The 72,089-nt window shown below is 42.9% G+C and overlaps 2 protein-coding genes across 2 annotated transcripts in view; both read right to left on the reverse strand.

The window, feature by feature from the left end:
* Window positions 1–19,867: 19,867 nt before the first annotated feature.
* On the reverse strand, window positions 19,868–54,736 carry FAXC (failed axon connections homolog, metaxin like GST domain containing). Its single transcript, XM_065402191.1, has 6 exons — window positions 54,251–54,736; window positions 50,270–50,405; window positions 42,900–43,096; window positions 35,272–35,489; window positions 21,869–21,985; window positions 19,868–20,157 (listed from the first exon to the last, which is right to left on the reverse strand). Exons 1-6 carry the CDS (start codon window positions 54,511–54,513, stop codon window positions 19,868–19,870), a joined length of 1,221 nt encoding a protein of 406 aa, XP_065258263.1. The 5' UTR covers window positions 54,514–54,736.
* Window positions 54,737–65,136: 10,400 nt separating this feature from the next.
* COQ3 (coenzyme Q3, methyltransferase) overlaps window positions 65,137–72,089 on the reverse strand; it is a 12,395-nt gene continuing 5,442 nt past the window's right edge. The window contains exons 6-9 of the mRNA XM_065401407.1: window positions 70,822–70,921; window positions 68,462–68,704; window positions 67,090–67,249; window positions 65,137–65,772 (exon numbers count right to left, since the gene is read on the reverse strand). Of these exons, the coding sequence (XP_065257479.1) occupies window positions 65,570–65,772; window positions 67,090–67,249; window positions 68,462–68,704; window positions 70,822–70,921 (706 nt within the window). The 3' untranslated portion in view covers window positions 65,137–65,569. The remainder of the gene's footprint in view (window positions 65,773–67,089; window positions 67,250–68,461; window positions 68,705–70,821; window positions 70,922–72,089) is intronic.

Here is a 72,089-nt window from a genome sequence, read left to right on the forward strand (position 1 = left end):
TCTTGTAGCCTGCAACATCATCGATGGTGTGATGGCAGCCCTCAACATCGTTCACGATCCAGATGAGTGGAGACTGTTCATTGATTCATCGAAGACGAGTCTTAAAGCTGTTTTACTGCATAATGGCAATGTTTTACCATCAATTCCAGTTGGTCATGCAGTCCATATGAAGGAAACCTATGACAACATGAACAACTTTTGAGGTGCATAAACTATGACCAACATCAGTGGCAGCTTTGTGGCGATTTGAAGGTTGTTGCTCTCTTGCTTGGTCTGCAGACTGGATACACAAAGTACTGCTGTTTTCTCTGTGAATGGGATAGTCGTGCAAGAGATTCCCACTACATCAAAAAAGATTGGCCACTCCAACAGTCATTGGAGTCTGGGAGGAAAAGTATTCAGCATCCACCACTTAGAATCATAGAATCATAGAATATCAGGGTTGGAAGGGACCTCAAGAGGTCATCTAGTCCAACCCCCTGCTCAAAGCAGGACCAATTCCCAACTAAATCATCCCAGCCAGGGCTTTGTCAAGCCGGGCCTTAAAAACCTCCAAGGAAGGAGACTCCACCACCTCCCTAGGTAACGCATTCCAGTGCTTCACCACCCTCCTAGTGAAATAGTGTTTCCTAATATCCAACCTGGACCTCCCCCACTGCAACTTGAGACCATTGCTCCTTGTTCTGTCATCTGCCACCACTGAGAACAGCCGAGCTCCATCCTCTTTGGAACCCCCCTTCAGGTAGTTGAAGGCTGCTATCAAATCCCCCCTCATTCTTCTCTTCTGGAGACTAAACAATCCCAGTTCCCTCAGCCTCTCCTCATAAGTCATGTGCTCCAGACCCCTAATCATTTTTGTTGCCCTCCGCTGGACTCTTTCCAATTTTTCCACATCCTTCTTGTAGTGTGGGGCCCAAAATTGGACACAGTATTCCAGATGAGGCCTCACCAATGTCGAATAAAGGGGAACGATCACGTTCCTCGATCTGCTGGCAATGCCCCTACTTATACAGACCAAAATGCCGTTAGCCTTCTTGGCAACAAGAGCACACTGTTGACTCATATCCAGCTTCTCGTCCACTGTGACCCCTAGGTCCTTTTCTGCAGAACTGCTACCTAGCCATTCGGTCCCTAGTCTGTAGCAGTGCATGGGATTCTTCCGTCCTAAGTGCAGGACTCTGCACTTATCCTTGTTGAACCTCATCAGGTTTTTTTTGGCCCAATCCTCTAATTTGTCTAGGTCCCTCTGTATCCGATCCCTACCCTCTAGTGTATCTACCATGCCTCCTAGTTTAGTGTCATCTGCAAACTTGCTGAGAGTGCAGTCCACACCATCCTCCAGATCATTAATAAAGATATTAAACAAAACCGGCCCCAGGACCGACCCTTGGGGCACTCCGCTTGAAACCGGCTGCCAACTAGACATGGAGCCATTGATCACTACCCGTTGAGCCCGACGATCTAGCCAGCTTTCTATCCACCTTACAGTCCATTCATCCAGCCCATATTTCTTTAACTTGGCGGCAAGAATACTGTGGGAGACTGTATCAAAAGCTTTGCTAAAGTCAAGGAATAACACATCCACTGCTTTCCCCTCATCCACAGAGCCAGTTATCTCATCATAGAAGGCAATTAGGTTAGTCAGGCACGACTTCCCTTTGGTGAATCCATGCTGACTGTTCCTGATCACTTTCCTCTCCTCTAAGTGTTTCATAATTGATTCCTTGAGGACCTGTTCCATGATTTTTCCAGGGACTGAGGTGAGGCTGACTGGCCTGTAGTTCCCCGGATCCTCCTTCTTCCCTTTTTTAAAGATGGGCACTACATTAGCCTTTTTCCAGTCATCCGGGACCTCCCCCGATCGCCATGAGTTTTCAAAAATAATGGCTAATGGCTCTGCAATCTCATCCGCCAACTCCTTTAGCACCCTCGGATGCAGCGCATCCGGCCCCATGGACTTGTGCACGTCCAGTTTTTCTAAATAGTCCCGAACCACTTCTTTCTCCACATAGGGCTGGTCACCTTCTCCCCATATTGTGCTGCCCAGTGCAGCAGTCTGGGAGCTGACCTTGTTTGTGAAGACAGAGGCAAAAAAAGCACTGAGTACATTAGCTTTTTCCACATCCTCGGTCACTAGGTTGCCTCCCTCATTCAGTAAGGGGCCCACACTTTCCTTGACTTTCTTCTTGTTGCTAACATACCTGAAGAAACCTTTCTTGTTACTCTTAACATCTCTTGCTAGCTGCAACTCCAAGTGTGATTTGGCCTTCCTGATTTCATTCCTGCATGCCTGAGCAATAGTTTTATACTCCTCCCTGGTCATTTGTCCAATCTTCCACTTCTTGTAAGCTTCTTTTTTGCGTTTAAGATCAGCAAGGATTTCACTGTTTAGCCAAGCTGGTCGCCTGCCATATTTACTATTCTTTCTACACATTGGGATGGTTTGTTCCTGCAACCGCAATAAGGATTCTTTAAAATACAGCCAGCTCTCCTGGACCCCTTTGCCCTTCATGTTATTCTCCCAGGGGATCCTGCCCATCTGTTCCCTGAGGGAGTCAAAGTCTGCTTTTCTGAAGTCCAGGGTCCGTATTCTGCTGCTCTCCTTTCTTCCTTGTGTCAGGATCCTGAACTCGACCATCTCATGGTCACTGCCTCCCAGGTTCCCATCCACTTTTGCTTCCCCTACTAATTCTTCCCTGTTTGTGAGCAGCAGGTCAAGAAAAGCTCTGCCCCTAGTTGGTTCCTCCAGCACTTGCACCAGGAAATTGTCCCCTACACTTTCCAAAAACTTCCTGGATTGTCTGTGCACCGCTGTATTGCTCTCCCAGCAGATATCAGGGTGATTAAAGTCTCCCATGAGAACCAGGGCCTGCGATCTAGCAACTTCTGCTAGTTGCCAGAAGAAAGCCTCATCCACCTCATCCCCCTGGTCTGGTGGTCTATAGCAGACTCCAACCACGACATCACCCTTGTTGCTCACACTTCTCAACTTTATCCAGAGACTCTCAGGTTTTTCTGCAGTTTCATACCGGAGCTCTGAGCAGTCATACTCCTCTCTTACATACAACGCAACTCCCCCACCTTTTCTGCCCTGCCTGTCCTTCCTGAACAGTTTATATCCATCCATGACAGTACTCCAGTCATGTGAGTTATCCCACCAAGTCTCTGTTATTCCAATCGCATCATAGTTCCCTGATTGTGCCAGGACTTCCAGTTCTCCCTGCTTGTTTCCCAGGCTTCTTGCATTTGTGTATAGGCACTTAAGATAACTCATCGATCGTCCCTCTTTCTCAGCATGAGACAGGAGTCCTCCCCTCTTGCGCTCTCCTGCTTGTGCTTCCTCCCAGGATCCCATTTCCCCACTTACCTCAGGGCTTTGGTCTCCTTCCCCCGGTGAACCTAGTTTAAAGCCCTCCTCACTAGGTTAGCCAGCCTGCTGGCGAAGATGCTCTTCCCTCTCTTCGTTAGGTGGAGCCCGTCTCTGCCTAGCACTCCTCCTTCTTGGAACACCATCCCATGGTCAAAGAATCCAAAGCCTTCTCTCCGACACCACCTGCGTAGCCATTCATTGACTTCCACGATTCGACGGTCTCTACCCAGGCCTTTTCCTTGCACAGGGAGGATGGACGAGAACACCACTTGCGCCTCAAACTCCTTTATCCTTCTTCCCAGAGCCACGTAGTCTGCAGTGATCCGCTCAAGGTCATTCTTGGCAGTATCATTGGTGCCCACATGGAGAAGCAGGAAGGGGTAGCGATCCGAGGGCTTGATGAGTCTCGGCAGTCTCTCTGTCACATCGTGTATCCTAGCTCCTGGCAAGCAGCAGACCTCTCGGTTTTCCCGGTCGGGGCGGCAGATAGATGACTCAGTCCCCCTGAGGAGGGAGTCCCCGACCACCACCACCCTCCTCCTCCTCTTGGGAGTGGTGGTCGTGGAACCCCCATCCCTAGGACAGTGCATCTTTTGCCTTCCAATCGGTGGAGTCTCCTTCTGCTCCCTTCCCTCAGATGGGTCATCTAGTCCACTCTCCGCATTAGTACCTGTGGAGAGAACATGGAAACGATTGCTCACCTGTATCTCCATTGCTGGTGCATGGACGCTCCTCTTTCTCCTTCTGGAAGTCACATGCTGCCAAACCTCTTCACAATCCTTCTGTCCCTGCTGTGCCTGCTCTGAATCTTCAGAACATTGTGGCCGTAGAAGCATCTCCTGACGTCTGTCCAGGAAATCTTCATTTTCCCTTATGCAACGCAGTGTTGATACTCGTTTCTCCAGCCCTCGAACCTTCTCTTCCAATATGGAGACCAGCTTGCACTTTGTACAGACAAAGTCGCTTCTGTCCTGTGGAAGAAAGACAAACATGGCACAACCTGTGCAGGTTACAACAGCTGATCGCTCACCTTCCATATCCCTGCCCTCTTAAGAGCTTCCTCAGCTGTTGCAGGAACTACTCAGAGAAACCTGCAGATGAAAGCCTCAGTGAGCTCTCTCCAGGCGAGCTCCCAGGCAAACTCCCTCTGTTAGCCTCTGCTGTTCGCCGCTCAGCTGGTTCGCTGCTGACTGCCCTTATATACCAGTCAGGCCCACTCAAGGCCCACCTGGAACAAAGCACTCCCAATTCACAGTTTTCAAACAAACAAGCAAGCAATCAAGCACACGGTCAAACTGACCAACTGTCCCAGCAGCAGACACTCAGATACTCACCAACACAGCCCCCCTAATGCAGCACTTAGCGTACCTCCTCTCGGACAGCTCCCAGGCAAACTCCCTCTGTTAGCCTCTGCTGTTCGCCGCTTGTTGAATCAAGGAAGATTTTGTTACCACCCTTACACACAGGGCCGGCTCCTGGCACCAGCCCACCAAGCTTGTGCTTGGGGCGGCACCTGGAGGGGGGCGGCGTGGCGCTCCGGCCGCCGGGGAGAGCGGGGCCACGGCCGGGCTCGCCGCCCCCCCCCCCCCGGCGCTCTGGCCGACTTCCCCCCCGGCGCCCTCCCCCCGGCCGCCGGGGGGAGAGCGGAGCCCCGGCCGGGGCTCGCCGCCCTGCCCCCGGTGCTCTGGCCGCCGGGGGGAGAGCGGAGCCCCGGCCGGGGCTCGCCGCCCTCCTCCCAGGGGTCCGGCCGCCCTCCCCCACGGCCGCCGGGGGGAGAGCAGAGCCCCGGCCGGGGCTCGCCGCCCTCCTCCCAGGGGTCCGGCCGCCCTCGCCCCCGGCCGCCGGGGGGAGAGCAGAGCCCCCGCCGGGGCTCGCCGCCCTCCTCCCAGGGGTCCGGCCGCCCTCCCCCCCCGGCCGCCGGGGGGAGAGCGGAGCCCCTGCCGGGGCTCGCCGCCCTCCTCCCAGGGCTCCGGCCGCCCTCCCCCCCGGCCGCCGGGGGGAGAGCGGAGCCCCCGCCGGGGCTTGCCGCCCTCCCCCCGGGGCTCCGGCCGCCCTCCGCCCCCCCTGGGGCGGCAAAAAAGCCAGAGCCGGCCCTGCTTACACATCAAGCTGGGTCTGATGAAGAACTTTGTCAAGGCCATTGACAAAACACAAGCAGCTTTCAAGTACCTCCGTGGAAAATTTCCAAGGTTAAGTGAAGCTAAGATAAAGGAAGGTGTCTTTGTTGGTCCTCAGATTCGTGAACTTCTTCGAGATGATGCATTTGACCATGCACTGCGTGGCAAGGAAAAGACGGCATGGAAAGCCTTCCAGTTAGTGGCAATAAATTTTCTCCGAAACAACAAGGCAGACAACTACAGGTTGTTGGTGGAAAACCTCCTCAAGGCATACAAAAGCCTTGCTTGCAACATGTCACTAAAGATACATTTTTTGCACTCTCATCTAGATTTTTTTCCACTGAACTGCAGAGCAGTGAGCGACGAGCACGGCGAGTGATTTCACCAGGACATTGCAACAATGGAGAAACGCTATCAGGGCAAATGGAACCCATCAATGCTTGCAGACTATTGCTGGACAGTGACAAGAGATGCTTCATTTAATGAATACAGGAGACAAGCCAAGAAGCGCCGAGTAGACACTGAATAGGACTAAACTATGTACATAATAGTTTTTTGCCTTTTGTTTCATAATAAATTTTATTTATATAACCTTTTTGCTGATTTTTAAAGTGTTACATAAACAGGACAGGTGAAATATTATCATGTAAAGCAACCATAAACACATGAAAAGACCTAGGTTTACAATTTATGATTAAAATTCTACTATCTACACAATATACATAGACATAAAATGTAAAAACTTAAATATCTTAGAAACAGTAGCCAATCAGTTGTTTTAATTGTCATATTTGAATTCAGCACATCAAAATACATAATAAATAGCACATTTTATCTCTGAAGCAGACAACTTCTCAAAAATTGTAGACCAGTGAAATAGATGCTTGTTTTCAGCAGGAATAACACAACAGACATTGACTTTCAGGGCTTTTCTGAGATAATAACTATTAGTCAGACAGCACTAGAGCAAGCCTGAGCATATAAATATTTTGGTATCTGGCTAAACACAGTGCTCTAACCTTCCAAACATGTATCAGACTTGTGCAAATGAAAAATTACATCTGAACTGCTAAGGAGAGTTGTAACAGAAAGTTTCTGCTGTAAGTTTACTTGTATTGATAGTATGATATAGTGACTGGAGTTCTGAGCTTGGAACCAGGAAGCACTGTATTTTAATCCTGGCTCTGCTACTGACTTGCTGTGTGACCTTGGGAAACTCTCTCAACCTCTCTGCCTCAGTTTCCCCATGTGAAAAATAGAGATACTACTACACCTTACTTTGGGGTGCTATCAGAATTACAGATAGCTTATAGAGATATTTGAACAAGTAAAATGCTATGTGGTTATACTTTAGAGCCAGGCGGGGCTCCAGGCACCAGCACAGCAAGCGCGTGCCTGGGGCGGCAAGCCGCGGGGGGAGGCCTGCCGGTCGCCATGAGGGCGGCAGTCAGGCAGCCTTCAGCGGCATGCCTGCGGGATGTCCGCCGGTCCCGCGGTTTTGGCGGCAATTCGGTGGCGGGTACACTGAAGGCGCGGGACCGGCGGACCTCCCGCAGGCATGCCGCCGAAGTCTGCCTGACTGCCGTGCTTGGGGCGGCAAAATACATAGAGCCACCCCTGTTTAGAGCCTTCCTAGCTCTAGCAGATGAAAATTTGTCATGGATATAAGACAACACATGAGCTTCTCACACACCAACTGTAAGCTCCAAACAACAGAATAAAATAATACTTCATTTCTCTCTCTGCTGCTCATTAACTCATGAACTGGCACAGAAAAGAGAAATGAACTGTTAGATGAGACTGGTAAAGAGTCAAAAAAACAAAGAACAGGAAAGAATGACGTTTAGGCACTGAGGCTGAAATACTCCTACCCCAGAAGAATATTAAAAGCAATTTTCTTCCTTTGTTTTCTTTTTATACCCCTACTCATTTTTCCACAGAAATTGGGAGAAAACAAGTTGGGCAGAGGGTGCACACAGTTCCTGCCTTCACCAGCTCTCTCCCTGACATCTTGCAATGTTGCTCACTCTTATGACATTGGGTCTTGTGGTTTTGATGATTTTGTTAAAGCCCTAGCTACCAGTCATGCTATTATAGGAGCATCTCAGCTTTCAGTTACAACAAAACTTACGTTTCTAGCCCTCATGGTGGCAGCCAAAAGCTTGTAAACGTGAACACTAAAGGCACACAACCCATAAGGCAAATAAAAAGAACCCTAACGTTTTATTTAAAATCTCATGATTTTTAAGTCAGTCTCACAATACTCTGGGGCCTGTTCTGTGATTTTTGCAGTTGGTGAGAATGCCCTTGTCTGCCCCTTCTCCTACTTCAAGGAACACCAAAAAAAAGTAAAATTTCTCTTTTACCTTTGCTCCCTTGGAGATGTTCAGTGTGTGACTCCAACCCCCCACTAAAAAAGGAATCTTACCTGCTGCTGGCTGCTTCTCTGCCAGAGTTATGCTTGTCTGGGAGAAAGATTTCAAAATGGAGGATAGGGTTTTTATAAGGTAAGTCCCTCCCACAGGGAAAGCTATGATAATTAGAAGTAGGAAATGTGAATGGGCAGGTCTTTGGACATGGCTGATTTTCTGATATTCTTTTGTCAACTGACTCATGTTGATGGAGTCAGTCTATTGACCATTGGGTGGGGGAGAGGCTCCTCAAAGAAAGTTGATTGGGTCAGATTGACAAGCCTGTGCAGTCTACCCGCCTGCTTGTACATTAATGAACCCTTCTTAAAGGGAGCTAGAGGGTGGAGAAAATGTAAACTCTTAAATGGAGACCTGTGTGATAGGACAGCCAAACTGAGGTGCTATAAGCCACTTTTTATGTGCATGTTCACACATACGTGGCATCCATGTGATCAATTACAGAGCCAACCAATAAACTGCACTTATCATACACACTTGACTACCTCAGCTGTCTTCTCCTCACTAATCCATCTCAACCAGGGCTTCTTCTAACAGTCAGGACTTCTGAGCAGTTCCAACTACTACTAAAAACATTTATAAAAACCCCAACGACCTACCTCCACGGCTTATAGAATCCTTCCTCCTTTCCTCTGCAAACTAGGCTGGCAGGAGATGCAGAAAGGGCACAGATTAGTTCTGCAGAAGTAGAAGGAGTACCAGGAACTTTATACCATTAAAAAGGGCCTGTAGTGGATGGGAGATTTCTTTCCCAGTTAAGTAAAAAAAGCACCTGGGTTTCCAGTGGAGGGCAGGGGCAATCACACTAAAATCATTTTAAATGATCTAAAACCCTAGTCCTGCAAACACTTATGCATATGATTAATATGGCACAGAAGTCAAGTTAAGCAAATGTGTAAGCGTTTGCAGGATTGGGGCCAGAAGCATTTCCATGTATTTTGGTAAGGTATCTGGCACATACAGAATGTTCCTGTATATACTCCAGGTCTTTGTCAGCTGTGAATAATGCAAACATCACATAATCATGCCAATAAATCCTTATTCCACACCATATCATCGGACAGTTCCTACACAATATTCTAGCTGCTGGAGTGCTATGGTTGCCTAAGAATTTCTAGTATCAGAGGGGTAGTCGTGTTAGTCTGCATCTGTAAAAAGCAACAAAGAGTCCTGTGGCACCTTATAGACTAACACATGTACTGGAGCATAAGCTTTCGTGGGTGAGTACCCACTTTGTCAGACGCATGTAATAGAAATTTCCAGAGGCAGATATAAATATGCAGGCAAGAATCAGTCTAGAGATAACGAGGTTAGTTCAATCAGGGAGGATGAGGCCCTCTTCTAGCAGTTGAGGTGTGAACACCAAGGGAGAAGAAACTGCTTTTGTAGTTGGCTAGCCATTCACAGTCTTTGTTTAATCCTGAGCTGATGGTGTCAAATTTGCAAATGAACTGAAGCTCAGCGGTTTCTCTTTGAAGTCTGATCCTGAAGTTTTTTTGCTGTAGGATGGCTACCTTTAAATCTGCGATTGTGTGTCCAGGGATATTGAAGTGTTCTCCTACAGGTTTTTGTATATTGCCATTCCTGATATCTGATTTGTGTCCATTTATCCTTTTACGTAGGGATTTCTAGTTGCTTATAACATTCCAAAGCATTCAGATTAGACGCAACTTGCCAGGCCTGACCATTTTAACCCAAGGTGCGGGGTTTTTTTTTTTAATCCAAAACAGTTCAGCCTTTTTTGAATGAGGAAGTTGGGGGCTGAGGGGGGCAATTTCCCCAGTTAAACAACTGATTCTTGTGGCTTTTTTCTCAAAAGGATCTATTGCTGTAGAGGAAGTTGTAAGAAATGATCCAGGTACTGTAAGGTTTGAGGCCTTTTTCTGCAGCCATATTAGGACAACAACAGCCATGAGCCAAGAGGCAGAAAGTCACATCCTCACATTCCTTCTAAATTACATTAAAACAATGAAATATCAGGCTGTTAAGAAGGCAATTCTGTCCTAATAGTACCCACCACCACCAGATAAAGAAACAGATCTTAAGATGTTTAAAGAAAACTTTGTTTGATAGCATTCTGTCTGGCAAGGAATCATTTATCACCAGTTGTGGTTGTGAAACATCTACTTCTTTATTGTTTTGCCTTTATGGTCCCCACTTCCCACAGCTCCGATTGGCCGGGAATGGCGAACCGCGGCCACTGGGAGCTGCGGGGCGACCGTGCCTGCGGACGGTCAATGTAAATGAACTGTCTCATGGCTCATCAGGGTAATGTTGCCCACCACTGCCCTAGAGTGTGCAGGTAGCAGTACTCTTTAGCTACTTCATTTAGGAATATAAGTCTTTAAAGAGACAGATGCAACCTTGCATCCCCAAGACCTCAGCTCCAAATATTCCCAAATACTGGGGAAGTTCAGCTCCATACCCCTGAATCCTGATACAGCACTAAATATCATGGCTTGGACTACTTTGTAATGATAATCCAATTACAATAGTGTTGCTGGGATAGGCTATGTCAGTGATCTCCACTAGTTAGTCACAGATCATTGTTTGTAGGGACTGCCTAGGGCAGAGGTTCCCAACCTCTATTGTTGAAGAACAACTTTGTGACAGATTCAAGGATGGACACCCACGCTGCCCCAGTACCCCATTTCACTATGCCTGGAACAGTTGCCATGTCCCTACTGCTTTCTGTCCATCCTGTCTCCGCATCTCCTCTCCTGTTCTGTCTCCACTGCTCTTTTCCAGGTTTGTCTTGTTTTTTGCTCTCACTTTTGCTGTCTAATTTGCATTCACATTTTTCCTCTTTTTTTTTTTTCTTGGTTTTTGCTCCTTGTTGCTCCCTGTTCCACCCAAAGTCTGTGTGCTGCTCAGAGTGAGGAGCATCCATTGGAGGCTCGGTAGGGTCAGGCTACACATCCTCACGGCTAAGCTGCGTTGAAAGAGCCAAGATACAAAGCATGGGTTGGTCCATCTATGGCTATTAGTCAGGATGGGCAGGGATGGTGTCCCTAGCCTTTGTTTGCCAGAAGCTGGGAATGGGCAACAGGGGATGGATCACTTGATGATTACCTGTTCTGTTCATTCCTTCTGGGGCACCTGGCACTGGCCACTGTCAGAAGACAGGATACTGGGCTAGATGGACCATTGGTTTGACCCAGGATGGCCATTCTGATTATGTTAAACTCCAGTCTGTAGCCCTGTATGTATTCTGCTCCTATAGCCAGCTGGATTAGAAACTGCCACAGAAACAGGGAGGAAGGTAGGTTTCAAGGAGCTCCCAACCACTTTACCCACAGCAGTACATTTGCAGTGGGGAATTGGAAGATTTCTCTAGCCCTGGACTATAAAACACTGTCTGAGGGGGATCTCTCCAGGTTCTATTTCCCATTTAAATGCATTAGGTTGAAATTCCACTGGGTAACCAGAATACTTGAAAAATTAATTCTCTATGATTGAAGGCCTAATCCTGCATACACTTAAGCATGTGCTTGACTTTAGGCAGATGAGTAGTGCCACTGGGTGAAATCCTGGCCCTACTGAAGTCTATGGCAAAATTCCCATTGACTTCAACAGGGCCAGGATTTCACTCATTAACTTTAATGGAACTATTCTTGTGCTTCAAGGTATATACGCGCTTAAGCGTTTATAGGATCCGGGCTTAGATTATTACCTTAAACTCAGACACACAAGTATCTATATATGGGTCTATAAGTGGATCGTTTAAATGCATACCAACTGTCAGCACTTCAGAGATTCCTCTAGTGTAAATAGTTAGACAATGAAGATTTGCAAACTGCAGAGCTATTCTGAATAAAGACATGCACAGCAAAGTATTTTATATCCTTTTGTTATCATTTAAACATCAATTACATACAGCATTAAGACCAAATATACAGATTTTTATATGTATATACATTGATCAACATAGTGCACAATTTAAATTTATGTTACAATCAAGTGTACAAGTTTAAATATGGCTTTATAAACTAGTAGTAATAACTATGCTAAAATAATTTATGTCTCATGTAGGTTCACACACAAACAATGGAATGCAGCTGTACCACTAGATTCCCCAATTAGCAATGTGTTACTTCATGATGTTGGTAAACTTTTGTACACCGTATAATCAGTTGTAACCCCCCCCCCTCCACCCCCTCCACATACTCTATTGTCAGAGGTTCTCAACCTTTTTCTTTCTGAGCCTCCCCCCCGCCCCCACAACATGCTATAAAAAACTCCACGCCCCATCTGTGCCACAATAACTGGTTTTCTGCATATAAAAGCCAGGGCAGGTGTTAAGGGGTAGCAAGCAGGGCAATTGCCTGGGGCCCCATGCCACAGGGGCCCCAACGAAGCTACATTGCTCAGGCTTCAGCTTCAGCCCCGGATGATGGGGCTCAGGGACCTGGCTTCAGCCCCATGCGGTGGGGCTTCGGCTTTCTGCCTTGGGCCCCAGAGAGTCTAATGCTGGCCCAGCTTGGGCCCTGGGCCCCTGAAACCTTCTCGAGGCCCCCTAGGGGGCCCTGGACTCCTGGTTGAGAACCACTGCTCTATTCTGTCCATAACACGGTTGGATTATATATTATAATTATAAAAACTTTGGGTCCCGCAATTCTCAAATATCCTGAAAATATCAACCTGTATATTCTAGGAAAGATTAGTCAGAATAACAAATTATAATGAGAGGTGGAGGAACACACACAAACACACTGTTCTGTAAAAATACCATTACAAACAGTGAAGTTGAAAAAGTAAGGGCTAAACCCTGCTTGTCGTACTCTAGTGAGTAGCCCGATGGAGGCAAATTGTTAACCGTAAGAGTTATTACCCTTTGGAATACTGTAACAAGGGATATGACAGATTCTCCATCTCTTGGAACCTTTGGGTGAAATCCTGACCTCAGTGAAGCTAATGGGAGTTTTGCTATTTACTTCCATGGGGCTAGGATTTCACTCTAAGTCAAAATTAAATGTCTTTCTAAAACATATGTTCTAGTTCAACCCCACATTGTTGGGCTTGATGTGGGAATTATTGGGTGAAATTATATGGCCTGTGTTATGCAGAATAGACTAAATTATAAGCAGGCCAAACAGGATTTGGCCCTAGAGGTTCAGCAATAAGATTCCTGTGCTGTACACACATGCTTCATTTCTTTTCCCAGTACCGAATCATGGAACTTCAAAATCTATGCAAATAAGAAGCACTTTATGTTACTGACTACAGAAAAGGAATGAAAGAGAGGCCCTCCATGATGACCATCAAAGTAAGGAGTCCTCAAAACTGTTGAGTCAGAGCTGATTACTTTTGCACATGTCTCTCCGCTAAGGCAAAGAAATGAAGACCAGAATGAGCAGTTCTCCCATCCCACCCACACATGGGCCTGATTCTGTGAGGTACAGAGGGTGCCTTCAGCTCCTACTGATTTAATCTGGAACATAAGAGGATAGGAACTCAGGACATATAGAACTGGAAGGGACCCCCTGGGTCAGTGAGTCCAGCCCCTGCTCTCCCAGACAACCCCATCTATACCTGGAATTGAAGGCACACAGTATCTCACAGCATCAGGCTCACTGATAAGTCTAAAACTAAACTCCATGTGAGGCTGTCTGTACAAAAACCATTTCCAAAAGTCTCCTACCAGGTCTAACATCCTTTAATAAACACACCGACAGTTCTCCAGAACAAACACAGATCTTTGTGAAAGGACAGCCCAATAACTTCCTCACAGAATAGTTAACACCTATCAAAAGAAATATCTTGTCTAGCTCTAAAGAATACCTGCAGTTTATGGCACTACAAAGCTACTGGACACTGTACATACTGTAACTGGGTGCTTCAAAGGTCTACATAGTCAACTTTGTCTATGAGACGTTATGGATGATTAGACAGAGCTACCTTGACATTCCTCTAAACTGCAGTCACCAACGTACATATATGTGACTCATTGCTGTATTATGTACATCTGTTTCCACCTCCCAAACACTGGGGTATGCAACGTAATTTTGCATTTAATGAGCATAATTTGATTAATACAAAACATATCCATGGAGTACTCATGCCAAATCCATAGTGTTGCACGGATGTACAACTATTTTTCTTCTTACATTGAGAGTAGCTCTAGTGTCAAAAATCAAAGGACTCAGATTATTATTATTTCAAAATCGAAGGTCAAAATCCACTTTAGTCCATCCCTTTCCACAGAATTTCACTTGCTGAGCACCCCTGCATAGATCTTTCCACATAACACGTTTTTCCCCCAGGCAACATTTTGTAAGGTTTATTACTTGACAGATAAAATCCTTCCGATGGAAATAGCAGGAAACTGTCATGATTACTTGAGCAGACATCACTGACAAAAGGAAATTTGTGTCTGGACTGTTGCTAAAAAAAATTTCAGGCAATATTTTTCAAAGAGAAAATGGATTCAAAGGGACACTGTCAAGGTTTTAAAGATCAAAATGCATGACCTACCGGGTTATAATTGGATGGGGACAGTCCTCCAGTTTTTAAACATCGTTTGATTTGTTTTTTAAATCTAGCACAACATTCATGAGCTTTTTGTAGGACTTCTAAAAACAACAGTGTATGATTCCTCTCCTGACTGTAGTCAGAAGCAGTGGGCTCTGCTGATGTTGCTGTTGGTGCTAATGGTTATAAACAAATCCACTTCAGCATGACAAGGTGCTATACAATATGAAGTTGCAATTGCTGTTAAACAAGAAACAAGCAAAACGTAAGAAGCAAATCACCATTTGCCATATGGAAAAAGGGGCTAAAAATATTTATTCATCATCCTCAGAGGGTTTTATAAAAACAAACTTAAAATAATAATTAACAGTTGGACAGTGATATTATTAAAAACAAAACTGAGGGGGGGAATGCTCTGACTTTTAACAAAATAAAAATAAAGAGCCAGATTCTGATTTTACTTAGACGGTATAAATCAGGAGTGACTCCAGAGAAGTCAATGGAGTTACACTCATATAAAACAGTGTGAGATCAGAGGCTCAGATTGTCTCTTTCCATTGTAAGAGCTGGGGAAGGAAACACCACATAATTCCACCCCCTCTTCCTGTGCAGAGCCCATGCAGCATAAAGATCCTTCTACAGCAGCCAGGGAAGGGATGGGTGGAGCAAAAGAGGCACCTACCTGAGCCCTCTTTCGGTAAAGAAGTGGGGAGATCGATGTATGGAGGATTCTTCCATATATGGACCGGGAGGGAGGGGGCACAATCTGGGCCACAATCAAATTCAGAGGGACGGATACTGATAGATTAATGAGTAATCCAAAATTCTAATCCATTATACTCCTCTAGTAAAGAATACTCTGGCTGCCACAGTTTCAGTATCCTACATTACAGACCTAGAGATCCATGTTTGATTCCCAGGGCCAATCTCTTGCACTGTGAGCCAGCACGGACTGTGACCGCTATGCAGGCAATGCATGTAGTGCCTGATCCTGGAAGATAGTAACTGTTTTCAGAGTGAGTTGAAGGCCCTTAGACCCATTCCTTGTGTCTCTTTGCTGAGAAGCTCCATAGAGAATCTTAGCCATGCTTCCTCAGCCAAAGAACAAGAGTCATTTGTAATAGTGAGGGCAAGGATAATAAATCAGGGGACAAAATGGAGATTAACTATACAGAACACAGAAGGGGGGAGGGGAATGGAATACCCCTTTGATGGTTTTCAACTCGATATATTTCATCAGAGAGCTGGTCAAAAGAGGTAGGTATTTTCCATGAAAAATTTTGAAGGAAATGAAAATTTTGCATTTCTGACAAAAAAATTTCCTAAAAATTTTTAGTGGGGGGACTTGTCCTCTCACTTTTTTGCCATTTTAAAAAGAAGCAGGAAAGTAAAAATGCAATGTTTAATTTCTCATTTTTTGTCAAAAAACTAAAGATTTGAACCAAAACTATTTTTATGAAATTATTGTGAAGAGGCATTTGTTTTAGCCAAAACGCATTTTCCACTGAAAAAAAGTGTGAACAAAATATTTTTTGACCAGCTCTCGAAGGAAAAACAGCTGATATTTGTTTCTGGACAGGCTAAATTTAGGATAAAAATTTCCTGTCATGCCTTGAAAATATGACGTACATGTATATTTAACATACATACATAGTTTCTGCAATTTCTTCTAAATTTTAAATCAAAACAATACTGTAAGCAACACAAAAATGCACACTTTTCCAGGGTATCCATGATGAGGAAAATGTTACTAACCTCCTCCTTTAAAAAACCTGAGTTGCTCCTAAGAAACAAAAGGCATGGCATGTGTTGTAAATACATTCACACAACTGAGCAATACATAGACAAATCAGTGCAGCTAGAAAATCGCAGCTGATACTGACAAGGGCTGCTGCATTTGTAGTCTCTTTGGATCCTTACACATTTTTTTAAAATGTTACTTTTCTAAAACAAAATGTGTTACTGTGCTTGTCAGTTTCAAGTTAAGCCTTCACTGGAAAATTTCTGGATATTCAGAATAAAAATAAAAATCTTAGCTCATAAAGTGACTGTTGCACAACTTATTTTTCCAACCTAAATTTCAATGGAGATACTTCTACCTCCCCTTCTTTAGGGACTAAATCTGCAATTCTAAGAGTAACAATTTTCATTCAAGTGACCCTATTGATTTCACATGAACCTGTTGATACAGCAGACCAATTGGTCCAAATATTGCCCTATATTATTAGACCAGTTTCAATCCAGGGAGGTGTTCCAGGTTTACACAGTTCTAACTGAGGGCACTGTGTCTGTGACTTCCATGGGAAAACTAGCATAAGTAAGCTTTACTCACATGAATATGAGATGTAGGATCAGGCCTTTTCTCCCCACGCTGTTTGCCTGCCTCTGTAATACAGAATTCTAAGTACTGGAGATACCCAGAATCGGCCATCTAAATTTAATCCCCTTCCCTCTCCCATTTCTGCTGTTGTGTGGGGTTTCTAATATCTAAAGGCCACCACCAGTAAGTGTTTGTCACAAGACATGACACAGATTTTTAATGATTTTGCTCTAGCCACCTCTCTCCAAGGTGTATGCATCAAAATGCATGAGAATGCACAACAGTGGGGGCAGGGAACCTTGTTAGCATTCTAGTCATTTGTAGCGAAAGGCTCCAGAGTGCTTTTATTTTTCACTCTCCCCAGAGATGGGAAGACACCAATAATCATATCCTCTAACTAGGTTTTTATTTGCCATTCTGAGTGAAAATGAGTCTAATTCTCTATCAAGGTATAGAATATATCATACAGTTATAAGGGAGATTCTGCTCAGATAGTCTTGAGGTCAGGAATTAGGAAGAATTCAGATACCTAAGAACACGATGGACAGAATGCTGCTCTCTCACTGGTTTACACTAGTCTAACTTCACTCATTTCAGTGGTTACTGCTGTTTATAGCAATGTGGGATCAGAATCAGACCCCATAAATTTAGAGGGGGAAAGTTAACCCTTAGGCTTCTGGTTAGATTGGGTCCTTTCCCTTTATGATGGACCACAGTCACAGGCAGATTTGTCAGCCTCCGCAACTGGGGAAGATGCAAGTGCCTTATAACTCAGGTTAATCTTTTAGCTACAGTAGCTTATTGCTGTGACATCCGTTTTCAGCAGTGTACTTGATACCTGAAACTCAAGCTCCTGACATCAAAAAGTTGAAAAAACACTGCCTTCAAATATAGAGCTTTGAAAGTTAAATCAATATATACACAAAACAAACAAAACAGATACAAACCAGGGTCACATCTGACATTTTTAAAGAACAAAATTCCCCTGTCAAATGTGATTCTTTTGGTCAGAGTTCAACGTCTGAATTTCTTCAGGTAACACCTGGGTTAAATGATTTGTGGGGTTTCAAAGGCGTTTCTGACCAAGCATGTCTGTCCTTTTGGTCCCAAGGCTTTACCCTTTGTGTCCTGTGCTTAGTTTGCTGACAAGGTTCCTAAATGCTTGGATTGCACCTTCCTCTCCATCATCTGCAAGTCAGCTATAGCTCAGATTCATTCCCTGAATCGTACTCATCCGTGAGATTGGAAAGGTTTGATAGAAGCATGACTGCAAAGGAATGCCTGGGCTATTTTAAGAAACAAACACAAAACTATGCATCCCACGCTACGCAAGCCATCAGCTGTCTTCATAATAGCTGTTCCCACCTAAACACAAGGAGCAGTTGCCAGGCTGGCTGTGGATCTCCACATGTAAACTGTGACTCTCCCATTCCGGATCCACAGCCGGCTCTGTGATTCCCCGGAACAAGCATCTTCCGAGCTAGAGGGAGTCTTCACAATTAGTGAAAAGATCCACAAAAAATGAATTTCTTTTAAAGCTTTGGGAAACTCCTCCATTTATTTTGAATTCTCAGTATTAGGAGAAGCAATAACAACCATGAGAAGAGTCCTCAACTGCCCCTTTTACTCTTAGCTGCCCAGAATACAAGATACAGGAACAAGTTATTTATCAGCTGCATGACTAATAATGTTGCAAAGTGCTCCTGTTCATGTAACAACTTTTCCTAAACCATGAAAGCCATGCATAAAACATTTTAAGGGACACCGTCAAGGTTCGTGGACCCAAAATCTGATTTTTCTTAAATATATTTACAAACACCTTGACATACTTTAATTCCTCATATGCTTTTTCTCTGCCTGAAATCAGTGTCAGCATCCAGTCTGGCATGGGGAAATCCGCACAGGCTACAGAACTGGCATAGCCAGCTAGTTCTCTACTACCCACTCCCACCCACCTGGTTATAAGGAGTGTGTCAGGTGCCCTAGACCCAATGTAAACGACCTACCTAGCCTTCCCATGTTGAGTTCTCCTCTGGCACTTCTGAGGATCTGGTATCTTGAATTTACATAGCATCTTATACCCTGCAGCACTCCAAAGTGCTTCGCAAACTTTGCCAACTCATACACAAAAACTACAGAGCAGGGATCGGCAACCTTTGGCATGCGGCCCGCCAGGGTAAGCACCCTGGCGGGCCGGGCCTGTTTGCTTACCCTGGAGGGCTGCGTGCCAAAGGTTGCCGATCCCTGCTATAGAGACTGAAGTGTCCAGCACTGCAATGCAGTTGACTCTGGGGAGGTGCACTCTAGGTGTTTAACTTAACAGTATCTAGCAAGACCAAACAACAGTTCACACCAGGAAGTGGAAAGAATACTTGACATAATCAAAACTGCAAGGGGAATTTGAATGGGCAGAGTATATATACCTGAGATGGGGTTTAGCCAAGACTCCTAAACAATCTTCTAGGGGATTGTTAGGTAATAATTTAAAATACTTTGAAGTCTCCCTTTCAACTAAAAAAGTTATAAAACTGAAAGATTTCAAGCTATTGTACAGAAAAGGAATTATAAAATGTTGCTTTTTGCATGAGCACATTTTCTTCTTGCCTTAATTGATGGACAGTCTGTGAAAGCACTGGAGACCAAACCCCTACTCCTCTCCTATACACACTCACAGGTAACGTACACACCCAGAGAGCAAGAAGCTGTTGAGTAAAGTTGCCCTGGCATCCTGTTGCATTAATACAGTGCAATCACTGCTTACCAAGGAGGGAGAGGGGAATTCCAATAAACCCTTTTCCCTTTCTGTCAACCCCCTGCTGTGAACATGAGAAACTCAACACAAAGCAGCTCTCGTGACCTCTCTGCTCCACCTGTGGCAGGTTTACTCGCATGATTTTGGAATCTGTTTTCAGTGGGAGCAATATGTAGGCCTAAGATCCTGCTACTCTCTGGATCTCTTGTTTGCCTATTTTTGTTCTAATTGTTTAACCTAGGCTCCATCTGAATGGATTTACAAAATGAAATAAGAGTGAAATAGTCCAGGTAGCATGTGAAATGTGTCAAGCACAATGATCTCTTCCACACTGGCATGAACGTGGGAAAGTTGGACTGGTCCCAAGAAGTGGCATTTCTGACACAAACGGAGAAGTGCTTGGATACATCACTTGCATTGTGCATGATCTGTATAGTCATCCATGTCCACATCAGAATCAAAGAGAGAGTGTCCAGTATAATCCGTGTCAGGGGTTTGAGAAATACTGTTCTCTGTCCCCTCCTCATCAAATGTTTCTGTCCTTGAATAAAAGCTGAAGTCCTGCAATGGGGTGTGAGGCTTGCTAGCTTCACTACTTTCCTCAGATTCGTACAAGGTGTTATCATCGTCCTGGTGCCACTCTGGCCAGAATTTCCTCCTTATTCTTTCACAGTACATAGCAAGGTTAATCAGTTCACCTGTACATAGTAAAATAAGCCAGTGTAAATACTCCTAATCATTAATCCTGTGACCATGTTCACTACAAAGAAAAGTCACAGGAGCGGTCTTAAAAGAAATCTTCCTGGCTTGTTTCCAGGGAGGCATTAGAGATCTCTTTCTAAAAGGCTAAGATACGATCAAACATAGTAACGGTACCGTTTACAAATTCAGTCAAATGAAAAATGCAAATGGTTGTGACTTGATTAACGTACCTGTGGTAAGCAGGGTCAAAATGAAAGGATTATGTATGAGTGTAGCTATAAAGTTAAGCAATTAGAATTAATCTTCATGAATGTGGCTCAAAGGGAAAAGATTACTGATTTTATAAATCTGTCACAATAAAATTGTTATGCATTTTGTACAAACCTGGCATCCAAAGACAGAATTTGGCCATACATATTCTATGTATTTATTAAAAGAATGTCGTGCAATTGGAGGCAAATTTTGGTTTTGGACCACAAGATGGCAGTACTGTTTGCAAGATAAATTTGGCATTTGACACACCAAATTTTTACATGGTCACTGTAGCACACCCTTAGGTATTGTACACATTAGGGATGGAAGGATGGAATGAAAGTATTTTTCTTATATATTTATGAAGATATTATAAAAACCTCACTGAAGGACAAAACACAACAGTACATCCAGGAAAAACACTTGTTGTATGCAGTATTTCATGAGCAGCTGTCTGGTTAGGGGGAGTCAGACTGGAGAGTATTGTAGGGGATTGGAGTGTCCATCTGATTATTTTGGTAGGGCAGCTGGGTTTCAATCAATATAAGGCTAATTCTTGAAATTCATGGGTCCTCTAAGATTTTGCCTGAGATCCTTCAGAGATCAAGGTCATAGAAGAGAAGCATATAATAATAACAATAATAATACCTAGCACTTATATACAGTTTTTCATCAATAGATCTCAAAACTCTTTACAAATGTGTTTAAAATTCCAAATTTGATTCTGTTCCTCCAAATTTGTTATTACAATATTTAGCCCTTATATAGAACCAGATTCTATCCTTCTTCTACTAAAACTATTTCATGCCACGTCCCACCTTATATTCTATCACTTTTTTTTTTTTTAATATGCAGTTTTGCTCTGAACATTTATGTTAAATGGCTCAGGGGTGGGGGGAGCCTTCAAATTTATCACGCGTCTATGACTCCAGATCAAATGTGCTCAGCTTACCAATGAAAGGTGGGATCCAAAAGTCAAGATGGGCTCCTTCCACTTCCTGTATCTGCAGTAGTCATTAAGGTTATGATTTCACTGGGACTACTTGCAGAATATGATACTACTCGGTGTAAGCAAGAGCGGCAGCATCTAGCCCATAGTGATTTCATTATCAAACACTTTGCAAACATTAATTAATTAACAGAGCAAAGACCAAATTTATTTAAACAGAGTGCTGTAGTGTGTAAGCTACCAAGTACAGCAATAGGAGCAACTAATGTGAAGAATTTCATGGGGGGGAAATGAAGGCACCTTTGGATAGAAAAACAATATTACAGAGTACATCAAAAGACAGGACACTCTAGCTGAACTTCTAGGTTCATTCTGTCTTCAAATGTCATATGATCCTGACAGTGTTCTCCTGCATATTATAATGAGATCTCCTTGACATCCTGCCCTAGGCCTACAAGCAGAGAATGCTACCAAAAAAAATGTCCAAATCTCTAAGATTGTCTTACCTTTGATTAGTCTCTCAGGTCTAGTCCCTGGTAATGTCCACATTGCTTGAGCCAGGTGCCCAAAGACAGTGGCATCGAGAGTGGAAAGCTTTGGTCCCATGATGTACTTCTTGTCACCTGTAAATGGTAAAATGGTGAACAGTTATGGACCTTCAGGTACCTCCCCCAACTATAAATATGGATTACATCTTTTAACGTGTGTCTTACTGAAATGATTTGACTGGCAACCTGTATGCTCCCCAAAAATATCTGGTTCTGGGATCTATGCTTTAGCAACTACATGTGGGCCAAATTTTGGCTTGGGCACAGAGAAGGTTCCCAGGGATGGACTCCATTATTGCTATGTAATCCTGTGCAAATCAGCTGGCTAATTGATCTATAGTGTTACAGAACCACCAGGCCGTCTGCTCCCCTTCTTTCTGCCATCTCCTATGCACTGAGTAGCAGAATCCACCATGGCATGCAGAGAATACACACTGAGTCGGTTTTGCTGCATTCAGGGCCTTCTGTGCTATCAGTAGTGGTTGAATGTATGATTTCCTCCTGTCAGGAAAAAATCAAAGCTGATCCATGATTAACATCTTTGCTGAAAGGATGCCCATGGCAGCCCATGGGTATCCTGCACTAGTCTTTCACCAGTGGAGATCTGGTTTCAGGTCCTTCCTCAGATTACAAGTGAAAAGGAGAGTGGGTGACTTCAACTGAGTACTTACTTAATATTTGTCCAAATCCAAACCATCACCCCATTTGGTATGATTGGCAACTTCTGCTCAAAAGAGGCCTAGTGCTGGAATAGTTAAGTGTGTTGCAGTTCCAGGCTACTGCATGCCCCTGGATTGGTGAGGAAGTTTGCAAAATGCCTACTCACACAATGCCTGGCTCTAGCCAGTACTGTTGGATCTCACAAACATCTCCCCATTTCAGCCACAAGTTTTACAGCAATTTAAACGGCTTGTCAAGGGTACCAGAATGACAGCTCTGGAGTCTGAATTCTTCTGCTTATCCACAGATCAGGCCCAACATGGGAAGGAGCAGCAGAAGCTTCCCTACACTGCCCCAGAAATGCCCTACAATCTGGACTTCAAATCCAGAGGGAGTAATAGGTTATTTTATTCTCAGTCCCTCTCAGTCACTTGGCCCTTCTGCTGAAATTGCCAACTATGGTGCAACAGTGTGATGGGGACACTAGTTCATTAGAAATGAAACTCAGATCACTAAGTCATTTCATCCAAGCCACTAAAGAGCAGTTCTATGTGGACTGCTGGGGAGGTGCTGTAGTGCTCTGCTCCCTTCCCCAGGCTGTACCTAACTAGCAGGAGCTAGCCCTAAGTAATGGCATTTTGACATACATTTCTTTATGGAACTGAAATGGCAGTCACATGTAAACGTCACATTCCTTGGACTGTAAGGTCTGCAGGGCAGAACTGTCTTTTTCATTCTGTTTGTACAGCGCCTAGGACAAAAGATCCTGGTCTATGACTGGGGCTCTTAGGTGCTACTACAATACAAATAAATAATTATAATCATAACACAGTAAGGTATGAAAGAAGATTCTTTTGAAAAGCAATTCAGAATCATCATCAGGAAAGGTACATCCAATACTGTATGGATCTGAATCATCCAAATCTATTCATCCCACTTCTCAGTGATAGTCTTCCTCGGTTTGGTTTACATTGCTCTGGTTTGTTGGGGTTACTAGCTTTAGGTTTATTAAACCACTTTAAGCAAAGCTGTACAGCAATGCAATGCAGTGTATTCCAAAGTACTATACACTCTACTACTCAAGTGTCCTACATAGTAGCAATGCAGCTTTGTGAATAACAGAGAATGACAACTTCCTCTAAGAACTCAAACAGAATATTAAAATTGAACACTTTTTCCCTGTAAAAAGGCCAGTTACTACATAAGTCCATTGTCTAAATAGAACATTCAGGTAAACAATCCCTCTGTCAGCAGGAAATGCGGCAAATGTCTTTGTGGTAGTTACGTTGTGTCTAGTCTTGAACCATCTTGTACAAATCTCAAAAGTTGTACCCAACACCACAGTTACATACTTTGAGCTAAAATCCCATTTTACCTGCCAATGCCAGGAATTTAACACAATTTAACTGTCCTTCATGCTCAAGTCCAGAATAGTGTAATGCTGGGAAGTAACACTGCATTTCAGGGTGGATTTTAAAAAAATCAATTATTTTTTAAAATAATAAAATTTTAAAAATCAGAATTTATTAATTTAAATTGAGTATTTTCATTTAAAAACATATTTTTATTTTAAAAAATAAATCTATTTAAAATTAAATTTGAAATTATGACAGCCTCACTTAAGGCCTAAGCTTACCATAATGTATTAAAATCATTTAAATTAAATAAAAAATAATATTAAGCCAATGATGTTTGCTGCTGAGGTTTTAAAGAAAGTCATACCAGTGAATTAGTGAAAGTCACTAGCTAAGCACCCCAGCAGCCAGTGTTGCTGAAGTGCTAAGCCAGCTTTTTACAACAGTAGCCTCTTCTGCAGGTGCAGAGTGAATATTTTCTTCATTTCAATTTATTCAGCTAGTTCAGTTCAATGACAAATTCATTCAAATGTAAGAAAACAAAAGGGAGTTGAAAAATCAGGAAAGCTTGTTTTCTTCTTCCAATCTGTGAATAAAAACTAGATGTGAGAGGATGAGATCTACTAATTCTAAGGCTATGTCTATACTACAGACCTTACAGTGGCACAGTTGTACCGCTTCAGCTGCGCTGCTGTAAGATCTCCCATGTAGCTGCTCTATTCTGTCGGGAGAGAGCTCTCCCGCCGGCATAATTAAACCACCCCTAAAAAGCGGCGGTAGCTATGTCGGCGGGAGAGCATCTCCTGCAAACACAGCGCTGTCCACACCGGCGCTTTTGTTGGTGAAACTTTTGTCGGTCAGGGTATGTTTTTTCACATCCCAGACTGACAAAAGTTTTACTGACAAAAGTGCTAGTGTACACGAAGCCTGAAACCTTGAAGGACATTGTGACAAGAAACAATCAGTTCAATTCACTAACTATATATAATACTTGCTTTGCTTTGTTTACTAAATCAGTTAGTTTTAAATGCAAAACATATTGTAATAAACTTATTTGTTTTTTCTTAGGTAGTTATTTAACTAATAAAAACTATTAAATGTTGGTTTTGCACATTATTAATTTAATTCCAATTTCTGTCCAAATGCAGCTTGACACAAGTCACGAGTAAAATTTTCATCATCATCCAGTAAATAAGAAATGCACCATTCACTATTTTCTAACACGATAAGATGCAAAAATTAAGAATCTGAATAAATGTGTGTTAAGCTATATAATTTATTAAGTAAATATGTACAGATATAGTGCATCCTCATATTTAACAAAAGAGAGTACCAAATTTAGTCTAAAGGCTATATTTAGTTGCAAATCAACATGTTTTAATGGTTAAGGATCAATGAGAAACAACCTTTCTTTAGGAAAATAACAAAAGTACAAATGCAAAACAAGGTGAGTTAAATCAAGGTTCCTGGCTGCTGGTTTAAATTATCCTTAAATCACTTTGATTTAAATCAGTCCACCTTGCTGCATGTAGATGTTGGTACAGCCAGGGAAGGTAGTGACTGTTATATTCGCCTACTCTCCTGCCAATGGCCTCATCTCACACCTGCAGCATTCCTAGCTGGGGGCGGGCAGACAGAAAATCTCAGCAGATCTCTTCAGACCGTTAAAGCATAATACCAGACATGTGAGAAGAGAAATGGGGTTCCCAACCTCATTCTTCTGAAATTTTGTTCTCAGATCCCTAAAAACAAATGCAAACAAGACTGTGACTAGGACTACATGCCTTAGGAAGGGATTAAAGGGGAGTAAAAACACCCCCTGACACTTCTGCATGGGCTACTTGGACTCTGGATTCAGGTGTAAGCAGGCACTCCCAATATGCCATCGTTACAGCAGAGCCATGAGGCAAGTCATCACTGAGACTACATCTACACTACAAGCTCGGGGGCAATTCACAGTTCACATACACATACTCAGGCTAGGTCACTGAGACCTAGCCTGGGTATAAAATAATGTAGCCACAGTAGCACAAGCAGCTGCAGCACAGCATAGCCGTGCCAAGTACAAACCCACCTGAACCCCATGAGTACATATTGGCACAGCTGAGCCATGCCAGCATTGCGCATGCTATCACAGCTACACTACAATTTATACTCACGCCAGCTTTCATCAAGCTAGCACAGGGATCGGCAACCTTTGGCACACGGCCTGCCAGGGAAAGCACCCTGGCGGGCCGGGCCGGTTTGTTTACCTGCTGCATCCGCAGGTTCGGCCGATCGCGGCTCCCACATCCCTCGGCCCGCGCCGCTTCCCGCAGCCCCCATTGGCCTGGAGTGGCGAACCGCGGCCAGTGGGAGCCGCGATCGGCCAAACCTGCGGACGCGGCAGGTAAACAAACTGACCCGGCCCACCAGGGTGCTTGCCCTGGCGGGCCGCGGGCCAAAGGTTGCCGATCCCTGATCTAGCCCCAAGAGATGTTAAGAAACCTGATTCTTGACCATCAGAATTTCCATGAGAACTTCTCCTTTAAGATTTTAGATAATTAAAAAGAAGAGAAACAGAATTCTCCACAGGGATTAGGACAAGTGCAATAAAAGGAGAGACCACCCTGCCCCACAAAGGTAATTTAAACTGCATCTCTCAGAGTGCTCACCTCCCATAATCACCAGTGCACTTACTTCACTGTTGCCCCATAAGCATGAAATGTGCTCCCTGTGCTGACTCAAAGCCAGTGCCCTCAAGTCCCTACTAAGAATCCACCTCGGCCATGATGCCTGTGGTAAACTGCTAGCTGAGAACAGCTGGGTGGCCAGTTAACAGATTCATTAAAATCTCTTGCTCATTTGCAACTGTAAAAGAAATCACAGAAATCTACTGAAGTCCCTGTGTGGATACCACCACTGATCTCTCTATGCTTCAGTTCCCCATCTGTAAAATGGGACTAATATTATTTCCTTATTTTTCCCAGCGTTTTGTGAGGATACATTCATTAAAGATCAGTGCTAAGCTAGTTTGATAATGTGGGCCATTTAAATACCTAAGATATATAGACAATACAGCAAAGTACAAACTACACCACTTTTCTGATAAAGGTAGCATCTCTGGCAGTAATCTGTGTGGAAGGACTTTCTGAAAACTGCAGAAGAAAATTCTGATAAGAAAAATTGACTAAAAAGCTCTTAGCCCACATCTTAATGTGGTGTAAATTGATCTCTCTCTGTTGATTTACACCCATTGACGATCTGGTCTTTGGTGTCCAAAGTTAAGCATGAACTGTTATGTTTACTAATCTGCTGTTTTGCCAGGCCTTCTGGGATATCTTGAGTATGAAAGGGGCTATACAAAATTCAACTTCTACCCTATTCTATGCATGCACTTACTGACACCATACACATGCTTCAGAACATTGCAATATTACTCTACCACCAGGTGAGGAGTAAAGCTCAGCTTCAAACCAAGCAAGGTAAATATTTCCACCCCTTCCACACAGAGAGACTGGGCAGCTGCCAAGTTATTCCTTTATGGAAACTATTTTTGGAGCTAAAAATAAATATTGTTGCTCCAGTGCATATTTGTCATGGTGCAAAAGGGGCTCCAAAGTAATCTGATCTGTAACAGTCTCAAAATCAACTCAAGATAAGCAGCCACTTTGCATTAGGATTTAGGCAGCACTTTAATCCTCCTACTGTTGCCCTGGGTTTTTCTAATTAAGAACCAAGAACCAATTGCCCCAGGCCCTTTAAATCGCCGCCGGAGCCCTGGGGCTCCTGCCCACTGCATCTACCCCAGGGCTCCGGCAGCAGGGCTCTGGAGGCGATTTAAAGGGCCAGGGGCTCCAGCCACTGCCCAGAGCTCAGGGCCCTTTTAAATTGCAGCCCAGGGAAGCTGCCCCCTGCCGGTATGGTCTGCTTTGTACCGGCTCTTGCCGGTACGCCGGACCAGACCGGACCAGCTTACTTTCACCTCTGGTTAGACTGCAAACCTCATGGACACCCCTCACCCCAGGAATCAGCAGGAGGCCAGGACCCTTTGTGCTGGGGCCCTATGATTTCACAGGAGCTCTGGATCCTCAGAACTGTCTCCCCACCCTGCTCCCCACACACAGTCCCTAGCAACAACTGCCCCTTAAAGGAGGATCTCCATTACAAAGTGGACCAACAGAATGTAAATGTCTCTTCCATGTGGGACAGTACACCAAGAACCTTTTTCAGAGCCTGGGGGCAGATGCTGCTGGGGAAGACAGCTGAGCCTCCCTTCACATAGGAGGGTTATAAGCCACAATGTAGGGGGTCTCCTCTGTGTATAGATGCAGACACAATCAGCCTCCAAGACTGGATTTTCCAAAGGAACCTAAGGGAGTTAGGTACCCAGCAGCTGTCATTGAATTTCCTGGGAGCTGGACATCTAACTCCAATATGCACCTTTAAAAATCCCAGCCTAGGTGATTATGTTAAGATATCCACACACTAAGGAGAACTCTTGCAGCAGTGCTATTTATCTGTCTAGGTGCCTATATGGCTCCCAGTGCTGTAGTGCCTGAATGACACTTGTATCAGCTGAAAAAAATTAAGCCTAGATAGGGTTTGTCAATCACAGGGAGAATCGTTTTGTAAAGACAAAGGACCAGATTCTGACACCCTATCGTTGACCAGGGCCACAAATAACTGCATTAAAATTAGTGGGACTAACACCTGGGAGCAAGGTACTATTCAACAAGACAAATGGGGGCCAAAATTTGACCCAGTGATATTAGACCATTCCAATTAAGTATTTTATGTTGCTCTTTAACTACTATGTAAATTTCTGTGTTTCTCTGTGTGACACTGTATGGAATATGGGAGACACTTTATGATATTGTTGATACCAATATTATAAAAGTGCAATAAATCTTACCAGATATACCACGTAAGGTATCCATGGAAAAGTTACAATTCACTAAATATGATAATCTTGTTTATATGTTTGTATCACCTTTGTATTGTGAGTTATAGATATGTAGGGTATATCTGTGTTTCCAAACCTGTGCTGTGTTTCTGGATGACACCCCTAGACAGATTGGCATCAGCACTACCTAGCTTGTTCGATGGCCCATCAGCTGTACAATGAACCCATTAAAAGGCCAGGGACTACACCTTATGAGTCAGCAAGGCATGTGGTATGCGTGTGAGCAGAGAACTCTAAAGCTTTTCCATGCCATGTGCTGTGAAACTTGTGTTTGGGACACAGGAAGTACAAGCCACATGGCAAAAGGAATATAAAGGGCAGCTGCATCATCTCCATTTTGTCTTCATTCCTGCTTCTTACCTCTCGAGTAACTTTGCAACAAACTGAAGCTCTGAACAAAGGACAGACAGACCCTTCCAAGCTGTGGATGTATTCCAGAGGGACTTTCAAGCCAGCAAACTCACCAATACTGCTAAGAACCTGATACTGTATATAGACTGCGAAGTCTCTGAATATATCTGAGTGCTTTATCATTTAACAACTCTCTTCTTGTTCTTTCTTTTTTCATTAAACCTTTTGTTTGAGACATTACACGATTGGTTGGCAGTGTGGTATTTTGGATAAGATCCAAACTAATATTGACCTGGTAACGTGGCTGACTCTTTGGGGGTCAGAAGAACATTGTGTATAGTGAGCAGAGTTTTTATATAACTTCTCACTGTACTGGACCTATGTGCTGATTGGGAGCCAGAGAACTGGAATGCAATAAAGGGGGCTGTGTAATTTCTTTTTTTATTTATTTTTTTGCTTCTTGATAATGTGTGGGGGATCAGAGGTACAGTTTGTGACTCGTTGGTGAGTTTAACTTCAGTGTTAACCACCAGTTTTGGGAATATCTGCTCTCCCTTTTGCAGCCTGCCCTGACTTTGGCATTTTCAGTGAGGGCTGCCATAGGCACTCTGGGTCACACTATGTTCATTATTAAGTATACAAATTTCATGCAGACCGCCAGTGTCCTAAAAACGTTCAGCATGTTCTGCTATCATGCTGTTAAACTGACACTTTAACAAAACAAAAAGGTGATCAACCAGTTATAGGAGAGAAGATTAGATCACAAATAGAGTTTTCTGATTGGCTACCCAGATGTCATCATAATGTCAAGCTTTGACTGTTTTTTATTTATAAATTCATTTTGCCTCATTTTTATTTATAAATAAACTTTTACAACAAGATATTTAACACTGCACTTTCAAGGATTATTGTGCTTCTCAAGCAGCTATTCACATGCGCTTCTGACTGATGCCTTACTTATTACATTACCCAAGATCTGCAATAATAAGCTAGGAGAAGTGTCTGTAAAGTCTTATTGCTTGATTTTGGGTCTGATTTCAAACTATACACACTAGGAAATAAGGACTAGCACTTAATTCAGCACACTGTGCCTAGGCATATTATAAAATGTATCATTCTCAGATATATGACAAGACAATGTGGAAAGTAAAGCCATTCCATTGCAGAGAATGACCCAACAGCATTTTGAAACTGGGGGAAATGGAGGGAGACACTGCTTTATTTTATAAAACCACAAAACTGCTAAACAAATTAAAGCCATTTTAGGAAAAATAAATGAATCCTAGAAACTAGTTCACAAAGAGCCCAATGATACTCACCCAAGTCCTCGGCTAGCCACCGAACCATCTTTCCTCTACTTACAAATAATGAATTAATTCCCAGAAAGTTGGGATGAGTTTACAACTGATTAGCTACCCAACAAGGGCTAAATTCAAAATGGATAGTTCAACCAATTCTAATTTACTTATTAATTTAATTTACATGTGGCCTGATTTTCAGAAGTGCAGCTGTCTTCAATATCAGCTGCTAGAGATGTGAATCTCTGCAAATAAGGCCAGATGTATCTTTACATAGTGGTCCAGCTGTTGGAAGGAATGCAGAATATTGTAGGAGATCCCTGATGATCACTTGACTTTCCAATTAGTGCCAGTCCCACAGAAGTACTGAACACACATCTGCTAAGATCTCCTCTAAACACACTCTTTGGAAAGAAGTAATATTGCCACTACTACACCCTGAGAAGCACAGTTTAGAATACATATGGTGGAGGTCTCACATAGCCAGTAGGAAAAATTGTAGATGATAATTTTTCTAACACCAAAAGTATTGCATCTGATATAAGGTAACTATTTTGGACTTCTTTATGATAAATTAATCACTGGACTGGAAGTTTGCGGTTGCCTAGGAACCAATGATGATGGCCTGATTGCATTCAGTATGGGCAAACAGAGGACAGTTCCAACCAGAAATACACACACTCATGATGCTTCAAAAGGAAAATTTGGGCAAAAATGACTGAGAGAACAAATTTAGACAGAAATGTGAATGAAAATTGGGAACTCTTTTTGGCCATCTGATAAACTTGCCTTAAAGCCATAATTCCAAAATCAAGAAAGAGGAAAACTTTGTCTACAAGCCCAACCTGGTTCAGTGGCAAAGTGAAGGCTGCAATTAGAAATAAAAAAAGCAAAATATAACAAATGGGGAAAGAGAAGAAAGATAGCATCAATATGAATCAGAAGTTATAGGGTGCAGAACAATGATAAGGGAAGCTAAAGACAACAGGGAAAATCCAGGGCTGGCAGGGCAAAAGCCAATAAAAGGGAGTTTAAGTATATTAGGAACAAAAGAAATCCTAATAATGGTATAGACCCATTGCTATATGGAAAGGGTAAGATTGTTAATAATGACACAGAAAAGGCAGAAGTGCTCAATAAATATTTTTGTTCTATATTTGGAAAGAAGGAGGATGATATACTAATGACAATGATGAAGAACCTTCCAGGCCATTATCAGCTAAGGAGTAGAGCTGGTCAGCACAATTCTAGCAAAACAATCCCTCCTCAGAATTTGCCTATGCAACAAAATTGGAACTTTTCCAGAGACAGTCTAATTTTGCTAAAGTTCTGATGGAACTCAGCCAAGGAATGAAACCAAATTTCCCAATCAGAATTAAACGAAATTTCAAAATATTGAAATCCTCTTCAAAACAGAATTCCCTTTTTCCACACATCTCTAGTGAAGAGGATGTTAGACAACCTCTACTAGGGATAAAAGTTTTAAAATTAGCAGGCCCTAGATAACCATGCACCCAAGTGTCCTAAAAGAGCTAGCTGAGAAGATCTCTAGACCGCTGATGTTAATTTTTAATAAATATTGGAATACCAGGAAAATTCCTTAAGATTGGAAGAGTGCTAATAATGTGCCAATATTCAAAAAAGGCAAACAGGATGATCCAGTTAACCAGATGCTGGATAGCCTAACATACATCCCAGGCAAAACAATAGAAAAGCTGATATGGGATTCAATTGAAAAAGAATTAAAATATATGAATATAATTAATGCTAATCAACAGGGTTTATGAAAAATAGCCCTGATTTCATTCTTTGATGAGACTGCAAGTTTGGTTGCTAAAGATAACTGCAATAAAGTTATCTAATATAGTTGCATGCTTATATCAATATAGATATAGTAATAGTTATATAAAATTAGTTTAAACTACTGTAAAACATTGGGTTTAGTACTACCTGACATTCTGATTAAAAATTAGCATTATGTAATATAAAGAAAACAAACGTTAAGCAGATTAAGAACTAGCTAACTGGCAGATCTCAAAGAGTAGTCATCAAAGGGAAATAATTATTGAAGAGGGGTATTTCTAGTGGGGTTCTTCAGGGATTGGGATTAAGTCCAATGCTATTCAACATTTTAATCAATGACCTGGAAGTAAATATCAAATCACTGTTGATAAAATCTGTAGATGACAAAGATTGGAGGAGTGGTAATAATGATGAGGACAGGGCAGTCATACAGAGCGACGAGGATCACTTGGGCCCATTCAAACAAAATACACTTTAATACAGACAAATGAAAAGTTGTACATCTAGGTACTATGGTGATCACCTGTACTACATTAGGCAGGACAGTCCTGAAATGCAGAGTTCAAGTCCCAGTCCCGGGCTGAATGACTCCAGGACAATGTTTGTCCCGGATTACCTGTGGCACTGTTCCACGGCTGCCCAAAGCTCAGGGGCAGTGCCAGCCTCTTCCTGGAGTGGGAGCTGAGGTGGGCCTTAGCCCCCCATCGCCACGAGGCCCTACTAAGTACAAGGAATGATCATAGCCCAGGGCAGGTGAAGGGTCCAGGGCTCCCCACAGTGGTCTGGGCTCCCTGGGCTGCTCTTACCACAGCCCAGCTCAGAGTTTTGGCCTAGCCAGGGGGCAAGGCCTCAGGGGAAAGAGAAGAAGCAGAGGGTGAGGCCTTGGGGAAGAGGAGGAGCAGAGGGCAGGGCATCAGGGATGAGGAGGAGCAGGGGTGTGGCCACAACGGGGGCGAGGCGCCTGCATGTGTCCCACTTCTGCCTTTTGAAAAGGTGGTCACCCTCCTAGGTACAAGGCATGCAGGTCATACCTACAGAATGGGGACTGTATCCTGAAAGCAGAGTATCTGAGAAGGATTTATGGGTTAGAATAGCTGGTGTGCTGAGACCACAGCCTACTATGCCGAGACCACAGCCTACTATGCCAGCCAATATTCTCTCTGTTTCCTTGTACTTCCTTGCTGGTCAGTCTGTATCCATCTGTTGTTTCTTGTCTTATTCTTAGATTATAACCTTTTGGGGCAAGAACCATCTTTGTTCTCTGTTTGTACAGCGCCTAACACAATAGGGTCCTGTTCCATGACTGGGGCTCCTAGGCACTATGATTATTCAAATAAATAAAATAATAATAATAAATAGCATGCACTCCCAATGCGATGGTATGGCAAAAATGGCTAATGTGATCCTTCCATTATAAACAAGGGAGCAGTGAGTAGAAGTAGGGGCATTGGTGAGAATGGAATACTGCATACAATTCTATTTTAAAAAGAATGTTGTACAATTGTAGAGGATGCAGAAAAGAGCCATAAAAATGATTTGAGGGCTGCAGAAAATACCAGTGAGAGACTTAAGAAGATCAAAAAGATTGAAAGGTGACTTGATTACACTCATTAAGTACCTTTACGGGGAGAAAATACCATGTACTAAAGGGCTCAAATCTAGTAGAGAATGGCATAATGGGAACCAATGGCTGGAAACTGAAGCCAGACAAATTCAAGTCAGAAATTAGGCACCAATTTTTAACAGTGAGGTGGATTAATCACTGGAACAAACTACAAAGGGAAGTGGTGGATTCTTGATGTTTATAAATCAAAACTGGGTACATTTCTGGAAAATATGCTTTAGTCACACACAAGTTATTGGGCTCACTACAGGGGTGAAATTTAGTAGCCTGCAATATACAGGTTAGATTAGATAACCTAATGGTCTCTTCTGGCCTTAAACTCTATGAATCTCACTGTGAATCCCAGAGAAAGAATGATGTAGCTGAAGCTAGCAAAGAGATGGAAAAGGTGTTATGAAAAACAGAATCAAGAGTGGAAAAAGCATTGTTAACAAATAAAAGATGTGCATTTAATAAATTCCTCGTATATCAACATTGCTCCAACAGGATTTCATCCTACACAGCTAGGCATGAGATAACTTAGTCAAGTTTTACCCCTTTAACTTTACCATACACGTATGAAACAGAGGAAAGATTAGAGGACAGTGGAAAAGGATAAGATTAAGGAACTAAAATTCTTCTTTTCTACTACAGAGTATCACTCCTGCTATATCAAGCAGTCAGCTGAACAGTATTCCTTGGGGGCTGGGGTTGGGGAAGGGAGCGCAGATGAGTGGCGTAGACTAGCTCTTTTGAAGGAGGAAACCAAAAAACTTTTAAGGTGGTCACTAATTTGGTTAAGTTTTGTCACTAAAGGTCCACCTGCTGCAACGAACAAGTCCTACACCATCACTTCTGACAGTACAAACCCATGTCTCACCAGCAGTTCAACCCCCAGTTTGAATGCCAACCGAATAACAGTTATAACTTGTTAGTAAACAGCTCGCTCAAAGAGTGTTAGTGTCAATCAAATTCTCAACTCATCAAAACAACTATAATACCTTCAAGTGATTTTCAAACACCAGCTTTACAAATATTTGCTGTTAAAAAGCCCTGGGACAAGTTCTGCCCTCACACACACACAAAAACAATTCCCAGTGAAGATAAAAGGAGATGAGTGTATGCCTCTGGTAGCAGAATTTGGCAATATACATGTACAATGGCAGCAAGAAAAAAAGTGACATCCCCTTAACTAGAAAGACAGACATGGAATGATTAGTGCCATGATAGGCTGTACATATAGTTTGGAAACAAAAGTAATGTTTAAACAGCCTGGCAGAGAGCATTACCAGTAAATCTAATCATGCAAAAAGTGACTGTGCAGAATATAATGGGTTGTACATTACCCAAGAGACCTGCTAGTGACCGCATGTCTTTCTCCATCAGCTTGTATATCTCTTCCTCCGAGAAGCGGCCGATGCCATGGCCGTACATTTCTCGTTTCACAATTCCTTTTGTTAGGTGGCACAGAATCCACTTCAGCAGGTCACTAAAGGGTCCACTGCACGAAAGCATCTTCTGGGTCTCGTGGAGATTGTCCACCCACTGGCAATAAGCTAATGTCCTAGAATGTGGTGAAAACAAGTTACAACTGTGCAGCACATTGACCCCCCAACACCTCTACAAAGTAGCCCGCAAAAGGGTTTGATGAAGAACTTGCGTAAGTCTTGAGGCCTTGAGGATTATTGGCCTGATGGAAAGCTAGCTCTGTGGTAAAATATACATCTTGGTATGAATGTGGAATATCACCTAGAATACTAAATGTTGGCCTTCGTTCTGAAGCACTTGTTCACACTGCATAGCACTTAGTTATGCAAGTAGTCCCACTGAGATCATTGAAATTCAGGGGAGTAAGTACTACTCAACAGAAATAAGGGTTGCAGATCCGGGCCTTAGATTATCACAGCAAAGTGTTGTGCAAACAGGATCTGGTGTTAATAAAAGACTGATACACATTAGACAAACCTTTCCTACCTATCCATTCCCTTTGGCTTATGCTTTATTTATACTTTGTCTAAGAAGTGACTCTATGCACTGCTGAAGCCTGTCAAATGAATAATTTTGCTGCAATATGATGATTCTTGTAATAGGTATTTCTTTCAGAGGCCTCCACTCTCCCCTGAAATGTATTATGGTTTAAACAGAAAAATAATTCATTTAAGAGATTTATGCTTTGTCAGATTGGTTTTATTTTGTATTTTATCCTCCTATGAAGTGAAGGTTTACCCTGAATGAGATATTTTTTCAAAGGGACTTTGCTGTATTTCAATCTATATGTTTGGTTGGTTGAATGGAAGATGTATTCTTTTAAAAGGAGTCTTTATTAAATTTGCTTTGCCAGTCAAAAATCTCCCAGTTCTCACTTGAATTGCTGGTCTTTATTACTCTTCCAACAGGTTAAAGAGAATTTCAGTTTTTTGCTGAAGAAGCTTGTGAGAAAAGGAACAATTAATTTGGAAAGTGACAGTCATAAATAATATTGAACAGTTCACCTCTCCCATTGAAGGCAATAGGATTATTGTCACCAACTTCAGTGGGAGCAGGAGCAGGGAGTTTAAAAGAGTTATCCATCAGAGGAGGAGGTGGGAAGAGCAGATGCAGCCTCGGGTGTCTGGGAAATGCAGGGTGTTTATGACAATATGTGCCGAGTATTCTGAGTAATTTCCAAACTGGAAAACATAAAATCAGCTTAAACATTTGTGGTCATGTTGGAAGCTGGTTGATGGAGGCACAACAGCCTCGTACAGTTAGTTAGAAACATTGAAATATCACATAGTGTAGAATACTGTCTACAGGTTAACTGTTCCACTGTACTGGGATTTTCCAGCAAAAGTCACCCGAACCCAGTTTTTCCTGTTCTGAACATGACTTCAGTTTATCATTGTACATAGTTCTAAGCCTGTGGGATTTCCTCATTGTACATACTGATTAACTAATACAAGAGAGAGAATGAGCAAAATCCTTTTGGGCATTCCTATACATTTTCTTTCATATCATCACAAATTTCTGCAACCCAGACAGAAGCAGAGTTCAATATTCCCCTGACACTACACCTACTTTCTCACTAGGGTCCATTTCTAATCTCTTTAGGAAACAGCTCACAAATTCTTCACTTTAATGACTCTATTAACATGTAGTAAAAAGTCACCAAGGATATTTCTTGCTAAGAGTAAAAGGAGGATATTTGGCTTAATAGCCAAGCAAGTTCTAATAAAAGCCCAAGTTATACAATACTCTCAGAACTGAGCACCCAGAGACACTTTCAATTAATCAAATTAAAATTAATTCAGTGAATTAATATTTATATTTAAGTATTCTGAGAGCTGGTGTACTAAAGGCAAGGCAAGTTTTTTAATTTGAAATTGATTTAGGTAAGTCAGTTTTAAAAAAACAAGGTGGGTGAGGCAATATCTTGTATTGGGCCAACTTCTGTTGGCAAGAGAGACAAGCATCTGAGCCACACAGAACTCTTCTTCAGGTCTGGGAAAGGTACTAAGAGTGTCACAGCTAAATACAAGATCGAACAGATAGTTTAGCATCAGTAATTAGTACATATTCTAAGGGACCGTCCCAGGTGACCCATTAATACCCTGTAGTCATGGGACAAAAAGGGAGGTTAGTGGGTTATAGATTGTTGAAATGGGCCATAAATCCAGTATCTTTATTGAGATCGTGATTTTTAGCGTCTAGCAAAGATATGAATTTAAGCTCCCAGGATTGTCTTTTGAAAGGGTTCTGCAAGTTTCCTTTCAGGATGAGGACTGAGAAGTCAGATACAGAGTGATCGCTCTGTGAAAAGCATTCACCAATAGGTGATATGATGTTTTTGTCTTTTACCATTTTCCTGTGCGAGTTCATTCGAGAACATAGTGATTGTCTGGTTTCACCCATATAGTTGTTATTGGGGCATTCAGTGTACTGGATGAGGTACACCACATGTTGTGATAGGCATGTGTAGGATCCATGGATCTTGAAAGATGTGTTGTGGGGGCGTGTTGATCATTGTAGTAGTGGAGATATGTCTGCAGATTTTGCATCTGGTGTTCTGGCAGGATCTGGTGCCACTTTGAGTTGGTGTGTCCTGGTCTGTGTGGAGCTTGCTTCTGATTATGAGCTGGGAAGATTGGGGGCTTGTTTGAAGGCCAGAAGAGGGGATTCAAGAAAGATTTATTTCAGGGTGGGATTCCCATTGAGTATGGTTTGTAGTTGTTGGATGATACCCCATATGGGCTCCAGTGTGGGGTAGTAGGTGACAACTAGGGGTGTGTGGTCAAAGGGAGTCTTATTGCTGTATTGAAGCAGGTTCCCTCTGGGTGTTTGGGTGGCCTGTTCCATGATGTGATCTACTTCTCTGGTGGAGTGTCCTTGTTTGGTGAAGGCAGTTTTGTGTGTGTTAAAGTATATATCCCAGACTTTCTCCTCAGAGCATATTCTGTGGTACCTGAGTGTCTGACTGTAGATAATAGGATTTCTTGGTGTGTTTGAGGTGGTCACTGGATCTATGAAGGCAGATGTGATGATCCATAGGTTTCTTATATATAGTTGTTTATAAGATTCCATTGCTGAAGCTGATTGTGGTATCCAAGAAGTTGATGCTTGTGTGGGAGTGTTCGCAAGAGAGTTTAATGGATGGGTGGTGGTTGCTGAAGTTGTGGTGTAAATATATGAGGGAGTTTAAGTCGTCTGTCCAGAGTCCCTAAAATCTAACCACAATAATGATCAAACCATCAGACAAAGGGGGTGCCATCATAGTCCTCAACCGTGATGACTACGTTAACAAGGCCAACTGACAACTCTCTGACACTACCTATTATAAGGAACTCAAAGAAGACCTCTACAATACAGTTTACCCAGGAATGTAAGGATATCATCAAATCCTTTCCCAAACAAATCCAAGAGAAACTCTACAAACTCATCCCCCACGAACCCAAACCAGGGACCTTCTACATGCTTCCCAAGATACACAAACAAGGAACCCAGGCAGACCTATCTGGCCACAGCACTCTTACTGAAGGAATATTGGGACTCATAGAAACCATCCTCAACCGACTCACCACACAAAGGGACAGCTTCCTCCAGGACACAACTGACTTCCTCCACAAACTCCACAACATTAACAACCTCCCTCAGCACACCCTCTTTGCCACCATAGATGTCACCTCCCTATACACCGATATCCCTCACAATGATGGCATAGCTGCCTGCCTCGAATGTTTACAAAACAAATGACAACCCTCAGATATCCACCCCAAACACATTGCTAAACTCATCCATTTCATCCTCACCCATAACAATTTTACATTCAACAACAAACACTTTGTCCAAACCATGGGAAAAACCAGAGGTGCTAGAGTGGCTCCCCAATACGCCAACCTCTTCATGGGCCACTTGGAGAAGAATTTTGGAACAAATGCATCAATGATATACCTGAGATACATCAATGATATTTTCATCCTCTAGACAAATGACTTAAACTCCCTCAGAGATTTCCATCACAACTTCAACACCTGTCCATTAAACTCTCACTGGGACTAAATATTTCCCTGATCTCACTTACTGATTGTGGAGCAGTACTGAGAACTGGTTGGTTCAGGAAAGGACAAACACAATATAAAGATTGCCGATATGGATATTAATCAGGTGAAAGTACAATGGGGGTGGACCCAGATGATCCATTAAAGGCCTAATTTTCATGAACAGACTCAGACTTGTGACACTTTGTATGGATGCTTTGGGGGATCAGGTGCCCCAAAACTCAAATTTGGGCCTGCAAAGGAGGTAACTAAACAGCCAACTACCTGATCTGTTCACACAAAGCCATGATTTGAGCACGCAGAAATGTGTGTGCCAACAAATTTAGAGGCTGGGTTAAGGCAACTGAAAATTGGCCCTCCCCAGGGTCTTATCAAAGTATGTTATTGTTACACAGCTTGATAAACTGATTTATCTGTACTTACTACCAATACCTATTCATTTTATATCTGTAATATTAGAATGGTGAAACTTGCTTAAAGCTGAGCACTAATTCACACTTCATGTTAGCAAACACATCTGTTGCACTAAGACGGGCCTCAGCTCACACTGTCACTCAAGCTGACTATTTCATTGACTCCTAATAGGCCTGTTGGGCCAATCATAAGAACTACCGGGGATCAACAGTGGATGTCCTGAAGATCCAGAAAAGAGTCATTAAGGGGAGTACTGGGAGCAATCATACCACTGTAGCTCAAGGCCAGTTCCTCCCCCACACCCCAGGCATGAGTATCTGTATAAAAGGCCTCTCTGAAACTCCGGACCTTTAGGAAACACTGTAAGATGATCTATTTTCTCAGGCATCAGGAGAGGGGTGAGTAGTGTCATCAGCTGGTTGTTTATTTGGTTACATGGGTCTAGGCTGTTATACACTGGCGTTAAATATGTGTGTGATCTGTGTATTTTTGAAAACTTACTAGTGCCTCAGATAGGCACTCCTGTACAAATCTTTGGATTATTATTTCATTTATGTCCTTTGAATAGGAATGGTCCCAGGAACTAGCATATCTGAAACAAAGACATAGGTAATTACTTTAGTCTCAATACATAAGTTAGGAATGGGAGCAGGTAGAGAGAGTCACCAGAAGTGGCTAGCTTGCATCATCCCCTTACTGTTGGAAACTAATTGAGAATTTATGCAAAGCAAGAGATAAGGGGGTGGCTCATTAGCATGAAGAAAGTAGGAGACCATTAGGGACAGATCCTCAGCTGGTGTACATCACTGATGCTCAAGGTTCTTCGATGGAACTATGATAGCTTGCACCAGGTGAGGATCCTTAGATTTTGTCTAGTTTAGGCAAATAGTTGAGATCGTTCTGGGTAAACAAGCACATTCCTAACGTATTAACCAACCCCAACCTAATCTCAACCTCTCTTCCTAATCTAGATTATCCCTTAGAAATCAGCAAGGAGACAGATTCCACTTTGAAGAGACAAAAGACTTCTCCTGTAGACCCAGCAGGAACCATGACATCTATGTTGGTAATTCATAGCTAAAATTTCTGAATGCCATGAGTAATATTCCTTTCCTTTCCCTTAATTAGGAACCTTTGCAAGACCCCCAGAGAACAGACTGTGTAAAGAAGCTAACGTATAAATTCCTAGTTTCTGACTGTTTTCTCTGCTGTACCATAACTTTAAGGTCACTTTTGTTTCTTCTAATCTGGATTGACATTGACTATTCTAGCAGGGGACATATCAACGGACTGAGACCATTTTTGAAGCCCAATTTAAATCTGACCTCAGCCTAGAAGGTAGGTGGCAGATCTCTGTTCAAATCTCTCTCATCAGGTGAAGGTGGGACTTGAACCAGGGGTCTCCCACATCCAAGGTGAGCACCCTAGCCACTGAGCTAAAAGTTGTAAGAGAGGTCCTCCTCCTTCCCCTAGTTTCTTGTGGAAATGCTGTAGGCGCTTAACTGCAAATAGGGTTCCCAGATGTGAATCGCTAGTAGAGATACACACGTCCCTACAACCTAGACTTAAGCACCTATCTCAATGAGAGGGGTGGGGCCCAACATACACCCCTCTGGTCGGCGCCCTGCCTAGCCTGCTAGATTTTGGGAATCACAGTGTAAGGTGCCTATCTCTCCCCGCTCAGTGTCTTGGAGTCTAGGCACCTAACTCGGGCTTTGTGATTCACAGTGTGTTCCTGTGATTTTCTAAGCATCTAAAAGTTCAGCATTGTGACGCTCAGTGTCACAACACCTACGTACGTTGGTGAACCTTGGCCCAAGTGCCTTCAACTGCCATTGAAGTCAATAGTTCAGATCTTGAGACGCATCAAGCATGTGCAACGCCCACTGAAGACACCTGGAGTTCCAGGTGCTCAGCAGCTCCTCTCAGCAGCTGGCCCAGTAGGAGTGGAACGCCTCAGCAGGAGGCACTCAGCCCCAGGCAGGATGGGGCCCATATTTAAAAAAAAAAAAAAAAGCAAGAAGAAGACATCACAAAATGTACTTTGCTCATTTATTTGACAAGCGTAGTTTAATCGTAATTATTTATGACAAGGCTCCCCAAAATGTGAATCGGTGTTCTGTCATACATATTTTTAATGCAATGAAGTCATACTAGGAACCCTCACTCTGCTTTTAAGGGCCTTACTCAACCAGTAGCCTTACTGATGTCACAAGCAGCATCCTACATTTGTCAGGGTTGCTGTGTCTAGTCCTAAATCTTTGCTGGTGAGTGGGCAGACTCTCATTTTTGTGAGTGTGAGCGTAACCATTAGCAACAGGAGATTTAGTGAGGTTCTATCCCATATTATGGTTTATGGGCTTTTAAATGACTTCAGGTCACTCTACCACCAGACAGACAAAGAGAGAAATCCTTCGAGTTGAACGTTAGACCTTACTTTGCTCAGTCAACAATACTGCATCCCATTACTGATAGTGGAAGAATAACAACAACATTCTATTAAATGAAGAGGACTGTGCAAATATATATATAGTTTTCAATTAATTCAAAATATTGCATTCCTGTCACCTATTAATCCCAAAAGCTGGATTTTTTCTCTCCCTTTTGGCAATCACAAATGTATTAAACAGTCTCAAATTTAGCCTATTATTAATCAGCCCAATCCTGCAGTTATTTCTCATGTGCCACTGAAGTAGTATGTGTGAAAGGACTGCATATGCATTAGTAGTATATGTGAAGGAGCATGTTGTTGCTCCTCTTTATAAACTTGCAGATGGGCAAAGGGCCTGATTCTGAACTTCATTTGCAATGGCTTTACACCCTCCAGTGGTGTTTACTCCTGATTCACACTGGCACAAGTAAGAACAGAAAGAGACACCAATACTCCAAGAGTGAAAAGAATTGTGGAATTGACAGCTCGGTTCTGAGTTATTTGAAAGACAAAGCAAGCATTCATTTCCAGATAAAATGTGCAGCGGCAGGTTTGATAAGATCAGAACAGAACTAGCTTTACCATGCAAGCTTACCAATAGAAGTGCTCCTCCACCATTTTTGTCACTGCTCTGGAAACAGCTCTTTCATGTGGACCAAGGTTTTTATTTAAATTCACTCCGAGTTTCTCTTCCAAAAAGTCAATAATGAACTCAGTGCCAGATACTTTTTTGCGATTGTATTCAATCCAGGGCATTTTCCCTTGAGGGGAAAGTTTTCCATCAAAATAGTTCTAAGAAAAGAAGCAAGTAAACAAAAACAAAAAAACAAACACACACAAAAAACACCCTTCAGCTTCTGTTTGATCAGTATAAAGTTTTCTTTAAAAGGTGCCAATACCCAAAGCATAAAAGCAATATCCTCCATAAAGTAACTATCAAACTAGAGCGACAACCTTACTCCAAATGGAAATGCAAAAACCTATTTCCAGCATAAGTAATTCCTAGCCAAAAGAATGTACCCATCATTGTTTTTCTTTTGTTTGTTTTTTTTAATGCAGAGCAATGGGACCAGTCCTGAAAGGTGTTATGTGCCTTTGATGCCTTCTATGGTGTGATGTAATGTTAATTATTTAATTAAAGGCCAGTGGGGATAGAAGCACTCAGAACTGCACAGGGTCAGGCCCAATATTCTGGACAATTTTGCATCATAGACAAAATAACAATAATATTTGGTACTTATTCACAGTAGCATTCTTCATCTTAAAAGCACTTCTTGGGTTTTTTACCCACAAAAGCTTATGCCCAAATAAATCTGTTAGTCTTTAAGGTGCCACCAGACTCCTCGTTGTTTTTGTGGATACAGACTAACACGGCTACCCCTCCGATACCTAACTAATGAAATATCTCAGTAGCCCTGAAAGGCAAATGTGGCTAATCTGCACACCCACTAATCCACACTGAAAGTGGATGCAGGAAGGAAAGTGGGAACAGGAAGGACCTAGACTCAACTTCAAGCTCAGATGAGGAAACCCCAATGGCATGTACTCCTGCCTTCTTTCAGGCCTTTAACGAGCAGCCAGGCCCAAGCGATGGAATGATATATGTCACTCCCTCATTGGAGAGGGAAAGTATGTCTTTGCCTATAATCCTGGCATTTCCTGGTCTGCGACCTCACTCATCTGCAGCCAAGGTCCCTGCAATGAGATCCACAAGAGCCCATCACCTGTGTGGAGTCCCATTAAAGTTAGCAGGTCTCTGCACCTAAGTATTTATCCCCATTTTACAGATGGGGAAGCTGAAGCAGAGAGATCAAGCAGGGAATGAGTCAGGAGTAAAACAGGAATTCCTGGCTTCCAGTCATGTAATTAGATCATTAGACCATAATTCTCTTTAATTACAAGTCTGCTTATTCCTAAAAGCACAGGTATGAGCTACTTACTGTATTCTTGTTCTTTTATTTCCTTTATTTAAAAGGACACTCAACAATGTTAACTATTCTTGTGATTTTACAGCAAGTCTCATGATAGTTGGTGTTCTTCTTAAAGACCCAGCTCCTGGAGTCCTGTTATTACATAAAAATCTCAGCTTCCGTTTAAAGATATCCTTCATGGCCGTGGTGAAAAGCTCAAAAATGTGAACCCTAAAGGCTCAAAATGAGAAGCCAAATAAAAAAAACTCAAATTTATTATTTTTTAAAATGTTATGATTTTAAGCCAATTATTTTGGGTGCGTGACTCATGATTTTTGAAGGTTTGGGGTTGGCAATACAATGTCAACCTGTTTAGGCCTCAAAAATTTAACTTCCAGAACGCCACTAAGGTGGAAGATAGACAAACACATAGCACACTGTGTGGCAATGGAGATTCAGCAGGAGATCCTCGTTAGATGGCTACATTTAATAACGTTCATGCTGCTGCAGATACACTCTATTTTTAGCACTCTAGTTTGATCAGAGCTAGCGCGGGTGTGTCTTCTCGAGCTAAGAATTACACCCCAGCTCAAAGCGTAGACATATCCTGAGGTGCTAAGGTGCATCTGTGAGTAGCACCAGACTCCTAGTAGGATGGTACAAAGAGAATCCTTGCTGCTTCAGACAGTAGAGTTGCTTCTGCAGCTCAAAGGTACAGTGCCAGCTGAGGAGATAAAACTAGATCTTCAAAAGCACTCAGTGTTGGCCTCACTCTGTTCCCACTGAAGTCAACAGCAAAACTCCTATTATCCCCAGTCATGCTTAAAAGAAGGTTCTCTCTTGCAGAGCAGCCATGGTGTTAGCATGATTCAGCGACAGCTAACACATGGTTAGGTCCCATCAGCACTGCAAGAAAAAAATGGTACTTTAACCATAAGACAAACTGGGAAATAGCTGTATTATTTTTATGAACATGGTACACGCCTCTCTGCGTTTGTCTATGAAGGGTACTTGGCTATGGAGTTAGATAAAAAAGGGTTGTTAGAAGAACCAAGAAGGAAAGGTAAAACAATGAAACAGATAGGAGACCTAGAGGAAACAATGGAAAAAGCTGAGCACAGCCTGAGAACAGTTTATTCTTTCCAAGGCTAAATCTAGGATCAGAAGGAGGATACCAAATATTAGAGGACCCTGGGCCTAGAAAAGGGCTGGGGTTCAGTGAGTGGCCAGACACTGCCCAGGAAGTGTCAGTGAGAGCTGGCAAGGAAAGGGAGAGAGAGACTGCTGTGAGCAATCTGTTTCTCCCAGCCAGAGATGGGGATTAGCTGGATTGAGGGACATTTGGCAAGTTGGCCAGAAAAGTTGGCAACAAAAGTTGGCAAGAAAAAACTAAGACGTAAGTAAGAACGAGGCATACAGGCCTTTTATTGTTTGTACCCTTCGCTCTACATGCTTTCTACCTTTGGGGGAAGGAATAAATACAGCTTTGTTTTGAAGATGCTGATTCTGAATCACTTTAATCAACTTGCTGGTCACGGTTCCCAGAAAGAAAAGGCTGGCAGGTGCCAATGCAGTTGGGCCTGTTGGATTGGCACAGTGGGGAAAAGGGGGCTACACCCCATAGATCCCATCTAAGAGTGGTTGGACTACATGATTCCACCCAGAGTGAGGTGCAGGGAGCCAGGCCTGTCACCCACTGGGTACACTCAAGAGTTACTAGAAGGCATCTAAGGCACATTTTCCCTGTAACTATAACAAACCATGTCAGGAGACAACCATGGTCTAACTCGGTCCCTCCAGCACTGCTGGTTTTACAATGTTTATGGGACCCAACAAAGTACAGTGCTTTAATTTACACTGGGAAAGGAGGCCTCTAAAACCTGCGGGGCTAGAATCTTTCTTTCCTTGTAAATAAAAGCTTAGATTTGGGGAGGAGGAGCAGAGGGAGACCAAAAATCTCTAAATCTAAATCCTCAAACCCCTTAGAAGTTTGTATACCGGCAGTCAGATTTCCATTGTCTCAGCCAGTGAGATTGTTGGACAGCTCCCTGCCACTACATTTATAAGGAAGCTGCCCCAATCAGCATCTTGTGAAACACAAGGAAGGTAGGTTCCTCCAGGGCCAGCAGCAAAGACTATGTTAGCTGAAAGGTCTGTCTTTGTCCCTTCCTGTCAACAGTTTAGCTGGGATAAATTCTGCCTTTAAACCCCATGCAGCCCCATAAACTTCAACCCCAGGGACTGAACATTAAGCAATTTGGGGGTCATGGTAGAAAATTTCCCCTCCTGATTAAACTTTTTAAAAGTTTATTAAGACTTCAACTAGGTTTCCAAGTAACCTGCAGCCCCTACAGTAACATCTATTCCAGCAGGCCCAGATACACAATGCACAGGGGAGATTTAGGGTATGTTTACACAGCAATTAAACACCCACAGCTGGCCCAGGTCTGCTGACTTGGGCTTGCAGGGCTCGGGCGGCAGGAATGTAAGATTGTGGTGTAGAGGTTTGGGCTCAGGCTGGAGCTCAAGCTCTGGGACCTGCAAGGGGGGATGGTCCCAGAGCCTGGGCTCCAGCCCAAGCCCAAATGTCTACAATGCAGTTTGACAGCCCCATGATCCCAAGTCAGCTGTGGATGAGGGGAAAGCAGTGGAGGTGTTATTCCTTGACTTTAGCAAAGCTTTTGATATGGTCCCCCACAGTATTCTTGCCAGTAAGTTAAAGAAGTATGGGCTGGATGAATGGACTGTAAGGTGGATAGAAAGCTGGCTAGATCATTGGGCTCAACGGGTAGTGATCAATGGCTCCATGTCTAGTTGGCAGCCGGTATCAAGTGGTATCAAGTGGAGTGCCCCAAGGGTTGGTCCTGGGGCTGGTTTTGTTCAATATCTTCATTAATGATCTGGAGGATGGCATGGATGGATTACACCCTCAGCAAGTTTGCAGATGACACTAAACTGGGAGGAGTGATAGACACACTGGAGGGTAGGGATAGGATAGAAATCTGATGAGGTTCAACCAGGACAAGTGCAGAGTCCTGCACTTAGGATGGAAGAATCCCATGCACTGCTGCAGACTAGGGACCGAGTTCTGCAGAAAAGGACCTAGGGGTTACAGTGGACAAGAAGCTGGATATGAGTCAACAGTGTGCCCTTGTTGCCAAGAAGGCTAACAGCATTTTGGGCTGTATAAGTAGGAGCATTGCCAGCAGATCGAGGGACGTGATCATTCCCCTCTATTCAGCGTTGGTGAGGCCTCATCTGGAGTACTGTGTCCAGTTTTGGGCCCCACACTACAAGAAGGATGTGGAAAAACTGGAAAGAGTCCAGCGGAGGGCAACAAAAATTATTAGGGGGCTGGAGCACATGACTTATGAGGAGAGGCTGAGGGAACTGGGATTATTTAGTCTGCAGAAGAGAAGAATGAGGGGGGATTTGATAGCTGCTTTCAACTACCTGAAAGGGGGCTCCAAAGAGGATGGATATAGACTGTTCTCAGTGGTAGCAGATGACAGAACAAGGAGTAATGGTCTCAAGTTGCACTGGGGGAGGTCTAGGTTGGATATTAGGAAACACTATTTCACTAGGAGGGTGGTGAAGCACTGGAATGGGTTACCTAGGGAGGTGGTGGAATCTCTTTCCTTAGAGGTTTTTAAGGCCCGGCTTGACAAAACCCTGGCTGGGATGAGTTAGTTGGGGATTGGTCCTGCTTTGAGCAGGGGGTTGGACTAGATGACTTCCTGAGATCCCTTCCAACATTAATATTCTATGATTCTATGACATGGGCCAGCAGCGGATGTTGAATTGCTGTGTAGACAATGCTGCTGTGCAGGGCTGAGACAAGCACAGCCTTACACACACTTGACATGCCAAGTGGTGATAGGAAAGTAGATATGATCATGCAAAATCTCTGTATGGCCAGAGGAAAGAGGACTGTGCCACATGCTTCCTTCCAACTACATGTAAAAATCCAGAGTAAGTACAGTGCAAAATAAAGCTGGTTGAGGGTGCTTTAAAGTGCATGTGTTGGAGACAACACTGGCAGACCCTGGGCAGAGGGCAGCACAGCACAGCCTCCTGCCAAAAAGGAAGATTCTTAGAGTAGCATGTGTGTGGCTGTCCCCTGACGATGGGCAGTTGCAAAAATGCCTGTGCTCAGCACTCCCCATGGGTCAGGATTCAGTTCCAGGGCACAACAGCTATTGGGATCTACACACCAGCTGTGTGGAAGGCAGGACTGCCCACTCTGAACCAGCCCATTTGGTAGTGCCCCCATCACTGGCCATTATCAGCATCCATCACACACTGCAGCCAGGATCACTGATGCCAGCTAGACATACCTCCTATGGCATAGAGGGCCCCAATACACGCATTCTTGGAATAGGATAACCAGGGGGTGTGCGTGTGTGTATCATATACATGGTAAGTAACATTCCTTTAAAAATTGCAGAACCATGGGATAAGCTGCTTTTATATTGCAATTTTGTCAGCCTCATCTGCCTTCTGCCCACTACTCCACCTTCACTAGAGCTATTTTAATCATTCCAAACCTGCTTAACCAATCAATTGCAAAGAAAAGACAACCCGCCAAAAATATGTTTGTCCCTGCAAACAGCAATTTCATCCCCAAATTACAATTCAGGCTCAAATTGGTCGGAGGTGTCAGAGGGGATTTTGCCCATGCTGCACCTGTGCTGATATGTTTAAAGTTCACTATCTTGTGAGCTGTGCCAGCTGGACCTGGGAGGCATATATCCTTGGGAGGCCAGGAATTTCCTCCTTTCCAGTACAATACTGTGCTTGGTTTTAGTGCTGGAAAATCACAAGATAATGGACATTAAAACCAGACATGACTTTTTAAAAAACTATTTTAGATACTCTTAAAGGGTTCTAAGGTATATCAGTTATCATTTTTCTTTACCTCAGCTGCCCGTACATGTTCACTATTCTATTCGTAGCAGTAAAGCAGCAGAGTTTTGTTGGGGGTGGATACCAACAACAATAAGTAAAAATACTCTAAATAACATTTCTAAAAAAAATTCCTGCCAGCTACATGTCAAAAACAAACTAATTTTCATAACAGTGTGATATAAAAGTGTTACTGGAACCCATCTGAGATGACCACACAACTTACTCATGGCTCCACTACTTGTGAATAATGTAGTCACCCCAAAACGTCTGCCAATAAAACAAACATTTATACCACATTGTACCATCATGTATTTTTATCATATTATTAAGCATTCATATAGTCCATCTTAAATTTACACAGTGCATTACACATGCAGAAAAAGGTATGTTCTCTGCCTCAGCGAGTTGACAATTATAAAATGTAAAACAGCTCAGTTAAAACTGTAACAATGGAGTGTGAGCTTATCCAGTGGCCTGGTGGCTAGATCTTGACTAGTGGAGAGTCAGAATACATCTCCCAGTCTCCTGTCTCTCAATCCCTGGTTTACTTTGGGATTCAGTCCATGGAGAAAGACAGTGCCTCAACAGCAACCCATCTACTATTAAGAAAGGGCATTCATGGGCTCTGCAAGCAATCCTGTCCTCCTCAGCGAGGAGGGCAGTGTCTGCAATGGAAGGCCAAATGAGGGATTTGTGTCTATTCTATTAGGAGAGCATAGAAGAGACACCCTCAAAGGAAAGAAAAAAAACTGCAACAGCTTAAATTTGATCTATTAACATAGCAGACCTGGTAGGTTACATAAAACTAAACAACATTGAATTTTAGAGCAAACCCAGTCCATTATGTAGCATTATATGAACCCTGAACCACTCCAAAAGTTCATTTCCCCCCAAATTAAATTTTCAATTGCCATCAAGCAATGAAATCTGGAATAGTGCTTGAATGTTTAGACCAACCAACTTATGTCAGGTCTACCTTGAAGATCACAGACCAAAACTTCACTATAGTGATAAGTGTGTATCTAGCTAGCTATATGTGTACTTATACACTTCTCTTGGATATGATAGATATTTCCCCTGCATATTTAGTATTGTGTGTTACTATAGTTAACCATAATGTAAAGGGAAACAGTGCACTCAAGTTTACCTGGTAGGGTAAATCAGCCATCCTTAAATAAGTTTCCATTTTCAAACAAAAAGGAGATAAACTGGGAACACCATTGTTAGGTCTTGAAAATTGATGCAGTATAATAGCATCTTTGGAATCAACCTCTTGCTCTTTCCTGGCAAAACAAAACAGAATTAAAAGAAACCCAGATTACAGCATGTGCCATATATCAATATATTAAGTGCATGAAGGAGCGAGAATGGCTGAGGCAAAACATTTTGTCCTCCCTTTAATGGGTTATTGTAATTTTTTATTCATCAAGTCTGAAATCACTAAAAAGCACTTACATTGCAGGAGCAGAATTCAGACAGGAAGCTTAGTTAATTCTATGTTGGAGAGACCAAAAAATCTTGCAAACCTTAGGTAATAAGCCCAGGCTCATAGACTAAAATAAGCAAGCAAGCAAGCAAGCCTGAAACTCCCCTGCCTTGTGCCTCATGTAGTCACTTAGGGCTTGTCTACATGGTGCCTTAGTCCACACTAGCTGGGGTGTGAATTTTAATGTGCACTAGCATGTTGCACACTACCTGGCCTGTGTGGACCCTGCTGGCACACATTAAAAGTTCCCTTGTTCTGGGTAGCATATTACTGTTTGAAATGGGACTATATTAACATGCACTGGGGAACTTTTAGTGCATGTCAGTAGGGTTCATTCGAGCCAGTTAGTGTGCAGAATGCTAGTATGAACTAAAATTGACACCCAAGCTTGTGTGGACTAAGGCAGTGGTTCTCAACCCTTTTTCATTTGCGAACCCCTAAAAAATTTCGGATGGAGGTGCAGGCCCCTTTGGAAATCTATCGTCTATATATATATATAATTGAATTCTGTTTTCAGTCTAACCTTTCACGGACCCCTTAGACAAAGTGAGTGTAAAATGCTCCGACTTTGCTGTGGTAGGGGTTTTCAGCCACTCTGCACAGTTATAAATGACAACACAAGGGGTGAGGCAATGGAAAAATCAGGCCCTGCAAATCTACTTCCTTCAGTTAAGGGCTTTAAAGAAAAGAGAGGCTCTCTTGAAGAACATGAACAACTCAAGCATAGTTCCAGCTCTCCTATCCCCACTTCCAGACTCAGAAATGCCATTCACCTCCACTGTCTGTAAACTTGTCATTACCCTTGGCCTTGTTCTCTGTTCTTTGTATCTCCTCCCGTTGTACATGTGTCCATTACCACCTCTGCACTTGACTGCCTTGACTCCACCCTGTGGAAGCCTTCACCACTTCTCGTCTCAACTATTTTAACTCTCATCTCTATGGCTTCTCAAGATCCGTATTCTCCTAACTCCAGAATATCCAGGAGACTGCTGCTTGCCTTCTCCCATCTACAAAGACTCATGGTCACATCACCCCTGCTGTCAAACAACTCCAATGGCTATTCATTCATTTCAGGATCCAGTTCAAAATGTCCCATTCATGGTTCTCAAAGCCCACCATGGACTTGCTCCAATCTACCTCCTGGACTTGGGACCAAACTTTTGCTCTCAATTACACTGAGGCAAATCAAGAGGATTCCAAAGGATTTACACTAGTGTAACCGAGAGCAGAATTTGACCCAAGCTCCATGAGATCCATCAAAGTCAATGTGGCTGTACAGGTGTAAAACTGGAGCAAGTCAAAGGAGTAAGAAGGCCCATTGTCTCTTATGCACACTCCTGCACCTCTGGCACTTGTCTAGCACTGGCCTCTTATCTGTGCCTTCACACAAATTTGCAACTGCTAGTGTAAAAGCCATCTGCTCTGATGCTTCTGCCATCTCAAACAGTGTTTCAGTTTCCATCCACCTCATCCAGTCTTCATCTCTGTTGATTTCTTATCTAAAAACATATCTGTTCTTCTTTGTTCTGGCCTGTAAATTTCTCTTACAGTAACTGCCTTTGGTTATTGACTTTAAGGGAGATTTTCATAGGCACATGTGTCAAAGGGAGTGAGGTGCTTACTGGCTCTTTATGCCTTTGGAAATCACCCCCTTTATGACTCCAGGCCTTAACTGAATCATCACACACTATCTTGATACAATACATTGTGTTGAATAGTTTCAGTCTGTGAAGCATTTGGGATATATTGTCCATGAAAGATGCTGTACAGAATAGGGTTGCACTGCACATCACAGACAGCAGCCCGTGCAGTTTTGGTTGGCATGATGATGATGATTTTAATCTCTCAAAAATGAGCTCTGAACTGCCAGAGATGATATTAGTTTGCTTTGCTTTTAAAATTTGGCCACTAGCAATTGCAATTTGACTGCCAAATTTTACACATTTTAAAATGTCTGATTTTAAATCATTTAATACATTCATAGCATCCCTTTATATACTGTACATACTGAAACATTCAAACACAGATTTAACATTACTAGTAGCCTGTGCAGATGGCACATATTTGCTGAACCAGTCAATCACATCTACACATTTCTCCAGAAAATGTAATATCTTTTAAAATATGGCTACGTGAAGTAATTTCATTCTGTAAATCTCTCCTAAGAATAGAGGCAAGATAATCTATGAAATTTAAATGATAAAAACATCCCTGAATTCAAGTATTTTCCAAGAATTATGTTTATACAGTTATTTATTGTAAGCTGAATGAAAATAAGCGCATAAAATATATAAGGCGAATATATCTTTCAGTGCTAGTGTTATTAAAAGGTTATCAATGGCAACATTATCTTTGTTTACCTTATGTTGTGCATGGCAGCTCATTAGTACAGGGCTACTTTGATCCTTTATTTCTTTGAAAATGTTGTATCCAGAAATAAGTTCTGTGTTTTGCCATTGTTTACATTACACAAACAGCTGTCTTGTGCAATGACCATAGTAACCATTTAGGACCCAGTTATGCAGTCCTCACTGAAATCAATGAGAGGCTTAGCTGAGTAAGAAGGGCAGGTTGGGGCCCATAGTGGTCTGAAGTTCATCTCCATTCCATTTTCATAATGTTAGTCTCCACCATACTTCTATGGTGTACATATATCAAATCCCCTGAGATTGTTCTCATTGATTTCTTTAAAACAGTGTACTAGTAATATATCACCTCTGTTGTGGATATTATATTTCCAGGTACATCCTTGGGAAATCAGTAGTTAAAGCCACCATTTTCTGAGATGATTTACTATCCTTGTAAACAAACTGCAGCACCATATGCAACTGTTTACTTCAGATCTTAGTCTATGACAAACATACTCCTGTGTCTATTCCTGCTCTCATGCTCCCTATTACTCACACCATTATGAAGCTAGAGATCATAACCAGACACAATACTACATTGAAAACAATTGTGGCTTCTTCTTATTTCCAAGAGATCTTGTATAACCAGTTGATGCTGCATCATTTTAAATATGCATTTTCATATTAGATTTTTGAGCAACCCCAAAAAAGCACTGACCAGTATGTTTAATTTGATGCTGAGGTTTATTATGCAGAGTTGTCTTATTTAAACATACTGGTAGTTTGGGTGAAGATGGTTTAATACATGACGATCTATTAAACAATTTTTTGCAAAGCAGCTAAAATGGCAAGATCTAAGAGTAAGGTGGGTCCATGATGAAAGTAGTTCTTGTTTTAAAGCCCACTGGTTTAATTCTGAGCCCCGTCCTTAAAACACAGGCCAGACAAGTCAGATGTTTCCAGATAAGGCTAAAACTATCTCTGAAAAGTGCCCTGTGGTTGACTCCCCTAGAATCTATGACACTTGCGTTTTAAGAATGATGTATCTACTGGTGTGACATTAATCCTTACAGAGGTGAAGCTCTGAAATGCCCAGTAAACAAAAATAATTACAAAAGACTCCTGATTTCTGCCTTGCTCGTTGTTATTGAGTCAGTTTCTCAAGGGGTGAAGTCGAGTACAATGCATTCCCATCAGATCAGAACTGTCTTATTATTTCCTATTCCCATTGCAGCATCTATTCCAAATACTCCCTGCTGCAGCCTGCCCCAGGCTCTCTCTCCCTGTCTCTCACCTAATTGCCAGGAGTTCATGTAGCAGATACGCCGCGGCAGCGAGCAGGGCTCCCCCAGTCAAATAAAGGGTTTTCTTCCACCACGAATCAGAACCCAGCCCTGCCATCATCCCACCGTAATCCTGCCAAGGGAAAGCGATGATGTCCCCATAAAAGGAGAAGTGCTCTTCGGATCCTGCACACCAGCCGAGGGTGAGGCTCTGATTCCGGCTCAGCTCAACCACGCAGGACCTGGAGGAGGCAAAACCAACACCCCAGTGCATGCTGCGCGTTGCCTGCTGCTCCCTTTCCCCTCGCCGCTCGCCAGGGCAGTCTGCATGGGCAAGGGCTGCTCTGGAGCCAGCCGGCACGCTCAGCTTAGCAGCGGGCCAGGAGGGGATGGAGCAGCGGTGCTGGGTCTCCGTGGTGATCTCTGCAGCAGCAGCCTCCTTCTGCAGCTGCCTCTCGCCTTTGTCTCTTCGCAGCGAGGAGGCTGGGTGATGTCATTGCTCCTGGGAGCGTCAAGATACCGGGGCAATAAAAATCACACCCCTCTCTCCTTTCCCCTTCCTGTCCTCCCCCACAGATAGCCTCTTCCGAAAAGCAACCGTTCTCTCCCCATCAGCGCGGGCTAGGGCAGGTCACAGGAAAAGGGCAAAACTCACCTAGTGCTAAAGGGACATGCTGGCATTTGCTACTAGGCGGAGGGGGGAGGATCCAGATTAATGGCTGGATTGGAAAGATTTACTCTCCAGGGGGAGGAAGCAGCTTTCTGCTCTGATAGCTAATTTCCCCCCGAAGCTATAATTACATTACACAGTTAGCCTGGACCAGGTCATGTGTTTAGGCTTTAGCTTGAGAAAATGGAAATCAACCATTGTTGTGTGTTTTATCTGGTAAACAAACCTGACTGCAATCTACCCTCGTTTGGGTTGTATTAAAACGGCAGTAAAGACCTGCCAGTTGCATTCCTACCCTTGCAATGTGCATTGGAACAGGTAGCAAAGCTAGGGTGTTTTTTTTTTTAATGTTAAATACCTCCCAATAAGTGTGCTAGATGGGCATCTAGCATAATTGCACCTCTTGCCATGTATGAAGAACCATGTCATTTATAAACATATAGCAGGGAATTCTGAATGACCAGCTGTGCCATTCTGTAGAATCATAGGAATGACCTATTTTGTAGGTGCAGCTGTGGATAAATCTGTGCATAGTAGGAATACATGCAGATTTTGTGGATGCCGTTTAGACAACTGTGTCTAAAACTCTGGGGTGAAATCCTGGACCCATTGAAATCACTGCATGTTGCACATCTAGTCTTTCATTGCTGTTTAAGTCCATCATTTAAAACATCAATGGTTATACAACACAGTCACAGAGTTTATGGCCAGACAGGACCACCACATCATCTAGTCCGGCCTTCTGAGCCAGAAGTGAGCCCTGCACCCTACCATCACAAGCAACCCCCACCATACAATTACACTCATAAATTTGTCCAGCTCTCATTTAAAACTAATTAAGTTTTTTGCCCCTCCCCCTCCTATTGGGAGGCTGTTCCAGAACCCCACCTCTCTGATGGTTAGATACCTTTTGATTTTCAGCCTGAATTTTTTCATGGCCAGTTTATATCCACTTGGTCTTGTGCTAACATTGTCCATAGGCTTAAGTAGCTCTTCACCATCCCTAGTATTAACTCCCCCTAATATATTTATAAAGAGCAATCATATCCCTTTTCAACCTTCTTTTTGCTAGACTAAACAAACCAAGCTCTTCCAGTCTGCTCTCATAAGATAGGCCCTTCTTTCCCCTGATCATCCTAGTAGCTCTTCTCTGCACCTGTTTCAGTTTAAATTCATCTTTCTTGAACACAGGTGACCAGAATTGTACACAGTATTTCAGATGAGGTCTTACCAGTACCTTTTACAATGGCATTATTACTTCTCTAGCTCTACTGGAAATACCTCTAATACATCCTAGGATCGCATTTGCCTTTTTGTCATAACTACATCACATTACTGGCTCATACTCATCCTGTTAGCAACCTACACACCCAGGTCTCTCTCCTGCTCTGTAACTTCCAAATGATGAGCCCCAAGCTGGCAGCATAAGTTCTTATTATTAGACCCTAAGTAAATGACCTAGCATTTTGTACTATTGAATTTCATTTAATTTCTGTCACTCCCATCTTCAAGGTCACTCAAATCTTCCTGTATAATATTCCGATCCTCCTCTCTATTGACAATGCCTCCCAACTTTGTATCATCAGCCAATTTCATGAGCACTCTCCTGCTTTTTGTGCCAAGGTCATTAATAGAAATATTGAATAAGACTGGTCCTAAGACCGATCCTTGAGGAACTCCACTAGTAACCTCCTTCCAGTCTGATAATTCACCTTTCAGCACAACCCGTTGCCTTCTCTCCTTTAACCAATTCCTAATCCACTTTACAATGCTTGTACTGATCCTCATCTTCCCCAGTTTAACTAATAACTTCCCATGTGCTACGGTGTCAGATGATTTACTGAAGTCCAAGTACATTAGACCTACCGCACTTCCCTTATCGAAAAAATCAGTTATTTTCTAAAAGAATGTTTCTTAGTATTCGGTTGCTCTCCACTTTCTCCACAAAGGATCTGGGATCCCAAGCCTCTACTATTCAACTCCAGCTGGTCACATGATACCATACCATAAAATTGTGGCACCTGGATTTCTTAAAAAAACCACTTATGATTAATTTAGACTATACCAGTTCTAATTTTTCTGTCACTTCGAGGCTTGCACATGGTAACTAAGAAACATGAGTTTAAAAGGCCAAAGGGTACAAAAATAGTCTCAATATAATTTTAAAACTAAAAAGTGTTCTAGAATAACTCTTTTCTGCAATATGATACAAAAAAAAAAAATACAAAGTACCATAAGGTGGTATAGAGATTTTACTGTCACTCATTCGGGATGATCTGTATAGATCTCCTGTAACTTTAAACTAGGGCTGTCAAGCGATTAAAAAAATTAATCGCGATTAATTAATCGCACTGTTAAACAATAATAGAATATCATTTATTTAAATATTTTTGGATGTTTTCTACATTTTCAAATATATTGATTTCAATTACAACACAGAATACAAAGTGTATAGTGCTCACTTAATATTTATTTTTGCACTGTAAAAAAACAAAAGAAATAGTATTTTTCAATTCACTTCATACAAGTACTGTATTTTGGAGGCTTTTTCTACTCTCCAGGGATAATACTAAATCTTTATCCAACCAGGATAGTAACAATATTAATGAACTACATTATTATGAGAAGGGAAGAGACATCAAACTGTAGACATTTTTACTTTGCTAGATGACTTGTTGTGACCATATCTGGTTTGTGGGTTAAAGAAGTTTCAGTACCACATAATCTAGAATGTGTCAGTTAAATACTATCATTTTGACTTGAATGTGAGTAAGATGGTCATTGCAAGAAGTGATCTAGAAAGGGTTTCTTCTACAGTTACAGGCAAACTGCAAAATTAACAATAAAATGGAGTCAAGATTAGAAATAATTAATAACATTTATTAAACACAGATTCACATGTTCAAAGCACTTCACAACCAATTAAGCACTCCTCACACCACTCATGTGAGTGTTATCAGCCCTGTTTTGCAGAGGGGGAACCTGAAGCCAGGGCCGACTCCAGGGTTTTTGCCGCCCCAAGCGGCGGGGGGGGGGGGGGGGAAGAAAGCCGCGAGCGCGATCGGCTGCAGCTCCACCGCGCCGTGGCAATTCGGCGACAGGTCCTTCCCTCCGAGAGGGACCGAGGGACCCGCCACCGAATTGTTGCCGAAGAGCCCGACGTGCCGCCCCTTCCCCTTGGCCGCCCCAAGCACCTGCTTGCTGGGCTGGTGCCTGGAGCTGGCACTGCCTGAAGCAATAAGATGGACGTGACCTGACCAAGGCCACAGAGTGAGCCAGTGACAGAGCTAGGATTAGCATTCATGGCCATCTGATTACCAACACTGTACTTGAACCAGGCTGTGGGTGAATTTAGCATTACAATGAGCTGTGGATAAGGCACTGGACTGGGACTCAAGAGATGTAAACTATATTCCTGGATCTGCTACAGACTTCCTTTGTGACCCTGGAAAAGGCACTTGACTATGCATCAGTTCCTTATCTGTAAAATGGGGATGGTAATAATACAGCATGTTACATTGGTAAATTCATGAATTTATGTCAGGGGCTAAGATGCTGTGGTAACAAGGCCATAGAAATGCCTACACATTCTTTTCTGCCCCTAGGAAATCCTCTGATACTCCTTAGCTTGCCCAAGGTGCATCACTCTGCAGCAGCATTGGACTAGAAAAGTCATGCAACCCACAAGAGCTGTGAAATCTCTGATAGCAAAAATGAATGTTAGGATGCCTTTCCCAAACCAGGATGTTCAAAAAGATTTCACAGAATGGGAAAGTAAACTTCTTAAAGGTTAGTTAAAACTTAGCTGCTAAATGACCCCACACCATAGTGGTGGGGGCAGATAGAACAAATTTCTTTGTTTAACTCAAATTTCATTTTAGGGTTACAGTTCACCTTTAAATAATGTGTGTTTATTTTATGTTTGCAGTCTTGTTGTAGTTGTGTTGGTCCCAGGATACTAGAGAGGTGGGTGTGGTAATATCTTTTATTGGAACAACTTCTGTTGGTGAGAGAGACACGCTTTTGAGCTTACATAGAGCTCTTCTTCAGGTCTGGGAAACTAACTCAGAGTGTCACTGCTAAATACAAGGTGGAACAGATTGTGTAGCCTCAACAAAATTCTTTCACAACAATGACGACACCACTCACAACTACCACCATCCCACTGGCAATCATAAGAAGAAAGAATCTGACCAGACATCACGGAGCAGATGAAAGCACACTCTTGATCATTACATTGATTGTTTCAAGAAAAAAAATTGACTATGAAATCCTTAAACATCACATCCACCACAATCTCTCCACCGCCAAGAAGACAGTTATACAGTCCCTGAAATCTGACCACACGATAGTAATCAAACCGGAAGACAAAGGGGGCACCATAGTAGTTCTCAATTGTGATGACTACGTTAATGAGGCCCCACAAAACAATTTACCCAGGAATTTAAGGATATCATTAAATCTTTCCCCAAATCTTTAAGGATAAATCTTTAAGGATATCCATCTTTCCCCAAACAACCCCAAGAGAAAATCTACAAACTCATCCCCCACAAACACATCATCACACCCATCAATTTCATCCTCACTCATAACAATTTTACATTCAACAACGAACACTTTGTCCAGACCATGGGAACAGCCCTGAATTCTAGGGTGACTGCCTAATAAGCCAACTCTTCATGAGTCAAGAAGAATTTCTGGACAAATGCACCATGAAACCAATGATATACCTGTAATACACCGATGATATTTTCATCCTCTGGACAGACAACAAACTCCCTCATAGATTTCCACCACAACTTCAACAACCACCACCCGTCCATTAAATTCTCTCTGGAACATTAGCATCAACTTCCTGGACACAAAAATCAGCTTCAACAATGGAACCCTACAGACAACTGTGATGCTGTATGATTGAAATGTGACCATGTATATCACTGTTGCTACCACTGTTAGACAATTACAACAAAACTTCTACAAAATATGTCATGTAAAGTGTCAATGAAAAAAGTTATGATTTGCAAAGTGTGATTATTCTATTTATATGCATGTATCATTTTTGTATCTGAAGTTATGAATATTGGCTATAGAACTGTATCCCAAATGTGTTTGTTCCTGGAGTAACACCCATCAGGTAAAAATCTACATTGAAGCCAGACAGCTTTGTGTTGATGGTTCCTCAAAGGCAACTGACTCGCACAATGGGCCACAGAAGAAACTCGTACTGCCCAGCAAGTCTTCCTGTGAACGCCTAAGCCTCCAAGTGGGCAATGGCTGCTCCTGTGAGTCATCAAAGCCATGTAAGGGCATGTGACTTCCTCATATGACCCTGGACTCCACCTTGTGCCTGCACTTTTCCACAAACTATGCTGTGGGCTTTGTTTGGAACAGTAAAATTCCATCCACATGGCAGAGGGTATAAAAGACCCTGGAAACATCTCCATTTTGTCTTCTTATCCTGCTTCATTTCTCTGAACTGGATTTCTAACAAGGGAGCTCTAAACAAGGACTGATGACCCCAAAGCTGTTTGGGTAATTTCCAAAGAGATTTTGCAAACTAGCAGTTTATTCCATCACAGCTTCAAACCTGATATAAGAACTTTGCAATCGTAGAATCATAGAACTGGAAGGGACCTCGAGAGGTTATCTAGTCCAGTCCCCTGTACTCATGGCAGAACTAAGTATTATCTAGACCAGTGGTTTTCAAACTTTTTATATTGGTGACCCCTTTCACACAGCAAGCTTAGGGGTGTAACATTCCCCGCCACCCTTACACATTAAAAATGGGAGGAGTAATTTAATTTAATGGGGGCTGGGAGCTGTCAGTCCCAACGAGTTGACAGTTCGCGACCCCCATGTAACCACCTTGTGACACCCTGAGGGGTCATGACCCCAGTTTGAGAACCCTTGATCTAGACTATTCCTGACAGGTGTTTGTCTAACCTGCTCTCAAAAATCTCCAATGATGGAGATTCCACAGCCTCTTTAGGCAATTTATTCCAGTGGTTAGTCACCTGACAGGAACTTTTTCCTAATGTCCAACCTAAACCTCCCTTGCTGCATTTTAAGCCCATTGCTTCTTGTCCTCAGGACCGTTCCTACGCATACGCAAACTACGCAGCTGCGTAGGGCACCAGGAAATTTGGGGCACCAAATTTCCTGGTGCTCTACGCAGCTGCATGCTGCTCCAGTGGCCAACCCGATCCCCCGGCTGGCTGAGCCGACCAGGAAAGCTGCCCCACACCTGCTCCGCCCCCACCCCACCTCTTCCCCAAAGCCCGCACCCCTGCTCCGCCCCAACCCCACCTTTTCCCACCCCTGCTCTGCCACAGCCCAGCCCCCACTCCACCCCTTCTCCAAAGCCCCCACCCTGCCTCTTCCCACCCCTGCTTCGCCCCCACTCCACCCCTTCCCATGAGCTATGTCCCGGGGGACTGCAGCAGGGGTCACGCACGCCTTGCACTCACTGGGTGGCGGGAAGTGGAGCGACCCAGACCCAGCCCGCTCTGCTCCGCCAGCTCATGCTGGGGGGTGGTTTCCCCCCTGCCTCCCAAAGACCTTGGGTGCAGCCCCACCCTGCGGAGGCCTGGGGACACCCCTCTCCCCCCCGCAGAGGGGCTGCATAGGGCACCAAAATGTCTAGGGATGGCCCTGCTTGTCCTATCCTCAGAGGTTGAGAACAATTTTTCTCTCGCCTCCTTGTAACAGCCTTTTATGTACTTGAAAACTGTTATGTCGCCTCGCAGTTTTCTCTTCTCCAGACTAAACAAACCTAGCTTTTTCAATCTTCCCTCATAGGTCATGTTTTCTAGACCTTTAATCGTTGTTGATTCTCTCCTCTGGGCTGTCTCCAATTTGTCCACATCTTTCCTGAAATGTGGCACCCGGAGCTGGACACAATACTCCAGTTGAGGCCATAGTAGCATGGAGTAGAGCGGAAGAATTACTTCTTGTGTCTTGGTTACAATACTCCTGCTAATACGTCCTAGAATGATGTTTTCTATTTTTGCAAGTATTATATTATTCACTTATATTTAACTTGTAATCCACTATGCGCCCCAGATCCCTTTCTGCAGTATTGTTTCTTCGGCAGTCATTTCCTATTTTGTATGTGTGCAACTGATTGTTCCTGCCTAAGTGGAGTACTTTACATTTGTCCTTATTGAATTTCATCTTATTTACTTCAGACCATTTCTCCAGTTTGGCCAGATCATTTTGAATTTTAATCCTACCCTCCCAGCTTGGTATCATCTGCAAACTTTATAAGTGTACTTTCTATCCCATTACCTAAATCATTAATGAAGATATTGAACAGAACCGGACCCAGAACTGATCCTGGCAGGACCCCACTTGTTATGCCCTTCCAGCTTGACTGTGAACCACTGATAACTACTCTCTGGGAATGGTTTTCCAACCAGTTACGTACCCACCATATAGTAGCTTCAGCTAGGTGGTATTTCCCTAGTTTGTTTATGAGACAGTCATGTGAGACAATATCAAAAGCTATATTAAAGTCTATTACTTCCCCCACCCATGAAGCTTGTTACCCTGTCAAGGAAAGCTATTAGGTTAATTTGACACCATTTGTTCTTGATAAATCCATGCTGGGAAATTATCATTCTAAGGGGGTATTTCTAGTGGGCACCCACAGCGAGCTGCTCTAAGCCTGATGCTATTCAACATTTTTATCAATGATTTGGAAGAAAATATAAAATCACTGTGTCATCTGCAAACTTTATCAGCAAACATGAGTGGAGTGGTATGTGATGGTTAGTGCTTGCTGGAAGTGTTGCCTAGTGGCCAGGGGATCAGGCCCTTCTGAATGCAAAAAGGGGGGTTGGTAGGGGAGGCCAGGTCCTCCCACTCCACCAGGCTCTGGCCCAGGGTACTGTAAGGGCTACCAAAGGTCCAGCACCCCAGAGCACCTTATGGCTACCCTCCTTGGGCCACTTCTTACCACCCCTCTATCATCCAAGTTTTGCAGCTTGTAGTGAAATGATAATAGAAAAAGGTACTAACTCCACCGTCAGTCAGTCTGGAACCAGCAGGCAGACAGCCTCTCCTTTCCCAAGATAAGGCTGCTGCAGCGTCCCTTCCAAGGAGTTCCTAGGGCAGCTTCCTCTCCCTGCCTTGTCAGGCCCCTTTCTGAGCTGTGTGGCTTCTTTTTAAGTTCCAGCTCCATCTGGAGCATGGTCTGCAGGTGTGGCTAGGCAGGGTCATCTAGGGCGGCCTAGAGTTGCTCTTTAACCCCTTCAGTCCTAGTGTGGGGTTAATAAACCCCATCACATGGTAAATTTTGATGGGAACAGGTCACTTACATAGACCAACCTGGATCATTTGGTAAGGCGGGTTCATTTAAACAACGTGTTTTAACACAACGTAACGCAAAGTCATACATCTAGAAGAAAGAATGTAAGTCACATAAGATGAGAGACAGTATCCTAGAATGCAGAGATACTGAAGAGGAATTGGAGGTCATAGTGGATAACCAACTGAACGTGAGCTCCCAGTGCAATGCTGAGCTAAGAGAGCAATGCAATCCTTGGATGTATAAGTAGAAGAGTATCAAGTAGGAGTAAGAAGATGGTATTACCTCTCCCTACAGCATAAGTGAGACCCATTACTGGAATACTGTTGTCCAACTCTGATGGCCACTCTTCACAAAGAATGCTGGAACAGGAGAAAGGGTTCAGAAGAGAATTACAAGAATTATTTGAGGTCTGGGAAGAAATGCCTTTTAGTGAATGGCTTAAGAACTTCAGTCTATTTAGTTTATCCAAGAGAATGTGAACAGGTGACTTAATAACAATCTACAACAGGGATCGGCAACGTTTGGCACATGGTCTGCCAGGCCAACCCCCCAGGCGGGCCAGGCCAGTTTGTTTACTTTCCGATTTGTTTACTTGCCACAGGTTTGGCCGATCGTGGCTTCCACTGGCCACAGTTCGCCGCTCCAGGCCAATGGGGGCTGCGGGAAGCGGCGCGGGCCAAGGGATGCGCTGGCGAGCTGCGTGCCAAAAGTTGCCGATCCCTGATCTACAAGTACCTGCATAGGGAAAGATATTTCTGATAGTAAAGGGCTCTTCAATCTAGGAGAAAAAGGCATAATGAGATCCAACTGTTGTAATGTGAGACAAATTTTACTACAAATAAGCTGCAAATTATATAATTTATACATTTATGACAATTAACCACTAGAACAACTTACCTGGGGCCATGGTGGATTCTCTATTACCTAAAGCCTTTAAATTGAGACTGGACATCTTTCTAAAAGAAATACTATAGCTCAAAGAGAAGTTACGGGCTGGATGCCAAAATTGATGGGTGTGGTTCTATGGCCTGTTATGCATATGGTCAGCCTAGATGATCATACCAGTTGCTTCTGGCCTTAAAAAAAAAAAAATCTATTAGTTACTGACAATACCATTGCAAAGCCAAATCAATTAATCAAACAGGATTCTATACTTTTTTGGGCATCAGATCATCTACTAAATTCCAATTACAAGGCCAGTTGCACCTGTGCAAGACCAGTGAAGGCAATGGGATTACACAGAGCAGAGAGGATAATTTCAGCTGCTGAACCTTTTACAGGTGATGATACGTGGCAAAGAGAGAACCCAGCTGACTTTTCAGATCCCAAGCTGAGTTTGCAGGACTGCAGTTAGGAAAATAAAAAAAACCCATCTCTTTATGTGTAAACTGAGCACATTTGATAAAAAGAAAATTGGGGACAGATGATCATGGGCACATGCAACGCCATGTATTTAGACTCACATTTCAGAGCAGAATAGCTTTTTATTAAGTATACCTCCCATCAGCCCCGTGAAGTAGGTGAAGGATTGTACCACTCACAGAACTTACATTCTATGACAAATTGTAAGCAAACTGCTGGCCTGATAACTGCGGCTTATTGCTAGAAAAGTGACTGTTTAAATTGTAACGATTTTACTTAAACATGGAGGACTTGATAACAGGTCCCATTTTTGGAGGGTGTGACAGGTTGACATTCAGGGACCAGATTCTCAAGTGTGGTGTTGCCACAGCTGAACCAGGCTGCACTACTAGTGTAACCAGCCGTGGAAGGCTCATATCAGTGGCGCAGAAGCAGAGCAGGAGCTCCTATGTCATACCCCTCCCTTCTTTCCCCACAGTTGGTGTATCCGGAATGGAAGAAGGAAAAGAGGGTTTTGGTGTTTTAACAATTAATTAAATACAGACACAAGTTGCTGAACAGTGCACTTGGGTAGTTTAATTTAAAAATTGCTTAAACCCTTCTATTTACACAGTGTATTGCATTTTTAAAAGTGACTTCAAATTGAACTCAGCATCAACCCGTTACTCTCTGGAGTCCTGCTGAAACCTGTGTTTTCTTGGTAGGACTGTAAAAGCCATCGTACACAAAAACTGACAGAATAATTTGAAGGTTTGAAATTATTTTCTCATAAAAGAACTTCTCTCCAAAAACTTTGCCCATCTTAATCCTACATGATTCCTGAGAGAACTAACAATTGTTCTCCCCCCAGACTACATTGAAACAGATTGGCAAAAACATCTTAACTGCCATTTATATGAACAGCAGACTTGTTGTTGCAAACAGTTTTATTATAATCATTCATGCAAATCTTCCTTCAACTTCTTGCTGCTTGCCTACTACCGCGTCTCAGACAGTTGTGCTGGCACTAGCTTCGGCTGAGTGTGCCTCCTTATCTGTCTCTGAAGGTGGCTCTCTTGAACTTGATTGTTCTTTTACCCTAGATTTCATGGCATGCACCGCATAGTTAATGCTAGTGCTTTCAGTCCAACTCCAGGACCCTGACAGGGGGTTGTATGACATTCCATTCACTGTTTTGACTAAAAAGCCATCTGTAAAAGAAGGGAAAAAAAGATGGTGATCCTCAGACATTCTAAGTCAATGAAACATCAAGCTCTAAAAAAATAGCAAGTTCTAAATATACATTCTTCCACTGAGCTTTAGAGCAACAATACTGAGTCATTAGAAGCATATTTATAGTTGCTCAAGTTTCGCAGATTCAGGTCATCCACTTCAAAGTGTACACCTCTACCCCGATATAACGCTGTCCTCGGGAGCCAAAAAAAAAAAAATCTTACCGCGTTATAGGTGAAACCACGTTATATTGAACTTGCTTTGATCTGCTGGAGCGCATAGCCCCGCCCCCCCAGAGCGCTGCTTTACCGCGTTATATCCGAATTCGTGTTATATCGGGTCATGTTATATCGGGGTAGAGGTGTATCTATGGAAGATGCTGGAGATTTAGCTATGAATGAAAAAAATAAGGCAAGAAGAATATGGATCAAGGAAACCGTGTAAATAAAGAGCAATTTTATGCTCCCTTCTTAATATCGCTTAGGTTCATCATATGATGCTGCATCATCCCAGGCCCAGCAGGATACAAGATAAAAGATGGAGTTCAGGCACCGGCTTGTTTACAGTGAGTTACAGAAAAAGTGAGGGGCTTGGTGGTGGGTTTTTGTTTTGTTTTTTTGTTTATTAACTTTCTGTAGAGAAGAAGTGTCTGAGGGAAAAACCCAACACCTCAGAAATCAGTCTTTTAGGGAAGCATTCAAACTGGGATCACTGGTGTGACTTAGTATTTTGATCCAGCCACCATAATATACTCTCTCAAGTTTTATTGGAAAGTCTTTGGTCAGCTTTCAACTTCAGACAGCTTTTAAATGAAATGTTTTAATAAATGTAAGGCTAGTGAAAGATGATGAAGACAAAAGCCCTCGGTTTATACAATGCAGCAGCAGTGCAACCTTTGGACACTGGCTCATCAAGTATCTCAACCCTGACCTAGAGGACTCACCCTTAGAAACGAAACACTATTGTCTTCAAAAAGAGTCCAAGAATTTGCATCTTTGATGCTTTGGCTATCAACAAGGGGGCCAGTTGTGATGGTGGTTTTGTTTAGGTGACCTCTGTACGCTTGAAATTGAACTGAGACCATCAACTCTACACACTCAGCTGAACAGCCAGTATGTGGTAATGACTTTTAGCCATGCCTGACCTACGCCAAATCTGAGCTGCTAACAGGAGTACAGAGCTCTTCACTTCAAGGTTACCAATCATCTTAACTATCTAGTCCCCTGACAGTTGCCGTTATAATCAGTAACACTTGGATCTCTCTATTCACTCCCGTCATTCTATTTGACACTTACTTGAGTCTAGCAGGCATTCTAGCTCTTCAGGTGAAATAAACTTCTCCCAGTCATGAGTGCCTTCTGGTACAATGCCCATTATTCTCTCTGCAACTACAATCCCCAGTATATAGGACAACTGTGTTTTGTTGATTGTAGTAATGAATAACGAGCCTTCAGGCTAATAAAAATATTAAAATAATATTCAATTAGCAGTAAATTTAATTGAACAAAAAGTGTGAGGACCTTCACATGAAAAAGTACAAGATTAATCATTTTTGAACTTCAAGTACAGAATTTGTCCATTTTGAAGCCATGGGCTGCAGGAATTAAAGCTACTTTAATTGATACACATACATAAATGTTTTAAGACATCGGTAGGTGATAGAAAAATCAGGATGTTATGTTCTTTTTGTAAAGAATGAGTCTTTTCAACATTTAACCAAACAGTCAACATCTTCCTGGTTTTGGATCATTTAAAAAGAGCAACCAAGCCCAGAAATATCTATGCTAATCAAGGATAACATCTAATTAATACATGCAAATCATCCCCGAGCAGAGAATGAATTACAAGTATAAGAATGTGTATAGTAAACACAAGACAATATCTTGTCTTATTTTTTAAACTTCAATTTAATTCAAACAAACATACACACTCTTCTCCACGGCAACTGCAAGCAGATTAGTTTGGGCTATTTTCATACCTAACTGTGGCTGCTGGCCACACCATAAATCCATAGAGCAAAAACTGCCCAAGTGATCTCCTACAGCGAGTGGGATCAGTGGGGCACTTACTAATGGAAATGCTTGTTTGCGTAGAGGACTTTTATGGGCCAAATGGATAGTGCAGCCAATCAGTGCTCACTTTTTGGGGCTTTCTTTTGGGCCATCGTTAAGTGAGCGTTTTCCTGACTAGCTGACTTGCTATTTCAAATAATATATATATTCTGCATTCTTGTAAAAATAAGCATATTAATAAACTTATATTGCATAGTTCATCCTCAAAGACCTTAAAACAGTTTACAGACTGTACAGAAAGATCACTTTACCCACTGACATGCAGCCATCTGTGAAGTAGAACACAGGCGCTGTTTAACAGCTGCAACAATGTTACACTACACAGCAATTCTGGACAAGAAGTGAAACTTAGTTTATCCCATCAACATAGCTGTTAGATCTTCCTCCATCAGTGGAAAAAATCAGGCTGCAGGAACTTTTCATTAGGTTTTGACCTTGTACACAACCTAATGGGAGTCATGGTACTACTGCAATATTAAGTGATGATGTCACCGAGGCCTCTGGGATCTACATGTGCTCTGATTAACTTTTAAAATAAAAACTTTATTAAAGAAGGAAGGAACAAACATTTCCTACAATTATAACAAACACTTACTTTTAATACTTGATAGCAGTACTTGATAAATGTTTCTAGGTCAGCCACATGCTCCACTACTTCAGAAGCAATAATTACATCAAAGGTTTCTGTAGCCTCTTCCACAATATCCTCCAGTGAACATGGTTTGTACTGTATTCTCTTGGCTAGAACTGGATCAAATGACTTGTGCTGTTCTGCTGTTCTAATGTTGTCCTCCAGAGGATCAATTCCAGTAACTGAAGCTCCCAGTCTACCTAGAGGCTAATGATATACCGTTTGTTTATTCGCTGCATTAAAACAATCAGCGTAAGCATAAAGCTCTATGTAAACTATCAGAATCTAATGTCGAAGTCACAGAAAAATCTTGCAGTAAGCATCATTAGAACAGTGAGACAAACAGCTCTGAGGGGTGGCCTTTGATCTGCAGCATTTTTAAAAGTTTGTTAGAGAGAAAGCACAAAACACATTTTAGTTTTTCTATTCTTTTAAAAACTAATATTGTCAAATAGAAGATAGTGATTCTTTTACATCTGTTTTTAAAATAATTGTTCTTTGTCCACTTTGCCACATGAGTGCAGATTTTCTCTACTGCAACTATCACAGAGACACTGTTTTTCTCCACTGGGTTTTTTAACCTATACTTATGATCACTCCTTACTGAAATAGTGAATCCACATGTCTTTTTAATGGCTACTCTATACATGATTATCTAGGATACCTGCTCAATGCTGAAAGCTGAATAGTCCGATGTTTACTAGGAAAGTACCAGTCTTGACTGTCACTGAAATATTTTAAGTGTGTTTTTTCCTCAGAGGTTGATGTCTCTTTTGAAACTGGAATACTCTGTGCAACACAACCAACTTTATGTTATTGGAGCTCTAAATTCACTAGTTATTAAACTTGTGAAAGTTACAAGCTCCACTGGCTTTACCAGCAGAGTGAGAGCTACTCATCCATAGTCATTCAGTGTGTGGAGCTTGTAAGTACTTTGAACCAGACAGTGAGAACTTAACTAGATGGACACATATGCACAGTATATCCACCCTTAAGCACACACCTGCAAAAAATTTTAATGCTCATGTACAATTTTCAAGCAGTCATAATTTTATTAACTAGAAACCATTTGTTTTATTTTTCAAAAAACAAAAATACTATTGTCAATGAGAATTAAGGCCATACCAAGGTTCCACTTCAGTAGTTTTTGCTCTAGCTGGCTCACATATTTGGGGGACGGGAGGTGACAAAGGAATTGTTTTATAACAGGGCAAAGATACACATTTTTCACTCTCTCACGGTTAAAAAGGATTTACCTCTAGCTACCAGAAATAGGGGGAAGGGAAAGACCCACCTTTGTGCACAGAGCCAGGGTGAGTGTCTGTGCTACACCTCTGAACATAAAAGCTTCAAAAAATCTTGGGCTGCTCTGGGGGTTAGAGAGGTCCCCAGCGTAACTTAGACAGTCTTGGGGGCCAGTCTAAGTTAGAGCAGCCCTATGGGTCACAGCGCTGTTGTTACACTCCCACCCTCAACCTGGGGTGCTGGAACAATTTTTATACTGGGGGTGCTGAGAGCCATTGAGCCAAACTGTAAACCTTGTATATAATGGAAACCATTTCAAGCCAGGGGGTGCGGCAGCACCCCTAGTTCCAGCACCTATGCCCTCAAAACGCCCCCTTTCCCCAGGCTTGTGAGGGGGTCCTCATGAGGCATCCTTACAACTGCCCCCTGCATCATAGGAATCCTCCTTGTGCCAGATACGGGGCTTTTGGGGCCCCTTTGTACAGCCTCAGTACTATTAGGTGGTGTCAAGGGGCAAGGTCAGAGATGAGAACTTTGCCCAATATGGAAAATTGAAGCCCAAAAGGTGACTGTTTCAAAAGCATCACGCATGTGAAAATAGGTTATAATGGAAAACATGTTACTTCATTAACAAGAGTGGTCATGATAAAAAGTGATCTTTTACTAACCCCCCCCCCCACACACACACACACAAAAGTTATTTTGCAATGATTTTCCAAAGGAATGCTAGAAAGGACCGATGCTATTTTGCTGTTTGTGACAATATTTGAATAATCTGTTTGTTGGTTAACCTTAAGGTTTTAGCACCTCTTCCTATAGTTTCTCTTTTCTTGATGAAGCTCAGTTGTTTATAACAAAACATTGCATGTACTTTTTTTAACCCAAATACAAATGTGGTTTTTAGAATTTACTGCACTCCAAAACATGCATTTATCAATGTACCAATATTGTAGAAAAGGGCCTGGGGCGGCTCCTCCTCATTTGAGATTTAGGAGTTAAATAAACAAATCGTAACACCTTTCAAAGTCTTCATATGCTCCTTAGCTAGAGAGGCAGGAACAACAAACTGTGTTTCTTACTTCACTTAACAATCCACCACCACAGCCAACATCTAGAATCTTTACACCGGACAGAGGGCTTCCCAACTGATGATCACTACTCATGTTCAATAGAGTATCTCTGAAATAAAGTGTACATAAAGAAGCACAAAGATACAAAATGGTTTAACTGAAATGTTTCTTTAAAATTTGTGTTAAGTACCGTATATACTCGATCATAAGCTGGTTCGTTTATAAGCCAACCCCCTCCCCCACCCCCAAGATGGATAAGTAAAAATGGAAATTTTTTATAACCCGTTCTTAAGCCAACCCTATAATTCAGGGGTCAGCAAACTTTGGCTCCCAGGCCATCAGGATAAGCCGCTGGTGAGCCGAGACTGTTTACCTCGAGCATCCGCAAGCACGGAGGTAAACCTAAGTAAACAAAGTGTCCCGGCGCACCAGCGGCTTACCCTGATGGGCCGGGACAGCAACTGGTGGGGAAATTTTTTTTTGGGGGGGGAGAAGCTAGGAGTCAGGGGAGTAACCCCTGTGACCACCCCCCCCCACATAGAATATCAGGGTTGGAAAGGACCTCAGGAGGTCATCTAGTCCAACCCCCTGCTCAAAGCAGGACCAATCCCCAGATTTTTGCCCCAGATCCCTAAATGGCCCCCTCAAGGATTGAACTCACAACCCTAGGTTTAGCAGGCCAATGCTCAAACCACTAAGCTCTCTCTCCCCCCAAATGATCCCACCCCTAGCCCAGGACCCCCCCCCCCTCCCCATCCCATCCCTTCCCACCTTATCTGGTGAGGACCAGGGGAGGATGTCTCTGGCCTGGCTGGAGCTGCTCTGGCAGGCTGGGCAGAGCGGCCGCAGCCTGCTCCGGCAGGCCAGACCGGGTGGCGCGGCCACAGCATGTATATATAGAGAGGGAGAGGTGGGACATAGCCCCTCCCCCCAACAGAGGGAGCAAGGAGAGGCAGTACAGCCAGAAGGGAAGAGGCGGGGCCAGAATCTCTCCGCTTCTGGCCACGCTGCTCTTCCCCCCAGCCTCCGAAGCAGCTGCAGCTCCGGGGCCGACAGGCTGCAGCCATGCCGCTTGGCCCCACCCCCCAGAGCACGCTGCGGCCGAGCCGCCCAGCCCAGCCCACTGGAACATGCTGCGGCCGCGCTGCCCGGTCTCGCCCGCTGGAGCAGGCTGCGGCCACACTGTCCAGCCTGCCGGAGCAGCTCCAGCAAGGCCAGAGACATCCTCCCCTGGCCCTCCCCAGATAAGGTGGGAAGGGATGGGATGGGGAGAGTGT

This window comes from Emys orbicularis, chromosome 3, assembly GCF_028017835.1.
Source record: "Emys orbicularis isolate rEmyOrb1 chromosome 3, rEmyOrb1.hap1, whole genome shotgun sequence".
Classification (NCBI taxonomy): Eukaryota; Metazoa; Chordata; order Testudines; family Emydidae; genus Emys; species Emys orbicularis.

Excerpts from the sequence above, each read along its gene's own strand:
- FAXC (XM_065402191.1), bottom strand. The coding sequence starts at position 54,513 with ATGCACTGGGGTGTTGGTTTTGCCTCCTCCAGGTCCTGCGTGGTTGAG. Across the intron at positions 50,406-54,250 it reads CATGAACTCCTGGCAATTAG|GAAAGAGCAAGAGGTTGATT; the intron begins GTGAGAGACAGG and ends TTGTTTTGCCAG. Across the intron at positions 35,490-42,899 it reads GTGGAGGAGCACTTCTATTG|GACATTAGCTTATTGCCAGT; the intron begins GTAAGCTTGCAT and ends ACCACATTCTAG.